This window comes from Primulina tabacum, chromosome 14, assembly GCF_025594145.1.
Source record: "Primulina tabacum isolate GXHZ01 chromosome 14, ASM2559414v2, whole genome shotgun sequence".
Taxonomy (NCBI): domain Eukaryota; kingdom Viridiplantae; phylum Streptophyta; class Magnoliopsida; order Lamiales; family Gesneriaceae; genus Primulina; species Primulina tabacum.
In genome coordinates, this window is record NC_134563.1 from 18018156 (window position 1) to 18089873 (window position 71718).

The window sequence follows — 71718 nt, forward strand, 5'->3', positions numbered from 1 at the left end:
GCGGAACAAGGTGATCAAAATAGTCAAAGTCAAATGGCTGAATCACTCGGAGGAAGAAGCCACTTGGGAGATAGAGTCAGAGATGAGGAGTCGATATCTCGAATTATTTGGTACATCTTAATTTCGAGGATGAAATTTTATTTAAGGAGGGGTGGGAGAGAATTTGTAACGTCCAAAACCAACATATGTAAACCACATGCATGCAAATGAATTAAATTATATAATCTTTTATTTAATTGATTTTAAATGCTTACTTGATGCATATTATATGATTAAAGGTATGATTGCATGATTAAATGGTTATATGACATGATTTTATGAAATGGTAGATTTTATCCGAATATTCGATAATAGGCTGGAGAAAAGAGACCGGGGACGACGGAGATAAAATTAAATATTTCTCAAAAAATATTTTCAAGGCTTATTAATTTGAAAAAAAGTGATTAAAATTTTTTAAAAATGTTAGAGTTTAAATTATTTTACGAGACAAGCTCGATTTTACCCGTAGAGCCGATTTTGGGCAAATAAGGGACTTTTAAAATATCAAATGTATTATTTTTGAAAACTAAATTTTATAAACTTTTATATTTCAATAAAATAATTGTTATTGGGCTCGATTTAACTAATTTGAGTAGGCCCAATTGCTCCTACACTTGAAGGCCCAAAATCTAAGCACATTAACGTGCAAATTAAAAACTATAAAATACAAAAGCTAGGTCATTTGAGTCACCATTCAGCCAATTTTCACACACTTTACACACACAAAAATTTGAAAAGCTTAAGGGAAGAAATCTATGGTTCTTCGTCGCCCATTCATCCCTTCTCGTGCCTCTCACCGACGATCGTGTATTCGTACATTTTAAAACGCAAAGGCACGTTTTCTAAACCATTTTATGCAACATTCAAATCATATTATGCATGTTTAATTATTTTTGCATGAAAAATATTTGAGTTCAAATTGCTTAACGTTTTGACGATTATTCTTAAACTTTTGAAAATATTTACGTGTATATGAATGTGTTATGATTTCCAACGAGTACGCTGCCAATATAGGATGTTTAAGGGATAAAACAAGGGTGGTTCAAGGAGGAAACATGGGATGGACAAGGACTAGAAGGGCATAGAATTTTCATGGGGCATGTAGAGCCCAAATTCAATACACGTATAACTCATGCATTTATTTAATTATTAAAGCATTTATTTAATTTTAAAATGAGTCTTAGTGGTGCATGATTTAGTTAAATGCATTATTGTAAATTAATTATGTTTATGTGATGCATGTTACATGTTTTCTTGAGTTTCATGTTTCAGGCGATTATTCGGGGCGGGACCGAGGAAAAAGACCAGCGACGACTTTTGGCGAAAATTTTAATGCGGTATTTTATTTTAAGTCAAGGATGTGGCATTTTAATTAATTTATGAAGTGTTAGTCTTTTAAAGCCTAATTTACTTATTAGATGATTTTATGATTTTAAAACCTTTAAAGATTTAGTGCTTGTACTCTTTATTTTAATTAGGGGATTATATTTAAAAAGTAGTAGGGATAGTATTTAATTAATTTGCTAATTGAGTTAACATTTTTAATTGTATCTTGATTAGCATGGTTAATGGTATAATTAAGCAAAATCATCCCCTAATTATTTCTAAACACACGCACACACATGCTTTTACACACACTCACTCACGTTTTGCACCCACACACACATACACATCCATTCATTCTTATTTTTGAAAAGAAACCTAGGGTTCTAGTTTTCTCTCAAGCCTCCCCCTCCCCTCTCTATCTACCAGAAAATTTTCGTGTGTTTTCTTCAAGGATTTTACCGCCACGTTCGTCCCGGATCAATTCTCACGCCATCTCCGCTTCGGTATCGTCGATTCGGTAAACTTTAACATCATAAGGCACGTATAATCTATTTTTCCTGCGTCGATCATGTCCTAGTATGTGTTGCGTTGTTTTTATGCGTAAAAATACATGTGTGATGCGTAAAGTTTGAGCGGAAATTGTTTAGATCTAATTTTGAACGTTTCTGGATCTGAAAATCTCGTTTTTGCTGTTATTTTAAAAACTGGGATTTTTCGGCCGTGATTTTGAGAAAATTTTCAACATTAAAATTGTATAACTTTTTGATACCTTCGATTTGATATAAAATTCTCAATATTTGGATAAAAATTGAGTGAGTGGATTTTTCGGTCGTGATTTTGAGAAAATTTTCAACATAAAAATTGTATCACTTTTTGATATCTTCGATTTGATATAAAATTCTAAATATTTGGATAAAAATTGAGTGAGTTATGATCATTTTCGTGGGACTGCTCAAACTGCATTTTCTGAAAAATTATGTTATTGAGTTGTTCTTGAAGTTTTATTGTTGCAGGCTTCGTTCGGGATCGACGGGTGAGTGTTGCTGCATTTAGGTATGTTTAGTATGATGTTGGGTTGGTAATTGGTGTACCAGTTAGTGTCAATAGGCACTTGAATTCATTAGAAGTCGTAAGAAGCGATTTGGTGTCAGGTCCCGTGTTTTTGAGTTGCATCGTGTCGTAGGTTGGATGTCGTGGATTCGGGGTGTTTGTACGGGTTGTATCAATGTAGTAGCATCCTAGGATGGGTCTCGAGGCATCGGGTCATAGTCCGTACAATCATGTTTAGAATGTTGAGCATCACATGTATTGAATTTTCGATGGTTTGCTTTCACCGAGGGTACCCGGACCCGGACACGGACCCAGGCAAGGGGTCCTTGCCTTTGTTCCTTCCGAAGCATCATTTTGCCGAGTCTACACGGACCCTTACACGGACCTAGGCACGGGGTCCGTGCCTTCCCTTTCCTTCTCATGCTTTTTACAGTACCTACACGGACCCAGAGCCGGACCTGGGCACGGGGTCCGTGTACCTCCTGTTTGGGAATAGTTTAGGGTTCCCTTTGAGATTGTTTTGGGGTTCTATACCATGGCTTAGTACGATTATTAAATGAGGTCAAGTTCCGAGGGATTTAGAATGCCATAAGTTATTTATTTACTTCGGTGGTGAGCACGAGTACCAACGTCTAAGCTATGAAAGGTAAGTGTTTGAATTCATGTTAGTATGTTGCAGCAGCGGCCCCAAGCGAGATCCAACGAATCCCTCAACGCCAAGTAAGTATGTGCGACATGCAAAGAAAATATTTCAAGTTTTTGATGTATGCTAAATGTCTTGTAACCAAATTATGAATGATTTTGGAAGTCGGTGAACGTGGCTGATGACCTCTCCACCCCGTTAAAGCATGAACGGGTTTAGATCAGGATTGGAAAGCATTAAAGCATGAACGGGGACCAATCCACCCGTTAAATCATTAACGGGGATCTCATGTATGTGGCAGTGGATTCGTCCCTGTCAGCCCAGTACTGTGGTTTAGGCTGATCAGGCGAATTATGTTATGGGTCACTTGCTTTGAAACATGCCTCTACGCAAAATGATGAAGTTTAAGTATATTCATGTATGTACAAGTATGCAAGCATGTATAAGAAAAGTTTCACGTTATGGCACGTCTATATATGTATGTAAGTTCAAGCTTTTATATGCACGTTTAAGTTCAAGTATGTACGTTCTATTTTGAAGTTGCATGTGATTTTATTACGTATTACTCGTTACTTCCAGTTTATACGTGTTGAGTCTTTAGACTCACTAGACTTGATCGATGCAGGTAAGGATGCATTGGAGGAAACGAGGGGTAAGGATCAGTGAGCTGGCTTGGACTATGCGGGAGGCTAAACCCGAGAACCGTCATGTTTTTAAGAATTTATGAAAGTTTCAAATACTATGATTTTATGTTACTGTCATGATGTCTAGACAAATACTTTAGCAAAATTTTTAATTTCGAACGTTTGGTTGCAGTTATTTTTTAGAACGAATTATGTATGATCACAATTTGAAAGTTTATTTCATATTTAAGAAAATTTTTATTTTTCCACAAATTTCATGTAGTAAAAAGTACGGTACATTACAGTTGGTATCAGAGAGGTGTTCTTGTAAAGGGTTACGCCTACTGCCAGTCGCGAGAAGCTCATGAAGCCACACCTCAAGTCTATAAGTTTTAAAATTTTGAATTATGTTATGCATTAAGCATTAAGTCATGATTTCAGCATGTCATGTTTCAAGTTCAAATTACGTGCATCTTATGCTATTGATATCATGTTCATGCATGCATATTGGGTTTACGTGTTGGGTAACTTGTTGGAACAGTATGCCTCCTAGACGCATTATTGACCGGGAAGCTAGGGATGAGGACAGAGAGGCCCGAGAGGAGGGGAGAGACGCTCCACCTCCTCCACCGCCAGATATGCAGGCACAGATGCTTGCAGGTATGACGCAGTTCTTTGCTCAGTTTGCAGGGAACCAGACTGTGGCAAATACAGAAGCGAGGCCCAGACTAGAGGCAGTTTACGAGAGATTCAGACCGATGAGCCCAAAGGAGTTTTCAGGGACGACCGACCCGATACTGGCCGAGGGATGGATTAAGTCCATCGAGGTGATCTTCAAATTTATGGAGCTGCAGGATGCAGATCGAGTCAAATGTGCCACGTTCCTTCTATCAGGTGACGCCAGACTGTGGTGGGAGAGTGCATCAGTATCAATAAATTTGCAGACTTTGACGTGGAATGAGTTTAAGGAGATATTCTACTCCAAGTACTTCACTGAAGAAGTACGATCCAGACTGACCAGGGAATTCATGACACTGCGACAGGGAGATAGTAGTGTAGCAGAGTTTGTCAGGAAGTTTGAGAGGGGGTGTCACTTTGTGCCCCTGATAGCTAATGATGCCCAGGGTAAGTTGAGGCATTTCATGGATGGGTTGCGGCCGATCTTGCGCTGAGATGTGAGAGTTGCTGGTCCTACTACCTATGCAGTTGCCGTGTCTCAAGCTTTAGCGGCAGAACAGGATCAGAGGGATATTGAAGCTGACAGATAGGGCAAGAGGCCTTATCAGGCTCCACAGCAGCTGCAGCAGCAGCAAGAGCGACCTCAGTTTAAGAGGCCGTTCCAGGGGCAGCCAGGAAAGAAGCCATATCAGGGACCGCCAAAGGGCAAGGGTCCTATTCAGCAGCAGAAGGCGCCTCAAAGGCTTGGTAATTTCCCAGTGTGTCCTAAATGCAACCGCCAGCACCGGGACAGTGCCTATGGGGATCAGTAAAATGTTTTAAATGTGGAGCCAGCGACCACATGTTAAAGGACTTCCCTCAGTGGACGCAGCCGACCCAAGGGAGGGTATTCGCCATGCATGCTTAGGAGGCGAACCCAGACATGACACTATTGACTGGTAATTTATGTATTTCAGTACAGTATTCAATTTTTGCCTTGCTTGTTTGTTCTTGATTTGGGATTATTAGGATGCTAGTTGGTATTTTGGTGTCTTTCATTGCACAAGGTTTATGTTAGAATTTTTTGGATATAAGTTAGTGTGTTGTGCTAACGTCTCTCAGGAAATATTTTCATCAAGAGATTAGCCACGAAGGCCCTGATAGATTCAGGAGCCACTCACTCTTTTATCTCGGAGACATTCCCTAATCATTTAGACATCAAGTCTATCGGCCTTGACGTGAACTACTCGGTGACAGTCCCCTCAGGGGAAGAACTACTAGCTACCAGCGTGGTCAAAGATATTGACCTAGAACTGCAGGGCCACCTGATATATGCCGATCTGATAGTGTTGCCGATGCCAGAGTTTGATATCATTCTGGGAATGGACTGGCTGACGAAAAACAGAGTCCTGATTGACTTTCAGAAGAGATCAGTGTTGGTCAGACCTATGGAAATGGAGCAGTTTCTTTTCGAGCCAGATAGACGAAGAGGTTTCCCTCGCATGATTTCTTGCATGCAGACGCGAAGACTCATTTCCAAGGGGTGTCAGGCTTTCTTGGCCAGCATTACTTCAACACCCGACGTACCCACTCCATCTATATCGGAGGTACCAGTAGTCAGAGAATTTCCTGACGTCTTTCCTGATGACGTCACAGGCCTTCCACCAGAGCGAGAAGTGGAGTTTGCAATCGATCTTATGCAAGGCACTGTGCCAATCTTCAAGGCGCCGTATCGATTAGCTCCAGCTGAGATGTTAGAACTCAAGCAGCAGATTCAGGAGCTCCTTGACAAGGAATTCATTCGCCCTAGTTTCTCACCGTGGGGCGCACCAGTGCTCTTTGTGAAGAAGAAGGATGGGAGCATGAGACTGTGTATCGATTACCGAGAATTGAACAAGGTAACGATCAAGAATAAATACCCACTTCCAAGGATCGAGGGCTTGTTTGATCAGTTGCAGGGAGCTTCAGTGTTCTCTAAGATAGATCTTCGATCAGAGTATCACCAGCTGAAGGTGAAGGACGCAGATGTTCACAAGACAGCCTTTAGAACCAGGTATGGGCATTACGAGTTCTTGGTGATGCCGTTTGGACTGACGAATGCTCCAGCAATTTTCATGGACCTCATGAACCGAGTATTTCAGCCTTACCTTGATCAGTTCGTCATAGTATTTATTGACGACATTCTCACTTACTCGAAGAGACATGAGGAGCATAGCCAGCATTTGAAGACAGTTTCGCAAGTTTTACAGAGTCGCAAGTTATTTGCAAAGTTCAGTAAATGTGAGTTTTGGTTGGAGAAGGTAGCCTTTTTGGGTCACATAGTGTCAGCAGTGGGATTGAGGTGGATCCAGCGAAGGTGGCAGCCGTTAAGGAATGGGTTGAACCGAAGAATACATCAGAGATCCGCAGTTTTCTGGGTTTATCTGGTTACTACCGTAAGTGTGGGGACCCGGACGCTAATTCGATTCTTAATCATCTTTGGGACTAATTATTCAATTATAACAAACAGGGTCTAAATTTTTTTTTTTAAATACAAAGCGGAAACGTTATGTAAATCAATCTGCATTACATATTAAATATAAACATACAAGTCCTGTATTGTCTACAATAATCCAACTAGGTTCAACTACATATCAGTGCTGACTCCTAATTTATTTCTGAGCCCGGATCTCCACGCTATCTAGTCCAGCCTCGTTCTCTTCTTGACCCTGATCCTGTCCCACCTGTTGTCATGCACACATACAAACAAGACAACAGCCGGATAACTCCGGTGAGAATTACATTCCCAGTATAAATCATGTATACATAGAATCATATAAACAATATAAAAGCATATACAGATATTCATAACATGTATCAAAATCAGAACATGAATCAAATATTCATCATATGTATTATAATCCTAAACATGAATCAGTATCAAGAATAAATTATATTCTAAACATATACCATCATTAGGAACATAATTCCATATCAAGCAATGAATCACTCTCCGTGATTCTCATACTCAGACTCGACTCAGTCCTAATCTAGGGATCTAGATCGGAATAAGAACATACACCCACCTACACTCCCGATCGGGGTGGTGGCATGTTCTTATTCACGGACTTTGGCTCTTTCCATATCGAACACCAGTAATAGAAGAAACTCCAATTCTATCCACTCCGATATAGCCAAACGTCCGGTGTCTTAACCTAACCGTCACAGAATTTGGCATTTTCACCAATATCCTATCTTGTGACATCGTGCAATGTGCCCGTGGCGATCCCACCACTATCGGGCGCTTCTGTCACAAGATCACTCGTGTACGACTAGACGTATCCGCCTATGACTCCGTACATCAATCAATAAATCAAAGATATCAATATCATTCAATTGCAAATAACAATGCAATAAAATAAAGTATGTGATTTCGGGAGACTCAAGTCAAACCTTACTCGAGTTGTGCAATCCCAACTCAACATTAATTTATACCTTTATCTTCTCGGTCTGACGAAGTCGAAGTCTCAAAGTCAAATCTGTCCATATCAATCTGAAATACAATATCGCATAGGCACAATCTCAATATGCAACTCAATTCAAAATCTAGTCTGATCAATACTCAAATCAAACATAATCTGATCAATATCGAATCAAGATACACCTAATCCATATTGACGATATCACGATATAATCGAAATCACTACCGAATCTGATCAATATCAATTTACTGATTTTCGACGGTATAACAATACAGTCTCGATAACCCCGTCAATCTCAACATCGGTACAACTCATAATCAATATCGGTACAACTCATAATCAATAACAATACAGTTCTGATATCGAATCTCAATCAAATCAACTCTGAAAATCATAACAAATACATACACGGTCTGTTCTTCAATCTGACTTCAATTATACGATGTCTATTATATCAGAAACACCATATATGATTCCTATTCAATTATGACAATATCATAATTTCAAACCATATCTAAACATAACAAAACTTACGTTCAGTTATATCCTGCGTCGATAGGAACTCAGTACTGAAGTCGGATTCAAAATCTGACGGACGGATTTCTCGTAAATCTCAATTTCCCACGCCGAAGCAACTTGAAGCCTTTTTCCCCGTAATCTCTCGGCTGCTGAATGAAGATTTGCATGTATATATATATATATATATACATCTCGTGCATGTAAGGCAAGTGGCTAATCCTTCAACCTGCACGTCTCGCGCATATGCGCGACATCAGTCGGCGCATATGGGCGAGACAATATGTCTCGGCGCGTTTGACTCACGGCAGCTCGCGCATATGCGTGCCCCATCGTCGCGCATATGCGCGAGACCTACTGTCTCGTGCAATGCAACTCGCGCATATGCGCGCCTCCATCCGGCGCATATGCGCCAACTTCTCTGGACATTTCGCGCATATGCGCGGCTCACGTCGCGCATGTGCGCGCAACTCTCTGCCTACCTCGCGCATGTGCGCGGATCACGTCGCGCATGTGCGCGCAATGTTCTGTTCCAGCCCCTTGGCTACTGGACACCTCGCGTATATGCGCGCCCTCACGCCGCGCATATGCGCGGGGTCTTCTGCCAAACCCGCACATGTGTGCGCACCACATCGCGCATGTGCGCGGATGGCATCTCCCTCGAACATATTTCGCGTCTTTTCTCGTCTTTCCCGGTCTGATTCATTCCGTATATAATCACATCAATTAATCACTAAATCATTTCAGATTAACAGGATAAACTTCTCGGGCCTTACAGTAAGTTTATTCAGGGATTTTCTTCGATAGCAGTGTCACTCACTTCACTGACCAAGAAGAATGCTAAGTTTTCGTGGAGTGATGAATGTCAGAACAGTTTCGATACTTTGAAGCAATCTCTTATGTCAGCGCCAGTGTTAGCCATGCCATCAGGGCAAGGAGATTTTGTGTTATACACCGATGCATCTAAGCTCGGGTTAGGCGCAGTGTTGATGCAGCATGGCCGGGTTATAGCTTATGCCTCCAGACAGTTGAAGGTGCATGAGAAAAACTACCCGACTCACGGTCTTGAGTTAGCCGCCGTTGTCTTTGCGTTAAAGATTTGGAGACACTACTTGTACGGCGAGAAATGCCAGATATTTACTTATCACAAGAGTCTTAAGTATTTCTTCACGCAGAAAGAACTGAATATGAGACAGAGACGGTGGTTGGAGTTAGTAAAATACTACGATTGCGAAATTAGCTACCATCCGGGAAAAGCTAATGTTGTCGCAGACGCCTTGAGCAGAAAAGTGGTAGTTGTAGCACAGTTGTCAGTGCAGAGACCTCTTTAGTCTGAGATTCAGAGGTTTGGGTTAGAGGTTTATTCAAAGGGCAGAGCTCCCAGACTATCTAGTCTAACAGTCAAGTCTGATTTGCTAGACCGAATCCGTAGAGGACAGCCCTCAGATGAGCAGTTGCAGAAATAGAGGCTGAAAGATGAAGCCAAGGGCAGTGTACTCTACACAGTGTCCGATGGTATTGTGAGATACAGAGGTAGAATGTGGGTGCCTAATGTTGATTCGATCAGAGAGAATATTCTAATAGAGGCACATGCATCTCCGTATTCCATTCATCCAGGAGGTACCAAGATGTACAAAAACTTGCAGATCTTGTATTGGTGGCCAGGTATGAAGAGAGACATCCGTCGATTTGTGTCTGAATGTCTAACTTGTCAGCAAGTGAAGGCAGAGCATCAGAGGCTAGCAGGGATTCTTAAGCCACTCCCTATCCCCGAGTGGAAATGGGAGAATATCACCATGGACTTCGTTGTTGACTTGCCGAGATCAGTTAGAGGATCCAATGGCATTTGGGTCATACTGGATCGACTTACTAAGTCAGCGCATTTCTTTCCAGTGAAGACGACTTTCTCCATGACGCAATATGCGGAACTATATATCAGGGAGATAGTCCGATTGCACGGAATCCTAGTTTCTATTGTGTTCGACAGGGACCCGAGGTTTACATCGTCCTTTTGGAAGAGTTTGCATGCAACCATGGGGACGAAGTTGTTATTCAGTACAGCTTTTCACCCGCAGACAGACGGCCAGTCTGAGCGAGTGATTCAAATTTTGGAGGATCTATTGCGAGCCTGTATGATCGATTTCCAGGGGACTCGGGAATCGAAGCTACCTCTAGTGGAGTTTACCTACAACAACAGTTTCCAAGCATCTATAGGTATGGCTCCCTACGAGGCATTGTATGGGAGGAAGTGCAGATCACCAATTCATTGGGATGAGGTTGGCGAGAGAGCAGAACTTGGTCCAGAGATAGTTCAACAAACTGCCGATGTGGTGGTCAAGATTCGAGACAGGATGAAGACCGCCCAGAGTCGTCAAAAGAGTTATGCTGACAAGAGGAGGAGAGTTCTCGAGTTTGCCGTAGGTGATCACGTTTTTGTAAAGATAGCGCCTATGAAGGGTGTTATGAGATTTGGGAAGAGAGGCAAGCTGAGTCTGAGGTTTATTGGACCTTTCGAGATTCTGGATAGAGTTGGGACACTATCTTATCGTGTTGCCCTTCCGCCGAATCTGGCCGGGGTACACAATGTGTTCCATGTCTCGATGCTGAGGAAGTACCTAGCTAATCCTTCGCACGTGTTGAGCTATGAACCGTTACAGTTGGCTCCAGACATGTCATATGAGGAGAGACATGTCCAAATCCTAGACAGACATGAGCGCAGAATTCGGAAAAAGGTGACCAAGTTGGTCAAAGTCCGTGGCTGAATCAAGCAGTGGAGGAAGCCACTTGGGATTCAGAGGCGGACATGAGGATTCGCTACCCGGAGTTGTTCGGTAAGGTTTAATTTCGAGGAAGAAATTTATATAAGTGGGGGAGGAACTGTAGAGCCCAAATTCAGTACACGTATAACCCATGCATTTATTTAATTATTAAAGCATTTATTTAATTTTAAAATGAGTCTTAGTGGTGCATGATTTAGTTAAATGCATTATTGTAAATTAATTACGTTTATGTGATGCACGTTACATATTTTCTTGAGTTTCATGTTTCAGGAGATTATTCGGGACGGGACCGAGAAAAAAGACCGGCGACGACTTTTGGCGAAAATTTTAATGCGGTATTTTATTTTAAGTCAAGGATGGGGCATTTTAATTAATTTATGAAGTCTTAGTATTTTAAAGCCTAATTTACTTATTAGATGATTTTAAGATTTTAAAACCTTTAAATATTTAGTGCTTGTGCTCTTTATTTTAATTAGGGGATTATATTTAAAGAGTTGTAGGGATAGTATTTTAATTAATTTGCTAATTGAGTTAGCATTTTTAATTGTATCTTGATTAGCATGGTTAATGGTATAATTAAGCAAAATCATCCCCTAATTATTTCTAAACACACGAACACATATGCTTTTACACACACTCACTCACGTTTTGCACACACACACACATACACATCCATTCATTCTTATTTTTGAATAGAAACATAGGGTTTTAGTTTTCTCTCCAGCCGCCCCCTCCCCTCTCCATCTTCCAGCAAATTTTCGTGTGTTTTCTTCAAGGATTTTAACGCCACGTTCGTCCCGGATCAATCCTCGTGCCATCTCCGCTTCGATATCGTCGGTTCGGTAAACTTAAACATCATAAAGCACGTAAAATCTATTTTTCCTGCGTCGATCATGTCATAGTATGTGTTGCGTTGTTTTTATGCGCAAAAATACATGTGTGATGCGTAAAGTTTGAGCGGAAATTGTTTAGATCGCATTTTGAACATTTCTGGATCTGAAAATATCGTTTTTGCTGTTCTTTTAAAAACTGCGATTTTTCGGTCGTGATTTTGAGAAAACTTTCATCATGAAAATTGTAGAACATTTTGATACCTTCGATTTGATATAAAATTTGAAATATTTAGATAAAAATTGAGTGAGTTATGATCATTTTCGTGGGACTGCTCAAACTGCATTTTCTGAAAAATTATGTTATTGAGGTGTTCTTGAAGTTTTGTTATTGCAGGCTTCGTTGGGGATCGACGGGTGATTTTTGCTGCATTTAGGTATATTTATTATGATGTTGGGTTGGTAATTGGTGTACCGGTTAGTGTCAATAAGCACTTGAATTCATTAGAAGTCGTAAGAAGCGATTTGGTGTCAAGTCCCGTGTTTTTGAGTTGCATCGTGTCGTAGGTTGGATGTCGTGGATTCGGGGTGTTTGTACGGGTTGTATCAATGTAGTAGCATCCTAGGATGGGTTTCGAGGCGTCGTGTCATAGTCCATACAATCATGTTTAGAATGTTGAGCATCACATGTATTGAATTTTCGTTAGTTTGCTTTCACCGAGGGTACCCGGACACGGACCCAGGCACGGGGTCCTTGCCTTTGTTCCTTTCGAAGCGTCATTTTTCCGAGTCTACACGGACCTAGGCACGGGGTCCGTGCCTTCCCTTTCCTTTACATGCTTTTTACAGTACCTACATGGACCCGGACGTGGGCACGGGGTCCGTGTATCTCCTGTTTGGGAATAGTTTAGGGTTCCCTTTGAGATTGTTTTGGGGTTCTATACCATGGCTTAGTATGATTATTAAACGAGGTCAAGTTCTGAGGGATTTAGAATGCCATAAGCTATTTATTTACTTCGGTGGTGAGCACGAGTAGCTACATCTAAGCTATGAAAGATAAGTGTTTGAACTCATGTTAGTATGTTGTAGCAGCGGCCCCAAGCGAGATCCAACGAATCCCTCAACACCAAGTGAGTATGTGTGACGTGCAAATAAAATATTTCAAGTTTTTGAGGTATCACTAGTAGAAAAATCGCTTTTCACTTCGCGTATTCAATGAAGTAATAAGGTAGTTAATTGTCGAAGTATATGGACGTGAAGTAATAGATGTATCTTTTACTTCGCATAATAACCGAAGTTGTATGATTGAAAATACTGAAGTCTTTGGCCGGTTTTCGAAGGAAAACCGGTCCAAAATTGGACCGGTGCCGAAGTAAGAAATGTGTTTTACTTCATCGATTATTGTAAATAATGAAGTAATATATTATATATAACTTCGTCTTAATTTTTGTTTAGCGAAGTAGTTTATAATATTTTACTCCATTATTTACAATAATCGACGAAGTAATTCATCTGAAAGACTTCATAGTTATGTATTTCGATGAGGTAATAGACACAAACAACTTCACAATTTATTCTATTTGTCGAAGTAAATATAATCTATAACTTCAGCATTTATCCTATTTGTTGAAGTATTTTATATTATGTTACTTCATAATTTACATTTAGTGACGAAGTAAGTGGTTCGAAAGACTTCAGTCATTTGTATTTTGGTGAAGTAATTGCGCAAAACAACTTCGTTTTTACAGAACAATGTTGAAGTAAATTAATTCTATCACTTCGTCTGATTTCTTATTGACGAAGTATTTAATATTATGTTACTTCACAATTTGCAAATAACAACGAAGTAATTTACCTGTTACACTTCATTATGTTTTATTTTGATGAAGTAATTGTTAAAAAAAGACTTCGCAATATATGACTTAATACACTAATATAATTAAACTCATAAATTATCCATCTAAAAATGATTAATATCCACGAATCCACAATTACATATTCATCAATCCACAAGTAACCCAAAAAATGTATCCACAAAATCAAAAGTATATCCAAAAATCCACAATGACAAACAAAATATTTGTCCCAACATACACCATCCATCTAAGCACCTACATAGGAGTAAACAAATTCACTCCATTCACTTCTGACCTCGTCATATTGACATTGGGTGTAATATTGGTTCTTGATGCATCCTGCAAACTGAAATTTGAAAAAGAAAATACATTAGATTCTTCTATTTCAAATAAAAATTGACAGATATAAAATATAACAGTACTGGTAGAGGCAGATTTCATTTGAAAGTACGAACTTATTTCATTTGCATCTTGAAATAACACCGGATAAAAATTCATAACATGTCACCACTCTCCAAGCTGAGATAGCTCCTGTTGTTTCCATCTAGTCTACATCCATTACAGATTACCCCAATTGCGTGAAGACAATTGCACTTACTAAACCAATTTAATCAAGATATTATATAAATAATTTGGAAAAACCACAAAACTTGAAACAAGTCACCACCCAAATAGAAAAATGATGTAGCATATCAAACACCAAGCAAATTTATTTATCCATGGACCAGTAACACACACATATATAACACATAAAACCGAAAGCATACAAAACACAAACAAAAGGCATAAATTGTCTTTAATTTCCGGTGAAGAAATGCGCGCCCTAAACTCGGATATGCCCCTACAAATATGTGTCAATTATAACCTGTAATAGGTTAATCCATCTGTTAAAATAAGCTTTGTGATAGGTTAATCCATCTGTTACAATAAGCTTTGCATCAGCAGCCTCGACTTGCTTTTGTATTTCTGATGCGTGAGCACTGGGGTTCGCACCAGAAAAAACGCCCCCTGCAGCCATGATTCCAAGTGCAATGATAGCATACTCTGCCACATTGGGGAGGAGCACCACCACGACTCTGCCTTTCCTCAGCCCGAGTGACCTAACAGCCTTGGAGAATCTCTTGATATCTCTGCTCATTTCCCTGTAAGTGTAGCCTTTCCTAGTAACTGCATCCACAACTACCATCTTGTCCAGATATAAGTCCATATTCGAAAGCACAAACTCGGGCAGCGTAATGTCATCCGGAACAGAATCTGGTTGGCATTTGCTTCGGAAAATAATTTCATCTTCTGCCAAGTTCTTAGCATCGGTTCCCATGGTTGGTTTATTTTCTTAAGTCTCCATGAATTGGTTTTTTTTGAATTTATAGGAGATGGATTGTATATGAATATATCAGTTCTTAAGGCTGCATTTACATTTGCTTGAGGACAGATAAAGACCAAAAAAATAGGAAAAGACCAAACCAGATCACCTTAAACTCCAACAAAATCTGAAGCAACACAACTTCTTGTTTCAAGAAGCAAAATCAACTTAAAAGTAAGAACAGATTGAATTTGTGCCACTTGGAAATGATACAAGAATCTTGAAAAAAAAGACAACACTTACAGTCCAGAATCATACTCCCGTATATGATTTATGGGCTTCAAATTTCTTGATAAAACCAACAACCCACCAAATAAAACAAATGAAAAGAAAGTATTTTAACCAAAACATATATCAGCAATAAACAGAATAAACACAAAAGCTTAAGATTACAACACAGAAGATATAAAATCAGGAACAAAATTTCCTTTTTTATCACTAATATGAAATATATCACAATGAAAACAATTCATCTCAAGCAATTATCTCAACAATAAAATATATCCCAATGGCAACACATTATCTCAACAATAAAATATATCTTAATGACAACAATTCATCTCAATCAATCAACAAATTTATCCCAAGAAGAAACTCACCATCTTCTCCAACTGTGGATCATCGCAATCGACTATCTCTTTCATGTACCTCATCACACAATATCCACACTCAACCGAACCACTTTGTTTCAGATTACCCTATAATGGAATTGAAAAGTTAATGCAACAATCACAATCTAATTAATAACCACTACCAATTCATGTATTCATAAATAAGTACGATACATACCGTCAATATTTTAAAACCTGGCCCTTTAGAAATACCCTTGGAGGCATTGTACATCTTCACCCCACTACATTTTAAAAAGTAAGAAGTTATTTTTTTGCATATTTATAAGTTAATGTATTCAAAATCAACATAAGCTACTACCTACTTTGTCACAATAGTTTTCCATGTATCATCTCGGTTCCTGTTAGACGTAGAATTCAATAAATGTATCATATTCTTATCTTCGTTGACGATTGTCAAGATCCAATGGTACCTGAAAAAATGAAATTACTGCATTGACTACCATGAGGTAGAAATCTATAAATAACTAAATTCTTACCCAGTGTTGTATGGGATGAGGCAGATGCTATCTCTACACACTGCTTCCAACTGGTCAGCAATATGTTGTGATAAGTCACGGTCATCTGTGCCAATCGGGCATGTAGGTATATTACCGGGATCCAAAAACGAAAAATAATCAGCCTTGTCTTTTTTCTTCAACTCTTTGTAAAGGTGACTGCATGATATAGATGCACAAATATATCGTTTAGAAAATTTTCAAAATATGATTAAGTACCACAAAAAATATTATATAAATGCACAAATATTGTAAGTTAGACATTATATATACCCCATGTAAACTAAAATTTGTCTGGCACCTATCTCCCTAATCTCCATAAAGCGTACGATATCTTCTCTTAGCAACCGTATGCTTTTAGGACGTCCAAACATAGCGTCCTCAAACTCAATGCATATGGTATCCGATTCATTCAGTAATCGAACAACATGAGAGTAGATATACTTGCACGACATGGGTAATGTTTTCTCAATTTCTTTGAAATTGTCGCACTGACCAGGAACATCCGCAAGCACAAATGATTGAGGTTTCCCCTTCCTCTACAATTTAAAATATTATTCATACAAGTATTTTAAAATAAAACATTGTTCGAGCAACATATCTGACAGTTGCAATCACAAAGTCAAATGAAAACCGAAAGTACCTTTTGTCGTTGGAAAAATAACCAACTCTTTAGGCCAACCAACAATGACTCCAACAGCATCATTGATGATTGTTGGTCCAAACTTAATTGGGATCGGAAGCTTTGCTTTTTCATCTAAGACAACATCAATAGATACCTTGAAGTTCTCTTCCCCAAGTGGAACATGGTGAATCATAACATTTGGACCTCCTTCTGATATTATTGTGCCATAAGCCACCACGTTTTCGCGTTCTTTTAAAGCCAGGTGACATTTTTTCCCCTTTCAAGAACAAAAAGACATGATATATTTTTATATGGAGGTGAATAGAATTTAATTGAAGTCAAAATTCAGAGACATACAACCTTCGTATTTGAAGTGCCGCAATCATAAACTTCTTGCACATCATCTGACAATTTTGAGTCTTTCACTCCTGAGAACTTGTTTGATGCTACAGTCTCAGAAGATCGATCATTGATTAATGGAATCACAGCAGCAAGTTGAGACCTCAGCATCTCCAATTCAGCTTTCAAACTTTTAGTCTCCTCCGATTGTGCTTTTACATTTTCAATCACAGCTTTTGAGATTGTTTCTCTCTTCTTTCTTGAAGTTTTAAAGTATACTTGTGGTTTTACGAAACCTCCCACACCTCGAACCCTTCCATAGTGTTCTTGGCTTCCTAAGGCAGTGGTTAACACGTCATTCATTCCAGAAGATTTGAACTCTCCTTTGCCTTTCTTTTCCAACAATTCATCCTACAATTGGAGACATGACAAATCAATTCACAATCTACAGTGTTATTTATCTAGGCAATATGGCGATTGAATAAAACTAAACATTTAAAATTTTATCAGCTACTTCTGATGTCTCCGAACATGTTATGTTGCAAGATTTGTCTTCTCGAGCTTTACGCCAAAGCACAGATCTATCAACATCCTCATCTTCAGCAACCAATTTTTTGTTCCGCTACAATTTCAAAACTCATATGTTTAATAACATGAAGAACATGCTAAAAATTACAAATATATTGCTCTGTTTCTTACCAGTTCAGCCTCCAAGCCGATGTAACCCTTGCGAGACATTCTGTGGTGATATTTACAATGCATGGTCTGTTGTTTTTGTTATTCATGAGTAACCCGCATCATTATGTTGGCTCGGTTAAGTATTGAATTTAATAAATTCGTGAGGAAACATATCAATTAATAAAGTACCTCCCATGATGGATCCAGTCTCGCATCCACAAATGCTTTCCAATCCGCTAGTGGGAGTTGATACTGACTTGGTGGAGAAATCAAATTTTTCAGGATTATCTTTGTTCGGCCAAACAAATCTACTAGTCAATTTGTTTTTGAAATCTCGCCACTTCTGAGATGCTGAATTCATCACAGCATACTGACTTTCTGGCGCTAGTTCAAAGACATTCTGCAACAAAAACATATTATTTAGAGGTGCAAGTATGATTTTAAATTCAAATTGAAGCTTATACTTACCGAAATCTCTTCCCACAGTTTTTGTTTTATGATTTCTGGAACTTCAGGCCATGAATTTATACTGATTGGCACCATGGCTCTAGCAATAGAACCAATGTATGATTGTAAAGCCCTTCCATTTGCATTGTATGCTAGCCGCCCCATGTCATCATAATCAATCTTTGCTTTTTTCCCCCATCTGGCACTAGCAATTAGTTTACCCATCAACGTAGAGCCTCGCTTGTTCCTCTGCACATCTACAGGATGTTCTTCTCCATCAGTAAGTATAGGGTGCTCTGCATTAGTAACTTCATTTAGCTTATCATCATGTACTCCTTGTATCATCTCAACTGTAGCATTTGTGTCCTTTTTTTTACGACCCATTGAGCCTTTTTCTACATATTTACATGAATGAAACCAATGTTAAAACCTACACAATAACATTAACCATTAAAATAACAAACAATAATTCTAATAAGACATGTATAAACAAGACATAAATAATAACAGAAACAATAATAACATAAATAATAAACATGACTTGTAGAAACCTGACATAAATAATAAACATGACATAAATAATGGCAATGAGGTTATGTTTATAGCATAACAAAAAACATGACATAAAAGTGAAACACATCATTTTTTCTTGTTCGTTTCCCAGCCACCCTCAGTTTCTGATCTAAAGTAATTTTCATGAGCCGGAATACAATGAGTATCAACATCATCAATTGGTCGAGAATCAGGAACACTAGTCCAACCATCATCATCTCCCTCGTAACATCGATTTGGCACAGGGAGTACAATTGACCACCCTTTTTGTAATGGGTCATCAATATAAAAGACTTGATTGACTTGACTTGCAAGGACAAATGAGTCATTCTTGTGCCCTATTTTGTTCATATTGACCAAGGTGAATCCACATTCATCATTGTTGATTACTCCTTTGTCATTTGCAACCCACGCACACTTGAAAAGAGGAACTTGAAATTGATGATAGTCCAACTCCCATATTTCTTCAATCACTCCATAGAAAGTCACATCAGTCATCAAGGGATTCTTATCTTTGGCACTACAGACAAGCATGGTGCTAGCAACTAGAGAAACCCTACTGTTTTGGCAAACTCTCTCATCATCTCGTGCCTTTGTTTGGTATAAATTGCAATTTATCACGTAACTACTATACTTAATGACTTGCCCACGTGGACCATGAGCCAGCCATGTCAATGTTGATGTCGTTCCACCATTGCAGCTATCTATTTCAGCATCCACCTGACATTTATACAATTAGAATAGGGTGATTAAAATACTAGCTCCAAACTGTTCACCGCAAAATGCATAAAGCAGATTTATCCACCTAACCTTTGCACGAAACCAGTCAATGAACTTCTTATTGTGAGCATCTTGTATCCACCTTTCATCTTTCTCTTTTTTCGGAAACATTGACTTCAGGAAATATTTATGTTCACTGTGGAAATATTTATATAGCAATTTGTGTTGGATATTAAATATTGACAACCACATGGGTGCAGAATTATAGAATAATGCAATACACTCTTCAATTGTTTTCTTCGGCTGTAAGTGTATTGCATTATTCTATAATTTCATGGATCTTTCGAACGGGTACATCCACCGGAAGTACATTGGTCCATATAATCGAACTTCTCGAACAAGATGAACTGTTAAGTGAAGCATGACATTGAAGAAAGAAGGGGGGAAATACTGCTCCAATAAGCAGAGTGTAACAACCAAGTCAGATTGTAGCTTATCTAACTTGGCTACATCTATCACCTTGCAACAAATATCTTTGAACAAGAAGCATAATCTTATGATGGCATATCTAACATGTTTTGGTAACGCATCACGTATGATTATTGGCAGGAAATGCTGCATTAGAACATGACAATCATGAGATTTCAAGCCAATCAATTTCAACTCAGACAAGGACACAAGATTTTTCAGGTTCGATGAGAAACCTTCTGGGACTTTAATATCCATTATCGACTGACAAACTTGTAATTTTTATTTTTTTTGTGAATGAGCATGCAGAAGGAGGAAGATATGTTCTTTTTTCACCAAATTTAGGTGCCAATTCAGGCCTAACTCCCATTTGAACCATGTCCAACCTAGCTGCCACATTGTCCTTGGTTTTTCCTTTAACATTCATCAAAGTATTAATGAGAGATTCGAAGACATTTTTCTCTATGTGCATCACATCGAGACAATGCCTAACATGCAGGTGTTTCCAATAAGGAAGATTGAAAAAAATTGATTTCTTCTTCCAACATTTTCTGAAATCTGTTGATCCAAAATCTTTTTCTTCTTTACTATCTTCCAAATTATTGTCCTTTGCATTCTTTCTCTTTTTACCTTTCACACTACTCTTCTTTCCAAAAACACACCTTATGTCAGAAAGCTTGTCAAACAAAGCAACCCCAGATAATGGTGTAGATGATTCTCCATGTTCTTCCATACCATCGAACTCTTTCATTTGCCTCCGATATGGATGAAACCGTGGTAGGAATCGTCTATGACCAACAAATGACATTTTCTTCCCATTTTCCAAATGCTTTGCACAAGTATCTTCTTTGCATACTGGGCATGCATAATAACCATGTGTAGTACATCCACTAAGGTTACCATAGGCTGGAAGTCATTGATGGTCCATAGTAAGACTGCTTTAAGAGTGAAAAATTGTCTTCGATAAGCATCATAGACACCATCAACTCCATCCCACAATCGTTGCAAATCTTCAACTAACACATCAAGATAGACATCTATATCGTTTCCTGGCTGTTTAGGCCCTAAAATGAGCATAGTTAGCATGATGAATTTTCTCTTCATACATATGTTTGGAGGCAAATTATAGGTGACCAACATAATTGGCCAGCAACTGTACCGACTACTAAGGTTGCTATAAGGATTAATGCCATCAGCTGCAAGTGCCAGGCGAAGATTTCTTGGTTCACTTTCAAAGTCGGGCCACATATGATCCTCCAACTTCCAAGATGGTGAATCAGCTGGATGACGTAACTGACCGGGAACTCCTGTGGTTCCTGCATGCCATGTTAAATTTTTGGAGGTATGTAGAGACTTAAACATGCGCTTAAATCTTGGTATGGGAGGGAAATACCACAACACCTTTGCAGGAACACCTTTCTTCTCAACGTTCTTCTTGGTTAGCTTCCACCGTGACAAGCCACATTTAGGGCAGTTTACGCAGTCTTTATATTGCTTCCTATAAAGAATGCAATCATTGGAACAAGCATGAATCTTTTCATGACTCAACGCCAAACAACTCAATGTCTTTTCTACATCATACATTTTGGTTGGCAGGTTGTGATTATCTGGTAGCATATCCCAAAAATCCATTAGTAGATCGGAAAATAGAGCGTCACTCATCCCATGCTTTGCTTTGGTGTTGTATAGTTTCACAATTGCACTCAACTTTGTGTAACGCTTACATCCATGATACAAAGGTTTCTCTGCTTCCTCCAAAAATTCCATAAACGCTTCTGGATTTTCTGTATAGTTATCATATGTTGCCTCACACATATTAGTGGTTTCAAAGTGTCCGTGATAGTTACCAATTGGCTCCTTGTTCGTGCTCCAATTTACTTTGTCACTTTCAGCAGACTCACCGTGCCAAATCCAATTCACATAATTTTGACTAAAACCATGGAAATAAAGATGCTCTCGAATGGACTTAGTTGGTCTTTTTTTAAGATTTTTACATTTGCAACAAGGATAATGAATTAAATTGGAGTCAATATGGGGATTCTCTAAACAACCTCTGATAAACAGTTCCACACCCTCCTCGTACTGTTTTGACCTTCTATCCGAGTGAATCCAAGATTTATCCATTTCAATACAGCAAAATACCAGAAATATATAACAATAAATTTGATCTAAACCTGAAAATATTACATTTAATAATGTCATTTTCAATTTAATTTGTTGAACGCAAAAAAAAACGAAAGATGACTACAAATTGATGATAATAAAGCAACATTGGTAAGTAGACATTTTCTGAAACTAGAAATGCGTATGGAGCACCAATAATTTTGATTCCAGGCTACATAAATTAAAGGCCTACATCAGGTACATAATCATATTCTCATACAGATAACACTAAGAAAACAGAAATCATAAAACGCGAGAAACTTCCTGTGCTAAAGCTGACAAAAATCAAAACTTTCACAAGAAATTACGAGCCAAACCAGGCGTATCCATAATTTTCATCCGTAAAGAAAAGGATTTTAACTTCTCAAAACAATTAACCGAGATCCTCAAGGTAAAAAATTCAGATCTCGGATAAGATCGTAACAAAATCAAAATCTAAGACAGCCGGCCGCACATTCACAAAATCCACAAGAACATTAAGCCGATTCACACGAAAAAATGCTTCATTTTTCCACCAATCCCTCCGCATCAGAACAAAAGACACCAAAATTCACCAGAAAAAAATAACCTCGCAGATCGCACGCCATACAGCACAAATCCAAAAATTAAATCAACAAAATACAAACAAAAAACCACATCAAACCGCGGATCCACCAAAATCAATAAAAAAAACTCGTACGCAATTCAGATTTTTACCTCACCAGAAGTACAAATCTGGCGAGGTTCTGGAGAGAGAACGTGGAGAAAGATAAATGGAGCTCCCTCAGAACAGCGCGAACAGGACGATAACTTCTCTCTGATGTAGGCCTTTAATTTATGAAGCTTTGAACGATGGTGGTGATGGTGGGTTTTGCTTCCCTCTCGGTGTTAGGGTTAATTTTTGTAATGCCCGAGATTTTAGTTTGATACTTTTGAATTGTTATATATTATGAATAAGGCGATGGAAGAACAGACGTGGAGAAGCGACGTTGCAAATTGAGCTGTTGACAAAGAGAGAGACAGCAACCGCGCCCCAAATTCGAACGCACCCGCGGTGTGTGGGCAGTGAGTTGGATTGTTGCATACAGACGACAGCGCACCCGCGGTACCAGACAGCGCGCACCCGCGGTGTTGCTACAGTAGGGTTAGCGCACCCGCGGTACATGACTGAGCGCACCCGCGGTCGTAGATTCTAGAATTTTGGATGGGATGCCGTGAGCTTAGCGCACCCGCGGTCTAAAGGTGAGCGCACCCGCGGTAAGACGTGTTGGCTGAAAAATAAGACACTTGCCCTTGGACATGCAATATTATGTGTTGTCCTTCACTCTTCACCTCTCAACATCAGACTACCGAGAGAAACTCCAGGGAAAGGTCAAGTTTTCTTCAAGCTTAAGTTGTTGGTTTTGAATGATCCGGCCAACCGAATTTAAATCCGAGCTTAGATTCTTGATCCTCTTGATAAGGGCTTCGAAAAGGGTATACATTTTATTGCTTTTCAGCATGTTTTGATACACATGTGTTGGAGGAATTCATATATGCTTGATAGTATAGGTTGTTGAGATGGAAGAGCAAACATAGTTGATACCGAATTGAAAAACGGATAGGATATGCCTTTGTTATGAAATTCCAGCATATATGTGTATGAAATGATACAGATTTTGAGTCTTGTGGATTGATGTTGTTGAGGATTATGATTTAATGTTATTGAGTGTTTATATGTGAGTTGATTGGTATCGAGACTGTATTGTTATACCGTCGAAACATCAGTAGATTGATATTGATCAGATTCAGTATTGATTGAGATTGTACTGTTATGTTATTGACATTGATCAGATTATGTGTTGCTTTGAGTATTGATCAGAACATGTATTGAATTGAGTTGTTCACTGATATTATACATATTTGATTGTCATTGCTAGATTGGGAATGAACAGATTTGAACCCGAGACTTCGACTTCGTCAGACCGAGAATAGAAAGGTATAAATCAATGTTAACTGGGAGATCGACTTGAGTTAGATTTAACTCGAGTTTCCCTAAACCACATACTTGTATGGTATTGTTTTTATACCTTTGTGTTTTAATGATTATGTTTATTCTACTGAATTAGAAAGTAGAAAGCAGAGAGCTATTGAGTGAGAGTCACTGACAGAGGGGCTAGACTATGACAGATGAGTCACTGGTCCATTGCACATTGTCAGAATAGGGTTAGTCTTGGACAGACATGCCAAGACACTGGACGTTTGGTATATCGAGATGCTTCAGATACAGATAGCATCCTTATTACAGATTATTCGATATAGACTAGACCAAAGTCCAGAAATAAGAACGTACCGCCACCGCGACCGGTAGTAGTAGGTGGGAGACCTGTTACGTTCTTATTCACCGGGATCCCTAGATTACATGAGAGATGAGTCGAGTCTGAGATGCCGAGTCATGAGTTGAATCACAGATTGTATAAATTATGTTTTGTAGATTACAATTCATGTTTTATTTACAGTTTGATATCGATTCGCATTGTCAGATTATGATACATGTAGTGATATCTGTTTCATGCTTTATTATACCATGGCATGTACACATTGTTTATACTGTGATTTATTCTCACCGGAGTTATCCGGCTGTTGTCTTGTTTGTATGTGTGTATGACAACAGGTGGGACATGATCGGGGTCAAGAAGATGATGAGAGAGGACAAATTTAGCGTGGTGATTCCGGACTTGTAGTAGATATGGTTCTAACACTTGAAATCTAGTAGTTGAACCTTAGTCTAGTCTGAATGTTTATTGTACAGAACTGTATTTTTATACTGATATGTATATTAATTAAATTCCATTACGTTCCGCCCTTGTATTGTAAAAGAAAAAAAATTTAGACCCTGTTTATCTTAATTGATAATTAAATCCCAAAAATGATTAAGAAGATGATTAGCGTCTAAGTCCCCACAATTTTCAAGGAAAATGTGGATAGATCGAATGAGCTCACGTACATCTCTGATCGAAGGAATATATGATATAATCGATATATATTAAATATTTAATTAAACTTATCGGTTCATCTTATTCCTTCAGCATGAACTTATTTTCCTTATTTTTTACTTCATCAACATTGATATGCCGAAGTAAAATATAATAAAAAAATATGGTGAAGCCCGTGTTTTTAAACATCCGAAGTAAAATATATTATTTTACTTCGCTTGTGTTATTACTGAAGTTATTGGTAATGTATTACTTCGTAATTTATTATTGCCGAAGTAACGCATGCCGAAGTAAAATCCGATTTTTCTACTAGTGTATGCTAAATGTCTTGTGATCAAATTATGAATGTGTTTAGAAGTCGGTGAACGTGGCCGAGGACCTCTCCACCCCGTTAAAGCATGAACGGGTTTAGATCAGGATTGGAAAGCGTTAAAGCATGAACGGGGACCAATCCACCCGTTAAAGCATGAACGGGAATCTCATGTATGTGACACTGGATTCGTCCCCGTCAGCTCAGTACTGTGTTTTAGGCTGATCAGGCGAATTATGTTATGGGTCACTTGCTTTGAAACATGCCTCTACGCAAAATGATGAAGTTTAAGTATGTTCATGAATGTACAACTATGCAAGCATGTTTAAGAAAAGTTTCACGTTATGACACGTCTATGTATGTATGCAAGTTCAAGCTTTTATATGCACGTTCAAGTTCAAGTATGTAGGTTCTATTTTGAAGTTGCATGTGATTTTATTACGTATTACTCGTTACTTCCAGTTTATACGTGTTGAGTCTTTAGACTCACTAGACTTGATCGATGCAGGTGAGGATGCATTGGAGGAGACGAGGGGTGAGGACCAGTGAGCTGGCTTGGACTATGCGAGAGGCTAAACCCGAGGACTGCCATGTTTTTAAGAATTTATGAAAGTTTCAAATACTCTGATTTTATGTTACTGTCATGATGTCTAGACAAATGCTTTAGCAAAATTTTTAATTTCGAACGTTTGGTTGCAGTTATTTTTGAGAATGGATTATGGATGATCGCAATTTGAAAGTTTATTTCATATTTAAGAAAATTTTTATTTTTCCGCAAATTTCATGTAGTAAAAAGTATGGTACGTTACAGGGCATGTGAATGTAAGGCTCGGCCTTGAGGGGGGCTGCACCAGGGCTAGACCAGGCTTGGTCTTAGCCTTGTGCAGGCGGTGTTCAAGGGCCAAGAAGAGTCCTAGCATGGCTAGGACTCAAGTTGCAGCGTGCAAGGAAGAGTCCACATGAGCTAGGAATCTTCCTATGCGCGCACGGGGCGAGTGCTGTGTGGGGAAGTCACGGCTCGGTTGGGGCTGGCTGTGCTAGTCCAGAAGGATCTAGGGAGGATGGTCTAGGGTCAGGTTAGGGGCTCGTGCTTGGTGGCTCAATGGTGGCTCGACCAAAGCTTGAGGAAAGCACACGACTCTTGTTCTCGTGCGCAGGAGCGCTGTGCTTGGACTAGGGGCTGGTCAGCTGGGTTAGTCTAGGTAAGAGAGGGTCCAGGGGGCTTGAGTGAGGGCCTGGTTCATGATGGTCCGGGGGTGGCTCGGTAAAAATCGAGCCATGGCTCAATATGTTATGATAGGGTTCGGTGGAGGCTAGGAAAAAGAAAGGGGTTCAAACCATGGTCCACGGGGGTGGCTCATGGTCCACGAGGGTAATTTAGGTATAAAAAGTTTAGGTTTAGAATTTGAAAAGAAAATATTAAAGTTTGAATTAATTCGAGAATAAAAAGTTTTACGAATTAGTAATTAATGAATTAAATTTAAATACTCGAATTTACGTCAAATAAAAATATCTAAAATTTATTTTAAGTTTAATAATTATTCGGGATGGTCTAGAGTCAATAATAGTAAGAAATAGTTAAAAACGAGAAATTTTACGTCTATGTCAAAACTGTCATTTACACCTAGGTAGTACGATAAAGGTTGACAGTGTCTTAAAGGATCATAATGCATGATAAATGATATAAAATGATGATTTTGATGAAAGAATGAAATTTTATGATTCATGGTAAAGTTGTGCAATTTTTACTGTTAAAATACTATTTTTGGAAAGTTATGATATTTTATGCTTTAAAAAAGAAAAAGAAAAAATATTTTGAGGGATGTAAATTATCTGTGACAAATGATATAGAGGATATGTGGGGGATCTGTTTTAAGAAGGAACGGTGAACTTATAATTTTATGGGAATGTCGTGAGGGAAAAGGCCCCAAAGAGAGTCTGTTTACGGGACAAGGCCCCAGAGGGAGCCCGACGATCGTATTTCTATGGCGATGCCTAGCGCTCGTCCCCATGCGCTATGGTGATCTAAGACTGATCAGTCGACTAGAGGATAAAAAGCTAGTCACTTTCAGGGATGAAAATTCACCTAAAATGATAATAGATGCAAAGCTTTGCGCTTTTATGATTTTACGATATATGATTTATTTATGTTTAAAAGTTATTTTAAATAAAAGTATGTTTTAATATATGTGTTTGTATATGTATTATTTGCTACTAATGTTTAGAACGTGCAGAGTCATTAGACTCACTAGATTTTAATGCTGCAGGTGATGATGATATTGAGGTAGGCGCCGATGCTCGAGTGGACAGAGTACGGCAATACATTCCCGAGGGACATATATTTCCGCACTAGATTGATAGGAAAAGTTTAAACGATTTTGTTAAGGATTTTATCAGAAATTTCATGCTTTATTTTAAAGTTAATTTTGATCATGTTAAAGTTAGAAGTCGAATTTTGGTAATTGACGATTTTAGGGAATTTATGCACATGAGATTTAAATTTTTAAATTATTTTGATTTATGAAAATGTTAAAATATTTATAAATGGTGATTTTAGAATTAATGGAAAAAAAATTTTTAGTAGAATTTTAAAGTTAAAAAGTAATGGTCGTTTCATAATTCTAGACGCGAAGAGAGGTTGTTGAAGAGACGGTGAATCCTTGCTACGTTTTTCCTTCAAAGTTGACGTGAATTGCTTCTAAACGTGTAGGTGTGTGTGCATGTGTTGTTGGAGAGAAACCCTAGGAGTCTTGTGTAGGAGGTGTGAGTTATCAAGTGTTTTAAGGTTTAGAAACTCAATCTTTTGATATATATAATTGGGTAGAGAAAATTATGTCTAATAACCTTGGTATAATAGGCTCATTAGGCTCATTATAATGTAGAAAAAACATCTTGTTTATGAAAGTTTTTGAAAATATTAACCGAGCCTCCAAAAAGTCGTCGTTTTCTTCAAAAATTGATTACTGATTTAAAATACGACTCGACATCTAAAAACATCTGAAGGCACAATTTTCGAAATTTTTATATTGAATATATGGCGAATTTTCATATTTAATATGCCATGTATTAAATAATTAAAAATAATAATTTAAATAAAAATATTTTCTCATTACAGTTCCCGATTTCCGTTCTTCGGTCGCATTTCGAATAACCTTTAAAAACACTATTTAAAGAATTATTATGGAAAATCATATTTTAAATTTATAAACATGCCTACCACATATAATTAATGTAATTAAAATAATTAATTATGTATTTTATATTTTTCTTAGATTTGCATGTAGTTGGATTATGTTATCGTATTTTGGATTTGAGTATGTCTCTTGTGAGACGGTCTCACGAATCTTTATCTGTGAGACGAGTCAATCCTATCGATATTCACAATAAAAATAATATCCTTAGCATAAAAAAATAATACTTTTTCTGGATGACCCAAATAAAATATTCATATCATAAAATACGATCCGTGAATCGTCTCACATAAGTTTTTGCATTTAAACTTTACATGTAATGAATTTATATCGATATGATTTGATAGCAATTGATTCATATATGACACCGTAATGAACTTGGACGTTTGCCCCTTTTTTTATAAAATAAATTTATTAATATTTAATCGTCATTCCTTTTTTATATTTAATAATGGTATTTACATATATTTTTATTTATTCATTATATACGCAAGAGAAGCATGTCCATTCATTCATAAATAGCATCCAATCAGAATCAATTTTTAACAGTGCGTAATTTGAAATGTATATTAAAATAAAAGATAAAATTCAAAATTGGTTATTTTAGTCATATTTTACATATTAAAATAAAAATAAATAAAATTCAAAATTGATACGATACATCTATTTGGAATTTGTACATTCTCCTTTTACTAGGTGAAGGACCTCAATTTTTGAGGTATTGACCCAGCTATGTAGTGTAATTTTAGAGTATTTATTGTTTTTTTCATGTTTAAATGATTTCATTAAGGATTTATACTTTGGGTTTTTAACATTGTAATTAGATATAATTTGTGTGAGAATAACATAAATTTGATTCAATATGATGGTAGGCGTAAAGTTAAGTTTTGGTAAGTGCATGTAAAAGAAATATACAAAAAGATTATAGTTTAATTGGAAGGCAAGAGGGAAAAAATATTACAAGTAAAAAAACGACATATAATTGAAACCTTTTAATAAGTTTATATATGTGTGTTATAACTAAATATTTTGTGTCGTACAAGGTCAATATTTTACTATTTATCTATCATACATCTTGATTTTGCTGCATGCTATGGATACCTAGCTCAGTGCCAATATCTATGGCAAACTCTTGTAAAAGAGAAAGCTTTGCATCCATCGTAATTATTCTTCATAGGATTATTGTCCATACTGGGTTTGAGTAAAATCTTCTTATCAGTTCTTCGACTTCTTTTTGAAATAAGTAGTTGTAGTAGCATTGCCCACAATCGACACAAGTACAATAACGATTGACATCCATTGTTTGTGATGATGAAATGATATCTATAGTTAGATCAAATGATATCTATAGTTAGTTTTTTATACCGTAAGCAAAATATGATGAGTCATCATTTGTTTTTGACAAGTGTTAAGATTAAGTTTGTCTGTTTCAGTACAATATTGACAATTGTTATATTGCAATATAATATTGTAAATAGGTAAGATTAGTCATCAGAATTTGCTAGTATATTTTGCCACATGTAATGTCTGACAAAACGTAGTCACTGTTCATTTATATTATGTGGAAATAGAATATATATGGTTGTAAAAGAAATAATACACAAAAATCAGGAGATTAAGCTTAAACAAATCTAATAATTTTGAAGGTTACCATTTGCAGTTTATGATTTCGCAAATAAGTTAAGCTCAAGCTCTTTTTCACAAAAATATATTCATGAGTCACTCTTGAATAAAACTTTATCTATTCACAACAAGTTTTTTAGATAAGCTCTTGATGCTACGTTTTATAGCATCAATAACACACGCACGCTTGTTCTAATTGGTAAAGCAACAACAACACAACACAACACAACAGTATCCCACAATATGCTAACAGCAATAGCTAGCTGAAGATTGAAGGAATTTTGGAAATGTGAAAACGAAACCTAGCTAGGAGCAAACAACAATTTTTACAAAAGATGGCCACATATGGGGTGCACCAATAGATAGGCTGCCATGAAGAACAAACAATACCTGAAAATGGAGGGTAAAAGCACTGTCAACAATGTTAGATATCAATAAGGCAAGCAAACAGATAGACACACACACATATTTGAATTAGCAAGCTAACAACAGCAGCCCGACATAACAACTTCTATAGTACATTATCTGAGCTCCAAGAAGCACGTAGACTGTAGTAAACAATCATAGCTTCAAGATTTAGTGAGGCGAAAGACTAAACAATGAACACAAACAAACAAAAATAGAGAGTTAAACTACGAGCATAAGAACATATAAATCAAACTGAAACTTCCAACCACAATTATTAAGGACTTTGGATAAATCACAATTACTAAGGAGTTTGGACAAAAATCGGAACATTGAAACCACAAAAACCAAGAGCGTTGACACCACCAATAGTCGCTGCAAACGAAGGCGCTGTTGAGCTGGTATACAAAAAAAAAAGCACAGAATAACAACACAAAAAATCTACACCAACAAAACATAGCAAAGCAGAGGCTCCAAATTCCAATAACCAAGGACACCAAAATACGTCTTTTATTAGTTGTGTGAAAGTTATCGTATTTTATAGTGTGTAGTTTGTAAGTACCTTAGTCTTGTTTTGAATGCTTCAAGCCTTCTTTGGTCATATCTTTCTTAGCTTCAAGTTTTCTTTTACCACTTGAGGCAATTTGATGTTCGACAAGTTCTATTGCCAGATGTTCCTCTGGTGTTTTTGAGGTGCTTTCTTGAGATTCAATCATAGCAATATCTGCCTCATGGTCTTTATGCGTATGTAAAGATGTGCTTTTTTCTTCGGAGCTGTGTGATGTTGACGATGAATCAGATGTTGGTAGACATGCAATTATTGTATGTCGAACGAAAACTCTCCCCCTGAGTTCGTTTTTTGATGTTCTGATTTGAAGTAGGAACTGTAATAGCCAAGCCTGGTGAACGGTATGGTTTAAGATTTCGTATGATTATTGGCTATTTGGGTAAGTTTAAGTATAGTTTTGATGTTAAGGATGGTGATTTATGATTTATAGTATTGTTGATGATAGATGTTGTGTAGTTTGATTGTAGCGTCATTACGATTAAATTCATGATAATTCGTATGTTGAGCCAATTGGTATGAGGCCAACTGGAGTGGTTAGATAAGACATAGAGGTGTAACTTTCTTATTTTGAGTTTTGTTCAAATCATTGTGGAAGGTAAGCCAAAAGTGCCCCGAAGTGTGTCGTGTGTTTCGACGTTCCTCCAGTGACACATGATGGGAGATTTAGCATAACGTTTTACTCAGACCTCCAAATGATCTGAAATTTTTAGAGGTTCAAGAAAAGACATAGAGCTACAACTTTGTAGTTTACCATTTTTCCAAATTATGACGGGAAGAGGCGTTTCGGAGGCAATCTTTGGAGAAGCTGTGCGCAGAGTGGAGAGCGCACCCGCGCTCTAAAAGATGACCGCACCCGCGGTCTACTGTTTCAAATTTTTGGATGAGTTGCCGAAGGCATAGCGCACCCGCGGTGCATGGGCTAGCGCACCCGCGGTCTGTGAACAATAAAGTCGTGTTTTTGGTGTTTTAAGGTATAAAATAGGTGGAGACTTCACTTTTCTCTCATTTCTTTCCCATTCTCTCGGTTTCTTCAGAGCAAGGAAGCTAGGGTTCCTTTTTCTTTCATTTCCTTCCTTTGATTCAAGCATTTTGTTGGATTATTGAAGTGAGATCAAGATAGTTTTGGGTTCAAGGAAGCTAAGATAAGCTTTTGGTCTAGTTTATTCTTAGTTTTTGGTGTTGGAGATGATATGGGTTGTTGATGGTGTTGGTTTTATGGCTTTATGGTATTGTTGTTGGACTATTGAGTTGTTGATGGTGTTATTCATGGTTTATTGTTGTAGGTTTTGTACCAAGAGATTAGAATCAATTGCTCCAAGGGTTGTAAGTGGAATTTCATTCTTGTGCTCACATGATAATATATGTATGGTATTTCAATGGTTTTAATGTGCTATTCCCTTCATTTGATTCATGATTATGTATTGATACACTTGTTATATATATTGGAGGCATTTTATGTCTCAGTTGTGAAAAAGGGAATACAAGAGAAAGAGTATGCAAAGTGTTTGATAAAATGCCCAAGAGAGAGTTCAAATGTTTTATGGATTGATAGATACATAGTCAGAGATTGCATGCAATTAGTTGATCAACGACCATAGGCTTATATCCCTCATATTTGTCGATTTATATCGATGGGATATAGTTACAGAGATAGAGATACTATATAGATATCAATCCAACCAGAGTAAAGAGAAATATCATCGTTATTGTTATTATTGCTATGATATTCATGTTTCAGAATATTCATGTTTCAGAGTTGATGGTATTTAATGTTTTCAAAGCCATGTTTTACAGAGTATGCTATGTATCCATTGTTATGTAAGAGTTCCATTTGCTGAGTTTTATACTCATTTCAGTTATTTCATGTGATGCAGATAAGAGCGACGGGCCGGGACGTTGATTGTGGACCGGAGTCATATGCATACCAAAGATGGAAGGAAGAAGATACTTTGATAGCTCTTTGGACATGATCATAAAAATGATATTTTGGATTTTGGTTTTATCATTTCATTGATCATGTATTTACTTTGTTTGTAAAGATTTTTATGTCAAGAACTTTTACCCTTCCTTCTTCAAGAAAATTTTAAATTCCGCTGTTATTTTATTGAAACCAGTCAGAGCGTTACAGGAACTGTAGTTTCTTGAATTGTTCATTAATACTGTCAAGACTAAATTCTCTTTCCTGTCATAAATAAGTACAATGAATCTTAACAGATATGGGGATTGTTCTATTGTAGGGAAATGGATTTTATATAAATATACCTGTTGCTCTGCTTCGATGATTTCTTCGCCGGACATGCCTAATAGTATTTTTGCCTCGTTATGTTCCACAAAAGCACGTAAATTCCCAGTTCCATCGTACAAATCTGCTTGAAAACGTAACCTAAATAGATATAATTGGTTACAATGCAAGATTATTAGAATATAAATATATAGTACAAGATAGCATGTTGGTTGCTGGTGTAGTTATGTAAACTATAATTATGACTTACAATGGTTTTGGGCTTGGGAAATCATTGTTGCAGTAGAAACATGTAAATTCATATTTGTAGGCTCCTCCAGATGCTTTAGAACAACCTGGACAAGCTAAAAAGTATAACCGATGTTCAGAATCAGTTATTTTCAGCGTAGCTCTGATCCAAAAAGATTTGACCTGTAAATGCATATATTTATTTAGAATAGTTTATATTTTTGAGGTGTAAATGCAGGTAAAGCAATGCATGAATGAATGTAAAATTACCATTTCAGTCAAGCTAAGAATTTGACTGATTTTCCGTATCTGAAAGCTAAGAGGTGGGGCTATTGCTTGTTTTGCTTTTTCATATAACTTCTCGGTAACAACACTTTCAATATATTCTTTGTTGTTGTTTATCCTACACAAAGATAAATCTAAATTATTTATTGGGTTTTCACTCAAAATAGCAGTTTTTTTGTATACAATTAAGGAATAGGAAGCAAATATTGTAGTAGCATAACTAATAGTGAGGGGACATAAATTACCATATCATCAGTTGTTTGGCTTGTGGTATGGGAGGCTCAAATAAAATAGTACTATTTGGCACTGTTCCAATGGACAACCCTGTGATAATATATTTTAATGAGCGAAAGACTACTATATATCAATATAACTTGCTATAATATATATTTAGCTATTTATCATTCAGATTTACTTAGTAAAGTTTTTATATAATGGAATAAAATCAAGCTTATCTTACCATAAAATGTGTTCACAGAAAGCCTCATTCCCAAAATGATGGGCATGTTGTGAACATTTTCAACCAGATAAGGAGCTTCGTTTTCCAGAAATTCCTCCCATAATGTGAGGATTAAAGGCTTGCGTCTGTATGCATAATAAAGCTGTAATATCTCTTTGAATATGATTAGGAAAAATCTAAAGTGCACCAATTGACATTGTATATTTTGAAATGAAATGACTTACTCTTCGTTGACAATGACAAAGTCCTGTAAGTGTTTTTTAGTTTTCTCAACGAACCGTGGTGGAAACACATGCATAACACTGCACAATAAGTCTAAAACACAAGACCTGTTCATTAAATAACAAGACTTAGTTGGCATTTCAGGATGTGAAAGGAAAATTGGGGAAAAAACTTAGCTGATTTGTTTGTTAGGCATGTCTGCTATTTGTGGGAATTGTCCAAACGAAGTAAGTTCGTAAGCATGGTCCACGGGAAGTTGTTCTTTTATGTCTGCAAGTTTAATGTAAGTGCTTCAACTCAAGATCATTTGATGTTTTGATGTTGCCATAATCGGTGTGTTTCCAATTATTTCCTTGATCTTGGCATTCCCGACATAGTAAGTTTTGTAAAGCTCAACCAACTTGTTTAGTTGGTCCACATCTTGTTCATAGATGATACTTTGCATGCTTGTATTCTGGATGAAATAAAGCGTGTAATTAAACCATATGAAGAACAATTTTTTTTTTTACAATGCTTTAAAATAATCTTACCTCTTTATCCAGAAAAATAATTTTTTGTTGTCTTCCCCATTTCGAAAAACGGATGGGGTTTTTTTCTACAACCAAAACCCTTACAAACCAGTAGCGAGTTTCTGGTTTAAGATTTGAAAGAGCTGTACATTTTTCATCCATTGATCTGCATGGTATAGGAAGAACAAGCAAGATATAAATGGCTATTTTCGATAATTCTAACAGATAAGTTCTTGTTAACAATCACAATAAGAAATGACAAATATAATTTATACCTTAGATATGATATCTCTTAAGAATAACACTTTAATATGGTATAAAATAATTTTTAGGGTATGTAAAAGTTTTGGGACCAATTAACATGTGGAAAAGTTGTAATAAAGAAATTGAACCTTATTGTTTTAAATAAAAATGTAGCCACTGTGAGTAGGAAATTTTCAGAAAAGGCAGAAATCTAATTTGAATATAACAATGCTTTGTCTACAATATTTAACGTAATTGAAAATACCTAACAAATAGAAAATTAATAGAGTAACAGTTTACCTATATTAATGTATATTTGCAGCTTGTAGAACCTCGTGATATACAATGTTTTTTGTATAATTCGTATTTTGAATTAATGGTGTTGATGGTCTAATAAGCACTTTTACTTGACCTATATTTTTCGCTCTTGATAAAGCAACGTAGAGTTGACCATGTGAGAAAACAGGTTCTTTCAAGTAGACACCAACAAAATCCAAAGTTTGACCTTAAGCTTTGTTAATAGTCATTGCATAACATAGACGTACTGGGAATTGTTTTCTTTTAAATGGAATTGTTGAAAAATTGTCATGTGGAGCTTCTAATGTTATACGTGGAATAAATACTGGCTTTCCTGCATGAGTTCCTACTGAAATTTCAGCATATATAATATTTTTGTTGAATCCTTTGCAAAGAAGACGCGTTCCATTACAGAGACCTTCGGTAGGATTAATATTCCTTAGCAATATGATTGGTGAATTTATTTTCAAAGTTAATTTATGAGGAGGAAGCCCTTGGGGAGTCAAACAGTGAAATAATTCTTGTTGGTCTGGTATGATACAATTACTTGTGTTTTCATCACAACTAAAATATGTCTTCTCCTCGCCTGAAAATTTGCTAATTAGGAGATCATTTATTTCGTGAACGAATTCGTTTCTTGTAGTAAGTATAGCTCGTTTTACAAACGAAGAGAAATCAATATTCGTATCAGAAATGTTTGGAAATACCATGTCTATCAATGCATGTAAAGAAGTAACATCATCTACAAATGGAATGTTTATTTTATTTGGTATTTGGATTTCCTCTTTCTCATTAGTATATTCGATTCCATTACCAATTCTGAGCAAATAAGATGAGAATTCAGGATCGAGAAATGCTCGCATATTTTCCTTGAGCTTTATTTTGTCAAATTCTTTCCATAAAGGTGACATGATAATTGAAGCATCTGTAATCGCATCTCTAGTGCTTTTAAGAATTACTGGTAAGGTTTGCCGAAAATCTCCACCAAACACAACAATTTTACCACCGAATAATCTATCTAAACCCATTACATCTTTAAGCATTTCGTTGAACTTTTCAATAGTACTACGTTTAGCCATTGCAGCTTCATCCCAAATAATTAATTTTGCTAGCTTGATTAAATGAGCTAATGTGCTTTGTTTACTAATGCTACAAGAATTTGAATCATTTTCATCTAAAGGTATTTTAAATCTTGAATGTGAAGTACGTCCTCTTGGAAGCAAAGATGCTGCTACTCCTGAAGTAGCTGTAGCAAGTGCTATATGACCATTTGAGCGAATTGTTGCAAGGATAGCTTTGTATAAAAAAGTTTTGCCAGTGCCTCCAGGGCCATCAATAAAAAAAGCATTTGGTAAATCTTTGTTAACATGATACATTATTCGATTATATGCCTGTCTTTGCTCTATATTTAGTTGTTCAACAGCTAAGAGATCTTCAGCAGGTATAACTATGTTTTGTTCATTTTGTAATTCTTTTGTCATATTATCATAACAACATCTAATTAGTTCATCATTTGCAGGAAAGAAGTCTTCTAAATTTTTTCCCATCGAGTACAAATAATTACCAAGAATGGTTAAAACTTTGTGTTTAGTTACACTAGGAGAAAGAGCATTGTTGTGTTTAAAATCTTCTGAAAGAAAAGTTTCGAATTTGAGCCATAAATGTTGGGGATTTTTTGGATTACAATATATAAGAACAGTAGCAAATAACTGTCGTAAAGCATGAGGCATTAAGTAAGCAGCAGCTTCTTGCATACACATATCAGCAGTGCTGTCAGCCTCTATTAAGCCTAATATTTGTGCAGCCTCTCTGAAAGTTTTGAAAGTTTCTCCATTGATTGTTCTTAAGTCTGTAAAAGATGTTGGTTTCCTAACATGCATTAATAGCAACTTCAAATAAAACTTTTCACCGTCTGAAGGACGACAATTAAAAATCCTACCAATGACCTCATGTTTCTTACGCGGTTCCCATTCTTTTGAATCACTGTGCCATGTAAAATATTCAGGAAACTCAACGTATAAACAATTCATTTTTTTAGAATATTCATTGTATTTATTCATGTAGAAAAATTGGGTTAGCATTGTTTTTTTATTTGTAGGGTTATTAGCAATGTTGTATAATGATTGATTAGCATGGAAAGTTATAACTTGTTCATTCTCTAGATGAATAGGTAAACATATCACTGATGGATACACATGGTTCAGATCAAATTTGAAGATTCGCCAAGCAGCTTCAGGAGGTGAAATCCATCTTGCAGTTTGAAATGGTTTGATTTCATCAACCACATGCTCTTTTTCATCTGTAGCTAGTGTATATAAAATTTTATCGTGTCCTTTGTAAATATATTTGTAAATGTATTTTATAGCTTGGATTGTTGAACATATTTCAACATTAATATGGCAATTAAATTTAGCCAATAGATATTGGTTGAAAGGTACTACCCACCGATTATCTAGTCATGAACCTCTAACAATAACAATATGGTTGTCATTTCTACGACGGTATATTGGATATGAATTTGTACCATATTTTGTATACTCTGAGAAGTCTTTAGGGTAATTAAATTTACAGGAATTATTTTCATACAAAGGCACAATGGATTAAGCAAACCACAAGGTCCATGCATCATATGCTTTACAACTAATGAAAGCAAATATGGTTGAGTTTGTGGATCAGGTAATTCGGCACTAACAACTCTATCAAATGCTTCTGAACAAAAGAGTTTTGATGCTTGATTGAAAATAAGCAGAAAATGAGCATGTGGTAGACCTCTTTTTTGGAACTCTATCACATAAGTATAAGCAATAACATGACCAAATATGTCTTTCTTGAACAATTCATCTTTTAAAACCTGAAGTTTTGCACGAAATATTCTAGTGATTAAGTCAGGCCTATTATGTATGTAAGGCTCGAGATTTATTAGTCTTCATTGATGTGATATTCGGAAGATATGAGTATGCATGACATGTAATGAGAAGCACTAAATGAGATTATGAAGTGGTGCATGAAATATAGACCGCACCCGCGGTAAGGAAAGGACCGCACCCGCGGTTGAGCTCATGAATTGTGGAAGAATTACAGTAGCATGAGCGCACCCGCGCTACGAACAAGACCGCACCCGCGGTTGAGGGACAGAGAGTTGGAGATTAATTACGGAAGTGACATCGCACCCGCGGTGCTAGACAGACCGCACCCGCGATGTTGTACCAGTAAGGTCAGCGCAACCGCGTTAAAAGACAGAGCGCACCCGCAGTCCAAGCTTCGGGGAAAGTTGATGCACATCAATACATGGAGCGCACCCGCGGTGCAAAAGTGAGCGCACCCGCGGTGCGACGTGCACCATGAAAAATGAGAGAAATCAATTTTATCGATGTGGAGATGGGGACGAAAGAGAGGAGATTACTGCACTTCCTTCCACCGATTTACTACGCGAGATCTGTCCCTTGTTGCTGTGAAGAGGAGATTGGGTAAATACCATTCAAGATCTGTTTGCGATGTGAGAAATCAATTTTATCGATGTGATGTGGAGATGGGGACGAAAGAGAGGAGATTACTGCACTTCCTTCCACCGATTTACTACGCGAGATCTGTCCCTTGTTGCTGTGAAGAGGAGATTGGGTAAATACCATTCAAGATCTGTTCGCGATGTGAGAAATCAATTTTATCGATGTGGAGATGGGCATGTCACACACGTGTATTTTGCTTCACCTGCAACCGGTTTCCGCTGTGAAGAGGAGATTGGGTAAATACCATTCAAGATCTGTTCGCGATGTGAGAAATCAATTTTATCGATGTGATGTGGAGATGGGGACGAAAGAGAGGAGATTACTGCACTTCCTTCCACCGAATAAACCTGGGCAAAGCTTGAACCGAAGCAGCAGACGGTACACCAAGAAACAGGACTGGAGCTGGAGAAGTTGTGAAGACGAAAGAGAGGAGATTACTGCACTTCCTTACACCGAGAAGCTTGAATGCCCAAACCAGAAATTAACACAAAAAGAAGAATAAATGCCCAAATCAGAACCTAACACAAAAAATAGAACGAAAGCAGAAAATCCAAAAAGAAGAACAAGGATACAAACCTATACAAAGCGTGAACCGAAGCAGTAGACGGTCGCCGAGCGAAGCAGCGGACGGTCGCCGAGCGAAGCAGCGGACGGTCGCCGAGCGAAGCAGGAGTGCAACCGAAAACACAAAAAACAGAACGAACACAGAAAACGCAAAAAGAAGAACAAGGAAACAAACCTATACAAAGCTTGAACCGAAGCAGTACACGGTCGCCGAGCGAAGCAGCGGACGGTTGCCGAGCGAAGCAGGAGTGCAACCGAAAACACAAAAAATAGAACGAACACAGAAAACCCAAAAAGAAGAACAAGGAAAAAAACCTAGACAAAGCTTGAACCTAAGCAGCAGACGGTCGCCGAGCGAAGCGAAGCAGGAGTAGAACCGAAGAAGTTGTGAGGACGAAAGAGAGGAGATTACTGCACTTCCTTTCACCGATTTACTACGCGAGATCTGTCCCTTGTTGCTGTGAAGAGGAGGTTGGGTAAATACCATTCAAGATCTGTTCGCGATGTGAGAAATCAATTTTATCGATGTGGAGATGGGGACGAAAGAGAGGAGATTACTGCACTTCCTTCCACCGATTTACTACGCGAGATCTGTCCCTTGTTGCTGTGAAGAGGAGATTGGGTAAATACCATTCAAGATCTGTTTGCGATGTGAGAAATCAATTTTATCGATGTGATGTGGAGATGGGGACGAAAGAGAGGAGATTACTGCACTTCCTTCCACCGATTTACTACGCGAGATCTGTCCCTTGTTGCTGTGAAGAGGAGATTGGGTAAATACCATTCAAGATCTGTTCGCGATGTGAGAAATCAATTTTATCGATGTGGAGATGGGCATGTCACACACATGTACCTGCAACCGGTTTCCGCTGTGAAGAAGAGATTGGGTAAATACCATTCAAGATCTGTTCGCGATGTGAGAAATCAATTTTATCGATGTGATGTGGAGATGGGGACGAAAGAGAGGAGATTACTGCACTTCCTTCCACCGAATAAACCTGGGCAAAGCTTGAACCGAAGCAGCAGACGGTACACTGAGAAACAGGACTGGAGCTGGAGAAGTTGTGAAGACGAAAGAGAGGAGATTACTGCACTTCCTTACACCGAGAAGCTTGAATGCCCAAACCAGAAATTAACACAAAAAGAAGAATAAATGCCCAAATCAGAACCTAACACAAAAAATAGAACGAAAGCAGAAAATCCAAAAAGAAGAACAAGGAGACAAACCTATACAAAGCGTCAACCGAAGCAGTAGACGGTCGCCGAGCGAAGCAGCGGACGGTCGCCGAGCGAAGCAGGAGTGCAACCGAAAACACAAAAAACAGAACGAACACAGAAAACGCAAAAAGAAGAACAAGGAAACAAACCTATACAAAGCTTGAACCGAAGCAGTAGACGGTCGCCGAGCGAAGCAGCGGACGGTCGCCGAGCGAAGCAGGAGTGCAACCGAAAACACAAAAAATAGAACGAACACAGAAAACCCAAAAAGAAGAACAAGGAAAAAAACCTAGACAAAGCTTGAACCTAAGCAGCAGACGGTCGCCGAGCGAAGCGAAGCAGGAGTAGAACCGAAGAAGTTGTGAGGACGAAAGAGAGGAGATTACTGCACTTCCTTCCACCGATTTACTATGCGAGATCTGTCCCTTGTTGCTGTGAAGAGGAGGTTGGGTAAATACCATTCAAGATCTGTTTGCGATGTGAGAAATCAATTTTATCGATGTGATGTGGAGATGGGGACGAAAGAGAGGAGATTACTGCACTTCCTTCCACCGATTTACTACGCGAGATCTGTCCCTTGTTGCTGTGAAGAGGAGATTGGGTAAATACCATTCAAGATCTGTTCGCGATGTGAGAAATCAATTTTATCGATGTGGAGATGGGCATGTCACACACGTGTATTTTGCTTCACCTGCAACCGGTTTCCGCTGTGAAGAGGAGATTGGGTAAATACCATTCAAGATCTGTTCGCGATGTGAGAAATCAATTTTATCGATGTGATGTGGAGATGGGGACGAAAGAGAGGAGATTACTGCACTTCCTTCCACCGAATAAACCTGGGCAAAGCTTGAACCGAAGAAGCAGACGGTACACCAAGAAACAGGACTGGAGCTGGAGAAGTTGTGAAGACGAAAGAGAGGAGATTACTGCACTTCCTTACACCGAGAAGCTTGAATGCCCAAACCAGAAATTAACACAAAAAGAAGAATAAATGCCCAAATCAGAACCTAACACAAAAAATAGAACGAAAGCAGAAAATCCAAAAAGAAGAACAAGGATACAAACCTATACAAAGCGTGAACCGAAGCAGTAGACGGTCGCCGAGCGAAGCAGCGGACGGTCGCCGAGCGAAGCAGGAGTGCAACCGAAAACACAAAAAACAGAACGAACACAGAAAACGCAAAAAGAAGAACAAGGAAACAAACCTATACAAAGCTTGAACCGAAGCAGTACACGGTCGCCGAGCGAAGCAGCGGACGGTTGCCGAGCGAAGCAGGAGTGCAACCGAAAACACAAAAAATAGAACGAACACAGAAAACCCAAAAAGAAGAACAAGGAAAAAAACCTAGACAAAGCTTGAACCTAAGCAGCAGACGGTCGCCGAGCGAAGCGAAGCAGGAGTAGAACCGAAGAAGTTGTGAGGACGAAAGAGAGGAGATTACTGCACTTCCTTTCACCGATTTACTACGCGAGATCTGTCCCTTGTTGCTGTGAAGAGGAGGTTGGGTAAATACCATTCAAGATCTGTTCGCGATGTGAGAAATCAATTTTATCGATGTGGAGATGGGGACGAAAGAGAGGAGATTACTGCACTTCCTTCCACCGATTTACTACGCGAGATCTGTCCCTTGTTGCTGTGAAGAGGAGATTGGGTAAATACCATTCAAGATCTGTTCGCGATGTGAGAAATCAATTTTATCGATGTGATGTGGAGATGGGGACGAAAGAGAGGAGATTACTGCACTTCCTTCCACCGATTTACTACGCGAGATCTGTCCCTTGTTGCTGTGAAGAGGAGATTGGGTAAATACCATTCAAGATCTGTTCGCGATGTGAGAAATCAATTTTATCGATGTGGAGATGGGCATGTCACACACATGTATTTTGCTTCACCTGCAACCGGTTTCCGCTGTGAAGAAGAGATTGGGTAAATACCATTCAAGATCTGTTCGCGATGTGAGAAATCAATTTTATCGATGTGATGTGGAGATGGGGACGAAAGAGAGGAGATTACTGCACTTCCTTCCACCGAATAAACCTGGGCAAAGCTTGAACCGAAGCAGCAGACGGTACACCAAGAAACAGGACTGGAGCTGGAGAAGTTGTGAAGACGAAAGAGAGGAGATTACTGCACTTCCTTACACCGAGAAGCTTGAATGCCCAAACCAGAAATTAACACAAAAAGAAGAATAAATGCCCAAATCAGAACCTAACACAAAAAATAGAACGAAAGCAGAAAATCCAAAAAGAAGAACAAGGATACAAACCTATACAAAGCGTGAACCGAAGCAGTAGACGGTCGCCGAGCGAAGCAGCGGACGGTCGCCGAGCGAAGCAGGAGTGCAACCGAAAACACAAAAAACAGAACGAACACAGAAAACGCAAAAAGAAGAACAAGGAAACAAACCTATACAAAGCTTGAACCGAAGCAGTACACGGTCGCCGAGCGAAGCAGCGGACGGTTGCCGAGCGAAGCAGGAGTGCAACCGAAAACACAAAAAATAGAACGAACACAGAAAACCCAAAAAGAAGAACAAGGAAAAAAACCTAGACAAAGCTTGAACCTAAGCAGCAGACGGTCGCCGAGCGAAGCGAAGCAGGAGTAGAACCGAAGAAGTTGTGAGGACGAAAGAGAGGAGATTACTGCACTTCCTTTCACCGATTTACTACGCGAGATCTGTCCCTTGTTGCTGTGAAGAGGAGGTTGGGTAAATACCATTCAAGATCTGTTCGCGATGTGAGAAATCAATTTTATCGATGTGGAGATGGGGACGAAAGAGAGGAGATTACTGCACTTCCTTCCACCGATTTACTACGCGAGATCTGTCCCTTGTTGCTGTGAAGAGGAGATTGGGTAAATACCATTCAAGATCTGTTCGCGATGTGAGAAATCAATTTTATCGATGTGATGTGGAGATGGGGACGAAAGAGAGGAGATTACTGCACTTCCTTCCACCGATTTACTACGCGAGATCTGTCCCTTGTTGCTGTGAAGAGGAGATTGGGTAAATACCATTCAAGATCTGTTCGCGATGTGAGAAATCAATTTTATCGATGTGGAGATGGGCATGTCACACACATGTATTTTGCTTCACCTGCAACCGGTTTCCGCTGTGAAGAAGAGATTGGGTAAATACCATTCAAGATCTGTTCGCGATGTGAGAAATCAATTTTATCGATGTGATGTGGAGATGGGGACGAAAGAGAGGAGATTACTGCACTTCCTTCCACCGAATAAACCTGGGCAAAGCTTGAACCGAAGCAGCAGACGGTACACCGAGAAACAGGACTGGAGCTGGAGAAGTTGTGAAGACGAAAGAGAGGAGATTACTGCACTTCCTTACACCGAGAAGCTTGAATGCCCAAACCAGAAATTAACACAAAAAGAAGAATAAATGCCCAAATCAGAACCTAACACAAAAAATAGAACGAAAGCAGAAAATCCAAAAAGAAGAACAAGGAGACAAACCTATACAAAGCGTCAACCGAAGCAGTAGACGGTCGCCGAGCGAAGCAGCGGACGGTCGCCGAGCGAAGCAGGAGTGCAACCGAAAACACAAAAAACAGAACGAACACAGAAAACGCAAAAAGAAGAACAAGGAAACAAACCTATACAAAGCTTGAACCGAAGCAGTACACGGTCGCCGAGCGAAGCAGCGGACGGTCGCCGAGCGAAGCAGGAGTGCAACCGAAAACACAAAAAATAGAACGAACACAGAAAACCCAAAAAGAAGAACAAGGAAAAAAACCTAGACAAAGCTTGAACCTAAGCAGCAGACGGTCGCCGAGCGAAGCGAAGCAGGAGTAGAACAGAAGAAGTTGTGAGGACGAAAGAGAGGAGATTACTGCACTTCCTTCCACCGATTTACTACGCGAGATCTGTCCCTTGTTGCTGTGAAGAGGAGGTTGGGTAAATACCATTCAAGATCTGTTCGCGATGTGAGAAATCAATTTTATCCATGTGGAGATGGGTACGAAAGAGAGGAGATTACTGCACTTCCTTCCACCGATTCACTACGCGAGATCTGTCCCTTGTTGCTGAGAAGAGGAGATTGGGTAAATACCATTCAAGATCTGTTTGCGATGTGAGAAATCAATTTTATCGATGTGATGTGGAGATGGGGACGAAAGAGAGGAGATTACTGCACTTCCTTCCACCGAATAAACCTGGGCAAAGCTTGAACCGAAGCAGCAGACGGTACACCGAGAAACAGGACTGGAGCTGGAGAAGTTGTGAAGACGAAAGAGAGGAGATTACTGCACTTCCTTACACCGAGAAGCTTGAATGCCCAAACCAGAAATTAACACAAAAAGAAGAATAAATGCCCAAATCAGAACCTAACACAAAAAATAGAACGAAAGCAGAAAATCCAAAAAGAAGAACAAGGATACAAACCTATACAAAGCGTGAACCGAAGCAGTAGACGGTCGCCGAGCGAAGCAGCGGACGGTCGCCGAGCGAAGCAGGAGTGCAACCAAAAACACAAAAAACAGAACGAACACAGAAAACGCAAAAAGAAGAACAAGGAAACAAACCTATACAAAGCTTGAACCGAAGCAGTACACGGTCGCCGAGCGAAGCAGCGGACGGTCGCCGAGCGAAGAAGGAGTGCAACCGAAAACACAAAAAATAGAACGAACACAGAAAACCCAAAAAGAAGAACAAGGAAACAAACCTAGACAAAGCTTGAACCTAAGCAGCAGACGGTCGCCGAGCGAAGCGAAGCAGGAGTAGAACCGAAGAAGTTGTGAGGACGTAAGAGAGGAGATTACTGCACTTCCTTCCACCGATTTACTACGCGAGATCTGTCCCTTGTTGCTGTGAAGAGGAGTTTGGGTAAATACCATTCAAGATCTGTTCGCGATGTGAGAAATCAATTTTATCGATGTGGAGATGGGTACGAAAGAGAGGAGATTACTGCACTTCCTTCCACCGATTCACTACGCGAGATCTGTCCCTTGTTGCTGAGAAGAGGAGATTGGGTAAATACCATTCAAGATCTGTTCGCGATGTGAGAAATCAATTTTATCGATGTGGAGATGGGCATGTCACACACATGTACCTGCAACCGGTTTCCGCTGTGAAGAGGAGATTGGGTAAATACCATTCAAGATCTGTTCGCGATGTGAGAAATCAATTTTATCGATGTGATGTGGAGATGGGGACGAAAGAGAGGAGATTACTGCACTTCCTTCCACCGAATAAACCTGGGCAAAGCTTGAACCGAAGCAGCAGACGGTACACCGAGAAACAGGACTGGAGCTGGAGAAGTTGTGAAGACGAAAGAGAGGAGATTACTGCACTTCCTTACACCGAGAAGCTTGAATGCCCAAACCAGAAATTAACACAAAAAGAAGAATAAATGCCCAAATCAGAACCTAACACAAAAAATAGAACGAAAGCAGAAAATCCAAAAAGAAGAACAAGGATACAAACCTATACAAAGCGTGAACCGAAGCAGTAGACGGTTGCCGAGCGAAGCAGCGGACGGTCGCCGAGCGAAGCAGGAGTGCAACCGAAAACACAAAAAACAGAACGAACACAGAAAACGCAAAAAGAAGAACAAGGAAACAAACCTATACAAAGCTTGAACCGAAGCAGTACACGGTCGCCGAGCGAAGCAGCGGACGGTCGCCGAGCGAAGCAGGAGTGCAACCGAAAACACAAAAAATAGAACGAACACAGAAAACCCAAAAAGAAGAACAAGGAAACAAACCTAGACAAAGCTTGAACCTAAGCAGCAGACGGTCACCGAGCGAAGCGAAGCAGGAGTAGAACCGAAGAAGTTGTGAGGACGAAAGAGAGGAGATTACTGCACTTCCTTCCACCGATTTACTACGCGAGATCTGTCCCTTGTTGCTGTGAAGAGGAGGTTGGGTAAATACCATTCAAGATCTGTTCGCGATGTGAGAAATCAATTTTATCCATGTGGAGATGGGTACGAAAGAGAGGAGATTACTGCACTTCCTTCCACCGATTCACTACGCGAGATCTGTCCCTTGTTGCTGAGAAGAGGAGATTGGGTAAATACCATTCAAGATCTGTTCGCGATGTGAGAAATCAATTTTATCGATGTGGAGATGGGCATGTCACACACGTGTATTTTGCTTCACCTGCACCCGGTTTCCGCTGTGAAGAGGAGATTAGGTAAATACCATTCAAGATTTGTTCGCGATGAGAGAAATCAATTTTATCGATGTGGAGATGGGGACGAAAGAGAGGAGATTACTACACTTCCTTCCACCGATTTACTACGCGAGATCTGTCCCTTGTTGCTGTGAAGAGGAGATTGGGTAAATACCATTCAAGATCTGTTTGCGATGTGAGAAATCAATTTTATCGATGTGATGTGGAGATGGGGACGAAAGAGAGGAGATTACTGCACTTCCTTCCACCGATTTACTACGCGAGATCTGTCCCTTGTTGCTGTGAAGAGGAGATTGGGTAAATACCATTCAAGATCTGTTCGCGATGTGAGAAATCAATTTTATCGATGTGGAGATGGGCATGTCACACACGTGTATTTTGCTTCACCTGCAACCGGTTTCCGCTGTGAAGAGGAGATTGGGTAAATACCATTCAAGATCTGTTCGCGATGTGAGAAATCAATTTTATCGATGTGATGTGGAGATGGGGACGAAAGAGAGGAGATTACTGCACTTCCTTCCACCGAATAAACCTAGACAAAGCTTGAACCTAAGCAGCAGACGGTCGCCGAGCGAAGCGAAGCAGGAGTAGAACCGAAGAAGTTGTGAGGACGAAAGAGAGGAGATTACTGCACTTCCTTCCACCGATTTACTACGCGAGATCTGTCCCTTGTTGCTGTGAAGAGGAGGTTGGGTAAATACCATTCAAGATCTGTTCGCGATGTGAGAAATCAATTTTATCGATGTGGAGATGGGGACGAAAGAGAGGAGATTACTGCACTTCCTTCCACCGATTTACTACGCGAGATCTGTCCCTTGTTGCTGTGAAGAGGAGATTGGGTAAATACCATTCAAGATCTGTTCGCGATGTGAGAAATGAATTTTATCGATGTGGAGATGGGCATGTCATACACGTGTATTTTGCTTCACCTGCAACCGGTTTCCGCTGTGAAGAGGAGATTGGGTAAATACCATTCAAGATCTGTTCGCGATGTGAGAAATCAATTTTATCGATGTGATGTGGAGATGGGGACGAAAGAGAGGAGATTACTGCACTTCCTTCCACCGAATAAACCTGGGCAAAGCTTGAACCGAAGCAGCAGACGGTACACCGAGAAACAGGACTGGAGCTGGAGAAGTTGTGAAGACGAAAGAGAGGAGATTACTGCACTTCCTTACACCGAGAAGCTTGAATGCCCAAACCAGAAATTAACACAAAAAGAAGAATAAATGCCCAAATCAGAACCTAACACAAAAAATAGAACGAAAGCAGAAAATCCAAAAAGAAGAACAAGGATACAAACCTATACAAAGCGTGAACCGAAGCAGTAGACGGTCGCCGAGCGAAGCAGCGGACGGTCGCCGAGCGAAGCAGGAGTGCAACCGAAAACACAAAAAACAGAACGAACACAGAAAACGCAAAAAGTAGAACAAGGAAACAAACCTATACAAAGCTTGAACCGAAGCAGTACACGGTCGCCGAGCGAAGCAGCGGACGGTCGCCGAGCGAAGCAGGAGTGCAACCGAAAACACAAAAAATAGAACGAACACAGAAAACCCAAAAAGAAGAACAAGGAAACAAACCTAGACAAAGCTTGAACCTAAGCAGCAGACGGTCGCCGAGCGAAGCGAAGCAGGAGTAGAACCGAAGAAGTTGTGAGGACGAAAGAGAGGAGATTACTGCACTTCCTTCCACCGATTTACTACGCGAGATCTGTCCCTTGTTGCTGTGAAGAGGAGGTTGGGTAAATACCATTCAAGATCTGTTCGCGATGTGAGAAATCAATTTTATCGATGTGGAGATGGGTACGAAAGAGAGGAGATTACTGCACTTCCTTCCTCCGATTTACTACTCGAGATCTGTCCCTTGTTGCTGTGAAGAGGAGATTGGGTAAATACCATTCAAGATATGTTCGCTATGTGAGAAATCAATTTTATCGATGTGGAGATGGGCATGTCACACACGTGTATTTTTCTTCACCTGCAACCGGAAGGAAACTTGCCATCACCAACTTTTTCCCTCTTTTAGTATAGTAGATTTACTTAAAGCCAAGCGTCAATTGAAAATTAATTAAAATTTAAAATGTCAAGTAATCATTTGATAATTTAAATGAAAATATAAAAAGATATATGAATAATCAATTTCCCTATTGGGCTATTGTTTATAGTAAATCAACAAGTTATTTTCCAATTAGTTTCGGAGACACCTTCAGTTGTGTGATTCCATGGATTGTAATTGTCTTTGTCAGAAAAGAGGTCAGAACACAATATTTGAGTTGTTATACGATTTAATAAATTTGGATCCTACACTGTTGCTATCAATCGGTAAAACAACATCCTTCAATTATTTTAGAAATTGAAAATATTATTGTTTTGTCCGTTGTTCAAGAGTAGGTTTTTTGTGAGACAGTCTCATCAATCTTCATTGTGAGACGGGTCAACCTTACCGATATTCATAATAAAAAGTAATATTCTTAGCATAAAAAATAATAATTTTTCATGAATAATACAAATAAGTGATCCGTCTCATAAAATATGACCCACAAAACTGATTTATACAAGTTTTTTTCGTGGTTCAATGGTGCGATATGAATATTTTCTTTTTTATTTATATATTATAAAAAATATTATTATTTTTCTTATTTTATTAAGCCAACTTAAAATATATATTATATATTATATACTCATAAAAAGCAGGATGGGAAGAGAATGATTGTCTCAAAAATAAAATTAATTATTTAATTTAGATTTTCCATAATGCTAGTCAGCTTTACATCCGCACTTTCCGAATCTCTCTCTTTCTCTCTCTCTCTCTCTCGCCGGTTTATCTAGGGTTTACAGGGGCGCCGCTTCTGAATCCATCCGATCTAGTGTGAGATCGCTTCTCGCTAGCCCCCTCCCTACTCTACGTCCTTTTTCCCCAGGTAATTTCTCGAATCGCTGATTTTTTTTGGTATATATATATATATATATATATGTTATGCTTTAGTTTCCTTGTAAATGATTTTGTTCTTGCTGCAATCGAGTAGATTTTTCATTTATCCAATGTTTTCTGTAGGGTTACTGGATCTGTATATTAGTTGATCTGATTTCTTATTTGGTAGTTGAAACTGAAAATTTGAATATTTTTCTTTGTGAATGTGGAGACTTGGATTTGCCGGAATCCATGTTGGGAGTGTTTGTAGATCGGATTTTTTTGCTTAAGTTGTTTTTTCTTATGAGTTTACGTCGTTTAGGAGCTCTTGTCAAGTTGTATTTTTTTATTGTTCGTTCTTTAATGTGTTTCTGTGTCTCGTCATTTTTATTATTAAGTATGAATGTGTTTTAGCGGACGATTTGTAATCATTGTAATGGTTTTGAAATGTTAACATTGGAAAATATTGCACTGATTTGAATTCTGATCTATTTTGTTTTTCTTGGATGCTGGATGTTTGGCTTTGGGTATGTGACGGCTTATTTCTATTTATTGATTAGTCATATGGCAAAGAGAAAACTTAATGTAGCTTTCTCTTCTTTCGTCAATAGTTGTTCGGAATAATTTTTCCTTACCCCGATGATTTAATGGTAATAGACTGATTTGCTTTGAAATGTGAGGCCCTACTTTTTTTTGGGTAATCAGAGTCTCATTTCTGCCTTTTTTGTTCTAATGGGCTAAACTATTGATTGTGACAACTTTTTACCAGCTCATTTTACTGCAACTTCTAGTTGACTCATTTTTTACATATTCACTTTCTAATGATATTACTTGTCTCATTTTACATTGGAACTTTGTCAATGCAGCGGAATTTGTTCTATCTCTCTTATTCGCCTAAATTTCAATCTAAATGGGTGTTTCATAGTGGTTGATTTCCTTTATGTATATTTATCCATTTATTTGTTACTAGCATTTAAATTTAAGCTCGTTTTGAATTCTTTTGTGAGTAACTTTGTCTTTATTAATGAAATTAGTAGGGAGAATATGGCTATGGAAGTTACCCAGGTTCTTCTGAGCGCACAAGCAGTTGATTCAACAATAAGGAAGCACTCTGAGGAGACCTTGAAACAGTTTCAGGAACAAAACCTTCCTGGTTTCTTGTTATCCCTTTCTGGAGAGCTTGCTAGTGAGGAAAAACCAGTTGAAAGCCGGAAACTAGCAGGTTTGATTCTTAAAAATGCTTTGGATGCCAAGGAACAGCATAGAAAGTATGAGCTTGTGCAAAGATGGTTATCATTAGATGCTGCTGTAAAGAGCCAAATCAAGGCATGCTTGTTACAGACCCTCTCCTCTACTGTATCTGATGCGAGGTCCACAGCATCACAAGTCATTGCAAAAGTTGCTGGCATTGAATTGCCGCATCGTCAGTGGCCTGAGCTGGTAGGATCCCTTCTATCAAATATCCACCAGATTCCTTCCCATGTTAAACAAGCTACCCTTGAAACACTGGGGTACTTATGTGAGGAAGTTGGTCCAGAGGTTGTTGATCAAGATCAAGTAAACAAAATACTTACAGCAGTAGTTCAAGGCATGAATGCTAATGAAGGAAATATAGATGTCCGTCTTGCTGCCACCCGGGCTCTGTATAATGCTTTGGGATTTGCCCAGGCTAACTTTTCGAATGATATGGAGCGAGATTACATAATGAGAGTTGTTTGTGAGGCCACACTCTCACCAGAAGGGAAGATTCGGCAGGCTGCATTCGAGTGTTTGGTCTCGATTGGGTCAGCATATTATGATAAGTTAGCTCCATACATTCAAGACATTTTCAATATCACTTCCAAGGCTGTCCGAGAAGATGCTGAGCCGATTGCTCTTCAGGCAATTGAATTTTGGAGCTCCATATGTGATGAGGAAATTGATATTTTGGAAGAGTATGGAGGTGGTTTTACCGCAGATTCTGATGTTCCATGCTATTATTTTATTAAGCAGGCACTACCTGCTCTGGTTCCTATGTTATTAGAGACACTCCTTAAGCAAGAAGAGGATCAGGATCTGGACGAGGGTGCTTGGAATCTTGCAATGGCTGGTGGAACTTGCCTTGGTTTGGTCGCCCGAACGGTGGGAGATGACATTGTACCTCTCGTCATGCCATTTATCGAAGAGAATATAACAAAGGGAGACTGGAGGCAGAGAGAAGCTGCCACTTATGCATTTGGTTCCATATTAGAAGGACCTTCACCTGACAAGCTAACTCCTATTGTCAATGTTGCTTTAAGTTTCATGCTTACTGCTTTGACCAATGATCCAAATAGCCATGTTAAAGATACAACTGCGTGGACCCTGGGAAGAATATTTGAATTTCTTCATGGTTCAACTGTGGAGACTCCTATCATTACCCCAGCAAACTGTCAACAGATTATCACAGTTCTCCTCCAGAGCATGAAAGACGCACCTAATGTCTCTGAGAAAGCATGTGGTGCTCTCTATTTCTTAGCTCAAGGTTACGAGGATGTGGGCTCATCACCTATGACACCTTATTTCCAGGAAATTGTTCAGTCTCTTCTCAATGTCACTCATAGAGAAGATGCAGGTGAGTCTCGACTTAGGACAGCTGCCTATGAGACCCTAAATGAAGTAGTAAGGTGCTCGACTGATGAAACAGCTCACTTAGTGTTGGAACTAGTTCAAGTAATCATGACTGAGCTTCACAAGACTCTCGAAGCACAGAAACTTTCTTCTGATGAGAGAGAGAAGCAGAATGAATTACAGGGCCTTCTATGTGGGTGCTTGCAGGTTATCATCCAGAAATTAGGTGCATCGGAACCGACCAAGTATGCTTTTATGCAGTATGCAGACCAGATAATGAATCTTTTTCTACGAGTTTTTGCTAGTAGAAGTGCCACTGTTCATGAAGAAGCGATGCTTGCCATTGGTGCCCTTGCCTATGCAACAGGTAGCAACTTTGCTAAGTACATGCCAGATTTTTATAAGTATTTGGAGATGGGACTTCAGAATTTTGAGGAATATCAAGTCTGTGCTGTCACCGTTGGTGTTGTGGGGGATTTGTGCAGGGCTTTGGAGGCTGCTATTTTACCTTATTGTGATGGGATAATGACCCAGCTTCTTAAAGACTTGTCAAGCAACCAGTTGCACCGGTCTGTGAAGCCTCCAATCTTTTCATGCTTTGGTGACATAGCTCTGGCAATTGGAGAGAACTTTGAGAAGTATTTGATGTATTCGATGCCCATGTTGCAGAGTGCTTCAGAGTTGTCTGCCCACACATCAGGTGTTGATGATGAAATGTTAGAATATACTAACCTTCTAAGGAATGGAATTTTAGAGGCATATTCTGGGATATTTCAGGGCTTCAAGAACTCTCCTAAAACCCAACTTTTGATTCCGTACGCACCTCACATTCTGCAATTCCTGGACAGCATTTACATGGAGAAAGATATGTGAGTATCTCTATTCTTTATAACGACAGTTTTAATCCAGTTTTTCTACTTTTTTATCTGATTGTTTTTTCTATCAATCTCAGGGATGATGTCGTGATGAAAACTGCTATAGGAGTCCTTGGAGATCTAGCTGATACTTTGGGCAGTAATGCGGGTTCTTTGATTCAGCAGTCTCTGTCAAGCAAAGACTTTTTAAATGAATGCTTGTCTTCAGATGATCATTTGATTAAAGAATCTGCTGAGTGGGCCAGGATGGCCATTAGTCGTGCCATATCTGTTTGAGTTTCTGTCCGCTTGTTGCATATATAACTTAAACCTTCATGCATATGGTCGTGTCGGGTCGGGTCGGGTCGAAGTGTCACGTCAGTCATTGCCATCATCGACAGCGGAAGCATTTTCCATCTTGCTGTCACTAACTCATGCATCAGCATCAGGGGGCTCGGGTTCATTTATTTTGCCATGGGGGGAGAGGGTGGGGGGGGGGGGGGTTGGGGTTGGCTACAGTTGCTTCAAAGAACTTTTTGAAGGATTGATGAGTGGAAGTGTCTTGGGGATTGCAGTTGCAGAAGGGAGATGGTTATCGTGCTGAATACTTGTTTCAACTGATCGCTGGTCTATATTGGTGTTCGTATTAGGCCCCCACGTCAGTCTGATGCTGCTTGCTTGCAGATTGCATTAATTCAACGACTTTGATTTACATGATACTTGAAGCCAGCCACCCTGCCACCTTTTTCTCATCTTATAATTATTTTGCCCATACATTTTTTATTTTATTTTTTATTTTATCTCAGTCACTTGTATTTGTCAGTCCAAACCCTCAACTTTCAAGGTCAGGCTACATTATTCATTCACATGGGGTGGTGTTGGCCTATTTCAGTTATGGCATATCATTTGCATTTTTAGTTCACTTTTCAGTTTCACAGGTCCTTAAAGAGGTTAAAAATATGCATGAGCCCAAGCTTGCTGCTCTTTTCTACCGGTTGAAGGTACAGTTTTTCTTTAACTTTTATTTTTCAGTGTATAATATAATTTGTTTCAAAGCACTCTTAAGATTTGGATTATTGGGATGTCATGAAAATGTGATGACATCAGAAAGATCAAGAATATGATCGATGAACCACTTTTGTCTAAGAGGCAATGTATTTGCTGTCTTGCCTTTTAATTTTCATCTCTCTATGTATAATCTTGTGTGTCAATGGACGTATGGAATTTGATTTTTCTTGTATGATGCTCGTTTATGACTTTCCAAATGGAAAAGCGTTTTTGAAATGTTGGTCTTGTTTGTCAACTGGATTTTTTTACCATTGCTTATTTGCTAAACTGCTGTTGCATTGGATTTCCTCTTATTAGTTTCATCGGACTATGCAAGTGGTGGTTTGAATCCTTCTGCATAGTTTGGCAACGAATTCGTTTATATAACTTAGCTGTTTTTAATTGTCGTCATGGCTTTTGAAGTAGGGCCATTTCGCTTTTCACATATTTTGGGAGTTCCCTCGAATTATGCTATTTTTTCACTAGTTAAATGGATCTTTCCAGATCCTTTCCATTTTCCTATCGGTTAAAATTTCAAAAGGTTTATATCAATTGTTGTCTCATGGCTTGTTCTACATAGGTATAAACTCCTATTCTCAAAAATTTTTCTTAAAAAAAAAGGTTTATTTAAAGATGATTTAATATACATGTTATGACGCTTTGATGGTGTGTTTTGGTTTGGTCGGGCGCTTGCTCATATTATACGCCAGCAAAAGCAAAAACTTCATTTGCCTAACTGCACCAGCTTGTAACAACTGAGGATTGATCATGTAATCTTATTTTGGGTTGTTTTGGTTACTTTATTTCACTTTTTTTAAAAACTGTCCCTCTTCTATTTGGCGCGTCGAATTCGTGCCTAAACATTCTGAAATGCAGTTATTTTCGTTTCAACTGAGTCCGAGACTAAGAAGTTAATATCATTTTTGTCCCTTTTGTTTATCATTTGAGAAAAATCATCCCTCTTCTGGGTTGGTCCGCAAAATGTGCCCCGTAACTTTATTAAAAATTAATTTTCGTCCATGTAATCAAATGCTCTCGATAACCCTTCAATTTTAAAAACTGATTGATGGTTGTCTTCTTATCTCATTTATCTCTAAAATTTGAGAGGTTTAATCGATCCTCGACCATGGTTGCGAATGATTCAAGGGTCGATATATGGAATTGAACGAGGACAAACACAAATTGTGTTAAAGCATCTAGACAACATGCTTGCGCAATGAAAATGGGCTAATGTTGTACGATTCTAGCTTTAGGCGTGCATTGTTCCATTCTAGTTTTCAACCCTTCACCGTCCTCAACCATCCTTGAAGAGCAATTAGAGTTCTCGAATTTGGGGGAAATTGAGGTTGTTGAGACAACCATCATAGTTTTTAACGATCTTGGGGAGATTGGGTCATGCAACATGACTTGGTCTCAGTTAAGTACATTTGAGGAGGTTAGGTATGAGTTAAGCGGACCAAATAAAAGAGACGACGTCTTTGGAAAAGCGATAACAAAAAGGGAACAAAAATGGCATCAGCTATTTGATCAAAGTTGACGAAAAGGATGAAAATGAGCAAGTGTATTTAAGAAAGTTTAGGGACAAATTTGGCAGATCAAATAGGACAATGTCGGGAAAAGTGGTAAACAAACTGAACGAAAATGAGTATTAACTCAATGCTAAGTGAATGTGGTTATTTTTAAAACTTGCAATTGTAATGTTGTAAAAAAAATATTTAAATTATACAATATAATTCTTGGCCGCTAGTCTCGTGTCTCAATATAAATAGAAATTTTTATTCCACTAGTTTCCTACTTTTGTGGCATGGGGCTGGGTAAGTGGTTAGATTTGGCATATTCGAAACCAAGATGCTGAATAAATGTAAAGAATGAGATGGTGGGTGTCGTCGCATTCGATGAGCTGTTACTCGTGGATATTTCAAAATTTGGTTTACCATGATCCCACCTTAGCATAATCGATGCCCATTGAGCCGTTGGTTAATATCCTAAACCGCTATGTTGCTGAAAAGGCGACACGACATCCAACTATTCCCAAATTTGACATAAAGCGCAAGTATTGCGATATATTTTACTTCGTAATTAATGTATATAGATTGGTTGTTTTGACTTCCTGGATGGGAAGATTTTAGAAGATATCCAATAATGATATACTTTTCTATGTTAGATCTTGGTTATTTTGGAATACCGTTTAAAATTTTATTTTCGTCGTTCGAAACGTCTAATTCGTATGAATTTAAACATCCATATGGTGTTTAGAATTGTTACATTGTGCGTATTTAAATCTTACTCCAAACTATTTCATATTTTAAGTGGAGATGATTTTTTTTTGTATGTCTATTCGAACGGATCTCTCACCTTCTGATCGTCGAATAAAGTTCATGTTCAAAGACTATATTCTTTGTTTGGATCGCACCAGAGATTTCAAACAATTTCTACGTGAGAGTGGATCGTATGAATTTTAGAATCCTATGACGATGATAACTGTGAAATTTTTCTTCCAAAACTTTAAGATGACCGAAAATTTAGTTGAAGGGAGGATGTAAGAAAATTTTGGTGATTAACTTTGTGTGAAAAATAGTCTTATTTAATTATCCAAATCAGGAGTCATCCTATGAAGATTCATAATCCTATTCCCACCAGAATTATTTTCATTAGATAAAATTCTTATGTTTATTATATCAAGAAAATGCTGAAGTGATACCAAAAAATAGTTACGTGTTTGGCGCCACGTAAGCAATTATATCAAATGAAACATCCACTACTCGTTTTTTCTTTAAATTATACTAGAATTTTTTTTATATAAATATATGTGTGAAACTCTCGACCATATACACATAAATGTATATATATATTTTGCAATTTTTAAAAATAAACCAACAAACTATTATATGAAAATCCAAAAGAAAGTAATTAAAGCATAAAGTCGTAAAATTTCAATAAACCTAAACTAACACTATTTCAAAAATAAAATTACTCTAACATCCTCCCACAAACTTCTCAAAATCATCATAATCATAAAATCTTTAAGTAATCGTTAATCATAAACTTATTTTATTTGTGGAAAACTAGCGACGATCCTCGAGTTGTGTGCACTTTCACTCCACCAAGATCAACCATCAAGACCTCCATTAAAATCAATCTCATGTTCACCTACATCAATCATAGTAGTGAATTTATTGACTCAACAAACCTTAATCATGATAACAAATAATACATATACATGCACAAGCAACAGTGAAAATAATTTAACTTAAAATAGTTTTTCTTGAACATGAACTTTAACATTTTCTTTTCAACATATCATATCATATTTTCTTTCATCATATACGTATATGTTTTCCTTTTTATTGAATTTAGATCCTCAATTGTGAATTTCGTATTAGCTGAAGGTCGATAGATCCACCTACATATTACCACGGTACCCGCGGCGAGGACATAAATGACACTCTCACCCGTCAACTATGTAGAGCCCAGATCAGCACACGTAAAACCCATGCATTTATTTAATTGTTAAATTATTTATTTAAGTTTAAAATGATTTTTAGTGATGCATGATTTATGAAATTGAATTATTTTAAATTATTTATGTTTTTATGATGCATGTTAAAATATTTTTCCTGAGTTTCATGTTTCAGGCGATTATTCGATGCGGGATTGAGGAAAAGAGACCGGCGACGATTTTGGCGATTTTAAAATGTAATATTTTATTTTAAGTTAGGATTGGGGTATTTTAAATGATTTATTTAGTTTTTAACATTTTAAAGACTAAATAATTTATTTAGTGATTTCAGGATTTCTAAAACTTTTAAAGTTTAGCAAGTGTGCTTTTATTTTAAATTAAAGGATTGTATTAGAGGTGAGTAGGGAGTTAGTATTTTAATTACCTTGTTAATTATGTAATTAAGCAAATTTATGCTCCCTAATTACCTACACTCATGCACACACACACACACACACACTTACACACACACCTACGTGTAACACACAACACTCACATACACATTTCATTCTATTTTTTTTAAGAAAAACCTAGGATTCTTAAAGAGCAGCCGCCCCTCTCCTCTGTATTTTTCCAGCAATTTTCATCGCATTTCTTCAAGAAAATCGTGTCACGTTCGTCCCGGATCAACCCTCGCATCCTTCCCGCTTCGGTATCATCGTTTCGGTAACTTTAAATATCAAAAGGCACGTATAATCTTTTGTTTCTGCATCGATCTTGTTATATTATATGTTCTTATGTTTATTATGTGGAAAAATTCATATATGTTGCGCAAAGTTTGAGAAAAAATGGTGGGATCGCTTTTGAAAGGATTTTTGGATCTCAAAACTCAAAATTTGCTGTCATTTTAAATACTGCGACTTTTCAGTCGATTTTCTGGAAAACATTTCAACATATGAAACGTAGTACTTTTTGATACCTTCGTTTTGACAGTAAATTCGTAATTTTGGACAAGAAACAAGTGAGTTATGATTGTTTTGTAAGACTGCTCAAACTGCAATTTTCTGAAAATATGTTCTTGATGAATTCTTGAAGTTTATTTGTTGCAGGTTTCGTTGGAAACCGATGGGTGATCCCTGCTACGTTTAAATATTGTGAGTATGATGTTGGGATGATGTTTGGTGCTTTGTTTCGTGTCGATAGGCACTTGGTTGCATTAGAAGTCGTAGGAAAGATTTTGGTGTAAAAATATCGTGTTCACGGTTTGAGTTGGTTTGTATGATTTGCATCGTTGTTTTGAGGCGTCATGGGAGTATGAATCATTGCTATAACATCTTAGGATGGGTCTCGAGGTGTTGGTTCATGGTCCGTATGATTGAGTTTGGAGGATTAAGCCGCAAGTGTAGTGATTTTTGTTGGTTTACAATTCCAGATTCTACACGGACCCAGAGCCGGACCCTGACACAGGGTCCGTACCCTTGTTTCTTTCGAAGTGTGAATTTCCAGTGTCTACCCGGACCCGGACCCTTACACGGGGACCGTGTCTTCCATGTTTAAAAAAAAAATTTAAAAATATGTATATATATAGGGATTGTTTTGTGGTTTGGTGTCATGATTTAGTACGATGATTAAATGAGGTCGAGTCCCGAGAGATTTAGAACTTCATAAGGAAATTTGTCATTTTGCGTGTGAGAATGACTAATACGTCTACGTTATGAAAGATAAGTGTTTGAACTCATGTTAGTATGTGCAGCAGTGGCCCCAAGCGAGACCCAACTGCATCCCTCAACGCTATGTAAGTACTTTCGACGTGCAAAAGGAAATATTTTATGTTTTTTAGATATGTTAAATGTCTTGTGACCAATTATGTAGAACCCGTAAACTAGACTACGTATAAGCCATGCATAATTATAGTATTTTAAATAAAAAATGATTTTATTGCATGAGTATTTAAATGCTTTTCCTTAAAGTTAATTATTTTATGCAGTAGTTTAAATTTTTATCTTTTCAGTTAATTCAGTGATGCCGGACTGGAGTTGGAGTTTTGAGATAGAATTTAAGATTAAGAAATCATTCCCAGAGTTTATTTTAGCTAGCTAATAAGTTGATTTAAGTTAAAAGGAGGTTTAAGGAATTATTTTAGTAACTTGAGGTGAGTAGGAAATAAGTTCATTTAGGTTCCATAATTTTTGGTGTTAATTCATTAAATTATTTAAAGGATAGGTAAGGCTCTTAAGGTTTAAAAATTTACTAACTAAACAATATTTTCCCTCCATTATTTGTTTAATTTTCGGCCACCCCTCTTAGATGATTAAACATTTCTTTGCCAACTCACCTTTGACCCATTCCTTGTCATTTCTTAACATGATAATCCCTTCATTTATTTACCACCATTTATTTATTAGTAGATCATTTTCCTAACCTTGATATGGCATGTAAAAATCGGCCACACCCCATTCATTTATCCCTCCAAAAATCATTTGATATCAAACAAATTCAAAATTCAAAAGAGAGGAGACTTGGTCTTGCCATCCCACCTATATTGCAACCCCTTCCCCTCACTCTCCTAACCATCATTTCCCCTCCCCCATGACCAAAAATTGAGAGCATTTCAGAGCTAAAAACGTGAGCCTCATATCTTGAGTAAGTGAGAAAATAATTGAGTAGAAGGGAGATCAAGAAGATCACTCCGCCTCCTCTGCGCCGCGTCGTCGTTTCGTTCGTTTCTTTTCAAAACGAAACCAGGCATGCATAAGTTCTTCTTTGCTCTTCAATCAAGTTGTATTATGAATTTTAAGCACTACATGATCATGATCTTTCAATCAAAACCGAAATATGACAGCAGCTTGTTGGTAAACAAAATTCTGCACGATTTCATTTCATTTCATGCTTCACGGTTTGCACGTTTTTGATGGTTTCAGGTATTGGTTCGACCCTAGGCTCCCAAGGCGGCTCCTAGACATGTAATAGAATGGTTTAGAACCATGTTGGTCCATTAGTTCAGCCCCCATGCTTGCTGGAAATCGAAATGACAACAATCTCCAAATAAGTGCAGAATTGGGTTTCGAAAATTTTGTTTTGCTTGTCTATGGATGGATCGAACCTTGGTTTGCTCTTGGGCCTGTAACCCTGGTTTGAAAACCTCCCTAGCATGTCTAAGACGTGACCAAGTCACCCTTTTGAGGCTTGGTCCTTGGTTGCATCGGTTTTTAAATCAAAACACAAGAACAGCCCCTTCCCCCTTCGGCCTTCTCATTTTTCAGCAAGTGTAACATTCGGTTTTGTGGAATGGTGTGGATCTTGGTTGGCCTATGGCCCTTAGCCATGGTTCATACCATACCTCTGGATGTCTAGATCGTGCCATGGTCAATCAAATGGCCACTGGAACGACACGAGACAGCAAACGAAGCAAAACACCCCACGCATGCAAGGGTGCTCCCGGGTAGGAATTTCGGTTGGTTTCGGGTGTGGTGCGAATTGTGGCTGGCCTAGGGCCTTTAGCCATGGTTCAAATCATTTCTTAGGATGTTGGTAAGAGGTTCTGGTAGGTGGTTCAAGCCCCAATGGCCATTAGCCTCGCAAACAACGCAAGGAAACCAAAGCACAGCTGCTGTATTTTTGTGGACAGCAACTTGCTGCTGCGGTTCAGTGGCTCGTTCGAGTTCTTGGTTGGCTTTTAGCCTATGGCCTTGGACTGGACAGTGCCTCATTGAGTTGGGAATGTCATGTTTTTGACCGTTTGTGATTCGGATCATTTTTGAGGTCGTACGAGAAATTACGGTGCGATGTGCCAAATTGACTCTCGAAAGAGCGTTTCATGTTTTGGCCTCCATTCACCAAAATTTCGGCCCTTGTCATTTTAGGAGCATTATTTCATCATTTTAAGTGTATTTTAATCATGACTAAATGATGGTTTGGTGTTGGTTCGGGTTGGCTCGGAGTCATGATTAAATACGAAGTCTTTGGGCGTAATTGTCTCATTTTTGGATTCAATTACAAAGTTTGGTCAAGAAAACAATTTGCATATTTTTCATGATAAATTTAGGTCGCAGTGAGCGTGGGAACGATCCAATTCATGTGGTAAAATAATACATGATATTTCATTATGCCATTTAATTATATTACGTGCATAAAATAGAAAATATTCATTTTTGAGATTTATGCGATATTGCTTGTGGCCATTTCACTATCATGGGAGCATTGTATTATCCGGTCGCCAGTTACCGGTCAGTTCAGTTATGTACCACCCAGTATACTGTGGAATTAGTCTGATCAGACGTTCATTACTTCACCCGGTCGCCAGTTATCGGTCCGGTCGTCAGTTACCGATCAGTTCAGTTCAGTTCAGTGCAGGGGCCACTTGCGTAGACCATAATCTCAACAGAAAATTTATGACACGCCATTTTATTACAGGGCTCCAAGGAGCAAACATTTTCACTGTGATTTTTCAGTTCAGTTATGCACGTATTATAATTGCTCATTACAAGTTATTTTCACATTATGCCTCATGACATGATAGTTTACTCCCATGCAATTTTACTATATTATTTACTCGTTATTTACGATATATGCATGCTGAGCCTTTAGGCTCACTAGACTTGATTGTTGTAGGTACTGATGATGTCGGGGCCGAGGGAGGGACCAGTGAGCTAGCTTGGGTTGGCAGTAGTGGAACCCGAGGACCTCCTTTACAGAATTCGCCATTTTTTATGCTCAAACATTTTATCAGTTGTTGGATACTTTAACTTGTTATTTTGGCGAGTAATAATTTCTTCCGCTGCTATTTTGAACATTTAAACTTGATTTATAAGTTTATTTTGTGAATGAGGCACCTTAATTATTTTAAAAAGAAAATTTTTAATTTTTCCGCAAATTTTCAAACACGAATTTTCGGGCCATTATAGCTGGTATCAGAGCAATGGTTCTGTAAAGGGTTGTACTACTACTGACCACGAGAAGCTCATGAAGTCACGTCTTCGGTCTGTAAGTTTGCATTTGCGCATTCTATTTAAAGCATGAATTATTTGACAGCATGTTTTCATGAATTATTTTACGTCCAGATTTTTATTGTTCAGTATTTAAATTTAAATAAATTATGGAATTATGCATATTGGTTACGTATGGGTTATGTATGGAACAATATGCCCCCTAGACGCATTCTCGAGCGCACTAGAAATGAGGAGCCTCGCCAACAGGACAAGGAGGAGCAGAGGCAGGAGAGAGACTTACCACCTCCACCACCCCCTCCACCTGACATGAGTGCCCAGATACTAGCTGGGATGACTCAGTTCTTCGCACAGTTTGCGGGGAACCATGCTGTGGCAACCAGGCCGACAGGGCCCGAGGCTGTCTACGAGAGATTAATGAAGATGCGTCCCAAGGAGTTTTCAGGGACGACGGACCCCATGATTGCCGAGGGCTGGATCAAGTCCCTCGAGGTTATCTTCGAGTTCATGGAGCTTGGAGATGCAGATAGAGTCCGATGTGCCACCTACTTATTCAGAGGAGATGCCTGCTTATGGTGGGAAGGAGCATCAGTAGCCCTGAACTTGGCTACGCTGAGCTGGAAACGCTTCACGAAGGTATTCTACTCCAAATATTTTATTGAGGAAGTGCGCACCAGGTTGACCACTGAGTTCATGAGCCTGAGACAAGGAGATATGACTGTTACGGAGTTCATCCGTAAGTTTGAGAGGGGTTGTCATTTTGTGCCCCTGATCGCGAATGATGCTAGAGCCAAGTTGATGCATTTCTTGGTGGGTCTACGGCCGATCTTGCGCCGTGATGTTAGGGTGTCTGACCCTACTTCTTATGAGGTCGCTGTCTCCAAAACTCCAGCCGCGGAGCAGGATCAGCGTGATATCGAGAGAGACCTCCAGGGCAAGCGCCCAGTCCAGGTACCACACCGCCCTCCTCCTCAGCAGCAGAAAAAGAGGCCTTTTCACGGACCGCCTAGAAACAGAGGTCAGCAGCAGCAGCAGCAGCGGGGACGCCCAGCCCCGAGGACTTTTGAGCACCCAGTTTGCTCTAAATGCTCACGTTGCCATCCTGGAGCATGTATGTTTGGCTCAGGGAAGTGTTAAAAGTGTGGCAGTCCAGACCACATGTTGCTGCAGTGCCCTCAGAGGAATCTGCCTACCTAAGGCAGAGTGTTTGCTCTCCATGCTACGGAGACGAACCCAGATACGATGCTCATGACAGGGAGAATATTTATATCTGGTTCCGCTACGATGGCCTTGATAGATTCAAGGGCCACTCACTCATTTATTTCGGAGGTATTTGCTAATTTTCTCAAAGTTAAGACCATCGGGCTAGATGTAGCCTATTCAGTAGTATTGCCTTCTGGTGAGGAGATGGCAGCTACCAATGTGATCCGAGACATAGATCTTGAGCTCCATGGCAACCTTGTTTATGCGGATCTGATCGTGTTGCCGATGCCAGAGTTTGACATCATCCTAGGGATGGACTGGCTATTGCGGAACAGAGTTTTGATTGACTTCCAGCGGAGATCTGTTCTAGTCCGACCGCCTGGAATGATGCAGTTCTTATTCGAGCCGGACATGTACTTTCCTTTACCGCGCATTATTCCTTATGTCAAGGCTAGGAAGCTCATGCATAGAGGGTGTCGGGCGTTTTTAGCAACTTTTATATCTGAACCCGAGGCACCCAGTCAGTCAGCTTTAGATGTCCCAGTTGTCAGGGATTTTCTAGACGTTTTTCCGGAAGACGTCTTTGGTATGCCACCCGAGAGAGAGGTGGAGTTTTCTATCGAGCTTATGCCAGGTACGGTTCCGATCTCAAAAGCACCGTACCGACTAGCACCGACAGAGATGGCAGAGCTTAAGAAGTAGATTCAAGAACTTTTTGACAAGGAGTTCATTCGCCCGAGTTTTCACCATGGGGCGCGCCAGTCTTATTTGTGAAGAAGAAGGATGGCTCTATGAGGCTTTGTATTGACTACCGGGAGTTGAATAGGGTTATAGTGAAGAACAAATACCCACTTCCGAGGATCGAGGATTTGTTTGACCAGTTGCAGGGAGCTTCGATATTCTCCAAGATTGATCTGCGGTCCGGTTATCACCAGTTGAGGGTGAGAGATGCTGATGTTTCCAAGACTGCTTTCAGGACTCGTTATGGCCACTATGAGTTCCTTGTGATGCCGTTCGGTCTGACGAATACGCCAGCGATCTTCATGGATCTCATGAATCGCGTATTTCAGCCGTATCTTGACCAGTTCGTGATAGTATTCATAGACGACATTCTCGTCTACTCGAAGAATCAGGAGGATCACAACAGACATCTGACCACAGTGCTGCAGACCTTGCAGAAGCACAAGTTATTCGCAAAGTTCAGTAAGTGAGAATTTTGGTTAGAGAAGGTGGCGTTCTTAGGCCACATTATTTCTAGCAGTGGTATTGAGGTAGACCCAGCGAAAGATTTGGGTTGTGCCGCAGAATGCATCAGAGATCCGCAGTTTTCTTGAGCTAGCAGGATATTATCGGAAGTTCATTAAGGAATTCTCCTCTATTGCCGTTCCACTCACATCATTGACCAAGAAGAATGCTAAATTTGTGTGGAGCGAGGAGTGTCAGAAGAGCTTCGATACTTTGAAGCAAGCTCTTATCTCAGCACCAGTTTTGGCCATGCCGTCAGGGCCCGGAGATTTTGTTTTGTATACCGATGCTTCGAAGCTCGGTTTGGGCGCAGTATTGATGCAGAATGGGAAGGTGATAGCATATGCTTCTAGACAGCTGAAAACTCATGAGAAGAACTACCCTACCCATGATCTAGAGTTGGCCACCGTGGTTTTTGCCTTGAAGATTTGGAGGCACTATTTGTATGGGGAGAAGTGCCAGATCTTTACCGACCACAAGAGCCTCAAGTATTTCTTTACGCAGAAAGAGCTGAACATGCGTCAGAGGCGTTGGTTGGAGCTTGTGAAGGATTATGACTGTGACATTAGCTACCACCCGGGTAAAGCTAATGTAGTTGCGGATACATTGAGCAGAAGAGTCGCAGTGATGACTCATTTGACAGTTTCGAGACCTCTTTAGATTGAGATGCAGAGGTTTGATCTGGAGTCATATCCTCAAGGTAGAGTTCCCCGTCTATCTACCTTGACTATTCAGTCCTCTCTCCTTGACCGTATTCGCAGTGGTCAGTCAGCAGATGAGCAGTTAGCAAAGTGGAAGCAGAGAGATGAGGCCAAGGGCAGTGTACTGTATTCAGTCAGCGACGGTATTGTGAGATACCGAGACAGGATGTGGGTTCCCAGCAGTGGTTCTATTCGAGCAGATATTCTATCAGAGGCCCACATGTCCCCGTACTCAATTCACCCTGGGAGTACGAAGATGTACAAAGATCTGCAGTCATTGTATTGGTGGCCTGGGATGAAGAAAGACATCAGACGATTTGTATCCGAGTGTCTGACTTGCCAGTTAGTGAAGGCGGAGCATCAGAGACCAGCAGGTTTGCTCAAGCCTCTTCCCATTCCCGAGTGGAAGTGGGAGAATGTTACCATGGACTTCGTGACCGGATTGCCGAAGTCAGTCAGAGGATCAAATGCTATCTGAGTGACTGTAGATCGTCTTACCAAATCAACGCACTTCTTGCCTATTAAGACGACTTTCACCATGATTCAGTATGCAGAGTTGTATATCCGGGAGATAGTCCGGCTTCATGGTATTCCAGTTTCTATCGTATCTGACAGAGACCCCAGATTTACTTCCTCATTTTGGAAGAGTTTTCATTCGACTATGGGTACGAAGTTGTTGTTTAGCACAGCTTTCCATCCGCAGACAGATGGGCAGTCAGAGCGAGTTATTCAGATCTTGGAGGATCTTCTCCGTGCTTGTGTGATGGATTTCTCTGGGAGTTGGGAGTCGAACTTGCCATTAGTAGAGTTCACCTACAACAACAGCTTCCAGTCGTCTATTGGTATGGCACCATATGAAGCACTGTATGGCCGCAAGTGTAGATCTCCTGTTCATTGGGATGAAGTAGGAGAGAGAGCAGAGTTGGGTCCGGAGATCATTCAGCAGGCTGCCGATGTAGTAGTCAAGATCCGTGATAGGATGAGGACTGCTCAGAGTCGACAGAAAAGTTATGCAGATCAGAGGAGGAGAGACCTAGAGTTTGCCGTTGGCGACCATGTCTTTGTGAAGGTAGCACCTATGAAAGGTGTTATGCGATTTGGGAAGAAAGGGAAGCTCAGTCCGAGATTCATTGGACCATTTGAGATCCTTGACAGAGTTGGGACGCTAGCTTATCATGTGGCTCTTCCGCCGAGTCTGGTCGGAGTACACAATGTGTTCCACGTCTCTATGCTGAGGAAGTATATGGCGAATCCTTCGCATGTCTTGAACTTTGAGCCGTTGCAGCTTACTCCGAACCTATCTTATGAGGAGAGACCAGTTCAGATCTTAGACAGACAGGAGAAGAAGCTTCGGAATAAGCTAGTTAAGCGAGTGAAAGTCAAATGGCTTAACCATTCAGAGGAGGAAGCTACGTGGGAGTCTGAGCCAGAGATGAGGAGTCGGTACCCCGAGTTATTCGGTGAGTTTTAATTTCAAGGACGAAATTTCTTTTAAGGGGGGAGAGTTGTAGAATCCGTAAACTAGACTACGTATAAGCCATGCATAATTCTAGTATTTTAAATTAAAATGATTTTATTGCATGAGTATTTAAATGCTTTTCCTTAAAGTTAATTATTTTATGCAGTAGTTTAAATTTTTATCTTTTCAGTTAATTCAGTGAGGCCGGACTGGAGTTGGAGTTTTGAGATAGAATTTAAGATTAAGAAATCATACCCAGAGTTTATTTTAGCTAGCTAATAAGTTTATTTAAGTTAAAAAGAGGTTTAAGGAATTATTTTAGTAACTTGAGGTGAGTAGGAAATAAGTTCATTTAGGTTCCATAATTTTTGGTGTTAATTCACTAAATTATTTAAAGGATAGGTAAGGCTCTTAAGGTTTAAAAATTTACTAACTAAACAATATTTCTCCTCCATTATTTGTTTAATTTTCGGCCACCCCTCTTAGATGATTAAACATTTCTTTGCCAACTCACCTTTGACCCATTCCTTGTCATTTCTTAACATGATAATCCCTTCATTTATTTACCACCATTTATTTATTAGTAGATCATTTTCCTAACCTTGATATGGCATGTAAAAAATCGGCCACACCCCATTCATTTATCCCTCAAAAATCATTTGATATCAAACAAATTCAAAATTCAAAAGAGAGGAGACTTGGTCTTGCCATCCCACCTATATTGCAACCCCTTCCCCTCACTCTCCTAACCATCATTTCCCCTCCCCCATGACCGAAAATTGAGAGCATTTCAGAGCTAAAAACGTGAGACTCATAGCTTGAGTAAGTGAGAAAATAATTGAGTAGAAGGGAGATCAAGAAGATCACTCCGCCTCCTCCGCGCCGCGTCGTCGTTTCGTTCGTTTCTTTTCAAAACGAAACCAGGCATGCATAAGTTCTTCTTTGCTCTTCAATTAAGTTGTATTATGAATTTTAAGCACTACATGATCATGATCTTTCAATCAAAACCGAAATATGACAGCAGCTTGTTGGTAAACAAAATTCTGCACGGTTTCATTTCATTTCATGCTTCACGGTTTGCACGTTTTTGATGGTTTCAGGTATTGGTTCGACCCTAGGCTCCCAAGGCGGCTCCTAGACATGTACTAGAATGGTTTAGAACCATGTTGGTCCATTAGTTCAGCCCCCATGCTTGCTGGAAATCGAAATGACAGCAATCTCCCAATAAGTGCAGAATTGGGTTTCGAAAATTTTGTTTTGCTTGTCTATGGATGGATCGAACCTTGGTTTGCTCTTGGGCCTGTAACCCTGGTTTGAACACCTCCCTAGCATGTCTAAGACGTGACCAAGTCACCCTTTTGAGGCTTGGTCCATGGTTGCATCGTTTTTTAAATCAAAACACAAGAACAACCCCTTTCCCCTTCGGCCTTCTCATTTTTCAGCAAGTGTAACATTCGGTTTTGTGGAATGGTGTGGATCTTGGTTGGCCTATGGCCCTTAGCCACGGTTCATACCATACCTCTGGATGTCTAGATCGTGCCATGGTCAATCAAATGGCCACTGGAACGACACGAGACAGCAAACGAAGCAAAACACCCCACGCATGCAAGGGTGCTCACGGGTATGAATTTCGGTTGGTTTCGGGTGTGGTGCGAATTGTGTCTGGCCTAGGGACCTTAGCCATGGTTCAAATCATTCCTTAGGATGTTGGTAAGAGGTTCTGGTAGGTGGTTCAAGCCCCAATGGCCATTAGCCTCGCAAACGACGCAGGGAAACCAAAGCACAGCTGCTGTATTTTTGTGGACAGCAACTTGCTGCTGCGGTTCAGTGGCTCGTTCGAGTTCTTGGTTAGCTTTTAGCCTATGTCCTTGGACTGGAAAGTGCCTCATTGAGTTGGGAAGGTCATGTTTTTGACCGTTTGTGATTCGGATCATTTTTGAGGTCGTACGAGAAATTACGGTGCGATGTACCAAATTGACTCTCGAAAGAGTGTTTCATGTTTTGGCCTCCATTCACCAAAATTTCGGCCCTTGTCATTTTAGGAGCATTATTTCATCATTTTAAGTGTATTTTAATCATGACTAAATGATGGTTCGGTGTTGGTTCGGGTTGGCTCGGAGTCATGATTAAATACGAAGTCGTTGGGCGTAATTATCTCATTTTTGGATTCAATTACAAAGTTTGGTCAAGAAAACCATTTGCATATTTTTCATGATAAATTTAGGTCGCAGTGAGCCTGGGAACGATCCAATCCATGTGGTAAAATAATACAGGATATTTCATTATGCCATTTAATTATATTACGTGCATGAAATAGAAAATATTCATTTTTGAGATTTATGCGATATTGCTTGTGGCCATTTCACTATCGTGGGAGCATTGTATTATCCGGTCGCCAGTTACCGGTCAGTTCAGTTATGTACCACCCAGTATACTGTGGCATTAGTCTGATCAGACGTTCATTACTTCACCCGGTCGCCAGTTACCGGTCCGGTCGTCAGTTACCGATCAGTTCAGTTCAGTTCAGTGCAGGGGCCACTTGCGTAGACCATAATCTCAACAGAAAATTTATGACATGCCATTTTATTACAGGGCTCCAAGGAGCAAACATTTTCACTGTTATTTTTCAGTTCAGTTATGCACGTATTATAATTACTCATGACAAGTTATTTTCACATTATGCCTCATGACATGATAGTTTACTCCCATGCAATTTTACTATATTATTTACTCGTTATTTACGATATATGCATGCTGAGTCTTTAGGCTCACTAGACTTGATTATTGTAGGTACTGATGATGTCGGGGCCGAGGGCGGGGACCAGTGAGCTAGCTTGGGTTGGCAGTAGTGGAACCCGAGGACCTCCTTTACAGAATTCGCCATTTTTTATGCTCAAACATTTTATCAGTTGTTGGATACTTTAACTTGTTATTTTGGCGAGTAATAATTTCTTCCACTGCTATTTTGAACATTTAAACTTGATTTATAAGTTTATTTTGTGAATGAGGCACCTTAATTATTTTAAAAAGAAAATTTTTAATTTTTTCGCAAATTTTCAAACACGAATTTTCGGGCCATTATAAATTATGAAGGGGTTTGGATGTCGGTGAACATGGCCGAGGACCTCTCCACCCCGGTAAAGCATGACCTTGTTTAGATTAGGATTGGAAAGCGGTAAAGCATGACCAGAGACCAATCCACTTGGTAAAGCATGACCGAGGATCTCATGTATGTGGTAGTGGACTTTCCCTGCCAGCCCAGTACTGTGGATTAGTCTGATCAGGCGCATTTATGTATGGGTCACTTGCTTTGAAATATATCTCTACGTAAAATGATGAAGTTTATGCATGTTAAAGTATGTATGATGCAAGTATGTTTATGAAAAATTTTACGATATATGGCACGTTCATGTTTATGTAATTATGTTCAAGTTTCAAGTATGTACGCCCTACTCTTTGTAGATGCATGTGGTTTTATTACGTATTACTTATTATATCCAGTTTATACATGTTGAATCTTTATAGTCACAAGACTTGATCGATGCAGGTGAGGATGATCTTGAGGAGACGAGGGGTGGGGATCAGTGAGCCGGCTTGGACTGCGCGGGAGGCTAAATCCGAGGACCGCCCATGTTTTAAGATTTTTATGCATGTTTCAATACACTGGATTTTGAGGGGATTGTTTACGATGTTTATCGATTACTTTAGCAAACTTTATTTGTCATCTTTTGTCGCAAATATTTTGGATGAACAATATATTTTTATCAAAATTGAATGATGATTACTCATTTAAGAAAATTTTTATTTTTCCGCAAATTTTAAATAGTTTAAAAGTACTGTTACGTTACAAACTAAGTCTTTGCCTTACATATCACCGTATCATCGTATTAGTCACAATCAATTCACCTCCTTCAACTTTTCATATTTCCATCACTTATAAAAATTTATGCATGTATAAATCATTTTTCGTTTAAACTAAGCATGCAACATGTCTTTTAACATTAACGTTTCATCATAAAATTCCATAAACCTTTAAAATAAATATTTTAACATTTATTACAGAATTCAGGGCACTGCCAGGACGTAT

At 39.0% G+C, this 71718-nt stretch overlaps 6 protein-coding genes across 11 annotated transcripts; 1 reads left to right on the forward strand and 5 right to left on the reverse strand.

Moving 5' to 3' along the window:
• Positions 1-13887: 13887 nt before the first annotated feature.
• Positions 13888-16725, reverse strand: LOC142523819 (uncharacterized). Its single transcript, XM_075627550.1, has 6 exons — positions 16544-16725; positions 16253-16429; positions 16079-16186; positions 15934-15997; positions 15744-15842; positions 13888-14127 (listed from the first exon to the last, which is right to left on the reverse strand). The coding sequence occupies exons 1-6, from the start codon at positions 16723-16725 to the stop codon at positions 14029-14031; spliced, it is 729 nt and encodes a 242-aa protein (XP_075483665.1). The 3' UTR covers positions 13888-14028.
• Positions 16726-16884: 159 nt separating this feature from the next.
• On the reverse strand, positions 16885-17644 carry LOC142523820 (uncharacterized). The gene is made up of 2 exons (XM_075627551.1): positions 17256-17644; positions 16885-17172 (listed from the first exon to the last, which is right to left on the reverse strand). The coding sequence occupies exons 1-2, from the start codon at positions 17595-17597 to the stop codon at positions 16885-16887; spliced, it is 630 nt and encodes a 209-aa protein (XP_075483666.1). The 5' UTR covers positions 17598-17644.
• A 3202-nt stretch (positions 17645-20846) lies between these two features.
• On the reverse strand, positions 20847-22223 carry LOC142523821 (uncharacterized). Its single transcript, XM_075627552.1, has one exon. It carries the CDS (start codon positions 22221-22223, stop codon positions 20847-20849), a length of 1377 nt encoding a protein of 458 aa, XP_075483667.1.
• Positions 22224-30444: 8221 nt separating this feature from the next.
• On the reverse strand, positions 30445-35452 carry LOC142525297 (replication protein A 70 kDa DNA-binding subunit D-like). 5 transcript variants are annotated; one of them, XM_075629544.1, is made up of 10 exons: positions 35281-35452; positions 34753-35204; positions 34529-34653; positions 34314-34392; positions 34054-34186; positions 33806-33966; positions 33576-33696; positions 33440-33495; positions 31308-31624; positions 30445-30730 (listed from the first exon to the last, which is right to left on the reverse strand). In XM_075629544.1, the coding sequence occupies exons 2-9, from the start codon at positions 34887-34889 to the stop codon at positions 31309-31311; spliced, it is 1128 nt and encodes a 375-aa protein (XP_075485659.1). In that variant the 5' UTR covers positions 34890-35204; positions 35281-35452; the 3' UTR covers positions 30445-30730; position 31308. The 5 variants fall into 5 exon arrangements, with proteins under 5 accessions (XP_075485659.1, XP_075485662.1, XP_075485660.1 ...); XM_075629547.1 differs by having other exon boundaries at positions 34529-34670; XM_075629545.1 differs by lacking the exon at positions 33440-33495 and having other exon boundaries at positions 31308-31629.
• Positions 35453-36008: 556 nt separating this feature from the next.
• Positions 36009-37679, reverse strand: LOC142523822 (uncharacterized). The gene has a single exon (XM_075627553.1). The coding sequence runs from the start codon at positions 37677-37679 to the stop codon at positions 36009-36011; it is 1671 nt and encodes a 556-aa protein (XP_075483668.1).
• A 12321-nt stretch (positions 37680-50000) lies between these two features.
• LOC142525481 (importin subunit beta-1-like) lies at positions 50001-54831 on the forward strand. 2 transcript variants are annotated; one of them, XM_075629792.1, is made up of 3 exons: positions 50001-50158; positions 51183-53606; positions 53690-54831. In XM_075629792.1, exons 2-3 carry the CDS (start codon positions 51193-51195, stop codon positions 53886-53888), a joined length of 2613 nt encoding a protein of 870 aa, XP_075485907.1. In that variant the 5' UTR covers positions 50001-50158; positions 51183-51192; the 3' UTR covers positions 53889-54831. The 2 variants fall into 2 exon arrangements, with proteins under 2 accessions (XP_075485907.1, XP_075485908.1); XM_075629793.1 differs by having other exon boundaries at positions 50004-50158; positions 51186-53606.
• The last annotated feature ends 16887 nt before the right edge of the window (positions 54832-71718 follow it).

Excerpts from the sequence above, each read along its gene's own strand:
- LOC142523819 (XM_075627550.1), bottom strand. The coding sequence starts at position 16,725 with ATGTCGTGCAAGTATATCTACTCTCATGTTGTTCGATTACTGAATGAA. Across the intron at positions 16,430-16,543 it reads CAAATTTTAGTTTACATGGG|TCACCTTTACAAAGAGTTGA; the intron begins GTATATATAATG and ends TATATCATGCAG. Across the intron at positions 15,843-15,933 it reads CAGGTTTTAAAATATTGACG|GGTAATCTGAAACAAAGTGG; the intron begins GTATGTATCGTA and ends ATTCCATTATAG.
- LOC142523820 (XM_075627551.1), bottom strand. The coding sequence starts at position 17,597 with ATGAATGACGTGTTAACCACTGCCTTAGGAAGCCAAGAACACTATGGA. Across the intron at positions 17,173-17,255 it reads GCGGCACTTCAAATACGAAG|GGGAAAAAATGTCACCTGGC; the intron begins GTTGTATGTCTC and ends TGTTCTTGAAAG.
- LOC142523821 (XM_075627552.1), bottom strand. The coding sequence starts at position 22,223 with ATGGATAAATCTTGGATTCACTCGGATAGAAGGTCAAAACAGTACGAG.
- LOC142525297 (XM_075629544.1), bottom strand. The coding sequence starts at position 34,889 with ATGCCAACTAAGTCTTGTTATTTAATGAACAGGTCTTGTGTTTTAGAC. Across the intron at positions 34,654-34,752 it reads TTTGTCATTGTCAACGAAGA|ACGCAAGCCTTTAATCCTCA; the intron begins GTAAGTCATTTC and ends TTATGCATACAG. Across the intron at positions 34,393-34,528 it reads TTCTGTGAACACATTTTATG|GGTTGTCCATTGGAACAGTG; the intron begins GTAAGATAAGCT and ends ATATTATCACAG.
- LOC142523822 (XM_075627553.1), bottom strand. The coding sequence starts at position 37,679 with ATGCATGTTAGGAAACCAACATCTTTTACAGACTTAAGAACAATCAAT.
- LOC142525481 (XM_075629792.1), top strand. The coding sequence starts at position 51,193 with ATGGCTATGGAAGTTACCCAGGTTCTTCTGAGCGCACAAGCAGTTGAT. Across the intron at positions 53,607-53,689 it reads ATTTACATGGAGAAAGATAT|GGATGATGTCGTGATGAAAA; the intron begins GTGAGTATCTCT and ends TATCAATCTCAG.